Genomic DNA, 72,089 nt, shown 5'->3' on the forward strand with positions numbered 1-72,089 from the left:
CTCTAGTTTTAAAAAGGATTGGTTTGGTATGGACGATTGTAGTTACATCATTGTAAACGTACTGCATCGAATTCCAGAGGAAGAGTTAACGAATTACCAACATCTTAAACACAATGTCAACTTGGTGAAAGAGGAAACTTCTGAACGAATTGTAATGTGTAGATTAGTGACTCAACGATTTAAATTTGACACTGAAGTGAAACCATGTTTGTGCAAAGAGTACATTTCTTGTGTCAGACCAAAGAGGAATTAGTATGACCTATTCATGGATACTTTGCTAGAGAACATTCGTGCTTTGCCTGTGGAGTTGAGAGAACGCATTTACCGAGAACTGATCAAAATACAAGTGAAACGCAAACTCAAAGTGATTCATCCGTTTTTAAATTATGCTCTGTTTCAAAGTACAAGAAGACTGATTATGAGTGGATATTACATTAGACACAAAGTTAAACGAGGCTATTGGTCACCACCCAACGATTCCAAAAACAGTGTATATACTTATGGATACTTTACAAGAGTACATTTTGGGCTTGCCTGAGGAGTTGAGAGAAAGGATTTATCGAGAGTTGGTGAAAATACAAGTGAAACGTAAAGAACAATTGCATCCGTTACGTCACCAGATCTTTAACCACTGGTACCTGAATGGTATAAGAGGACTGATTCGTCAGAAATTTTTTCACTGGTCAGACCTTGTTGAATACTTTCAGTATATGAATGATGATGGGCTAGACGTTCGTAATTTTGGTTACTTGGAGATTCACTTACTGCAACGTATTGAGGAAGACGAGTTAAAGGATTACCAACATTTGTTACATGGAATCTGCTTAGAAAAAGACGAAACATCTAGACAAACTCTGACGTTTCAGTTACAGTATGTAACATTTAAATTCCCTACTGGAGAACGAACGTGTTTGGTTAGAAATTACCTTTATTGCTTCCGAAACAAAGACACTATAAAATCAAGTTGCCATGCCACGGATTATGTCACATATCATTCAACAGATTCCGTGGAAGGAACTCAATGACCATATTCAAACCGTGGATCATTACCATCAATTATTACAAGAATTGTATCCATTCAATTTGGGACGACAAGTGGTGTGTGTCTTAGTGACTTGTTTTCTGGGATTTCGTTTACCAGCCGATTCTTTGTGGACTCTTTACGATCAGTACTTACCACCTCCATGGCCTTAAATGGTCACGAAAAACTCCTTTTGCTCAAAGCCTTGCGTTTTCATCTGGATACTTCTCGACCTCAACAGGAAAAAAAGATTCGTCAACTTTTAGCGACCCAAGACGTGTATGACGATGTGTGTGTAGCTTGTGACTTACACCCCCATTGGACAGATGTTCGTGATTGGAAAAAGGGGGGTTTTGAGGCTTGGGCCCAAGAAGTGGCCCAGTATGCACGAGAGTTGTTCAAGGAAAAAAGTTACTTTTCAACCTGTGTTAGTGACGGTGCCAGAAGAACCCGTCACCGAGAACAACCACTCGCTTCAGGACAGGACTGTCATGGACAGGCCTGAAAGGTCATTCCGGGAGGACACTTGTGTGACAATACCTCATGTAGAGACTGTAAGAACATTACACACTGTCCCTAGGACATCTTCGTTACCCAAAACATGTTGTACAGACACTTGTTTATATTCCACTTTGATTGTTTTGATGTGCTTTTTATTCCTGTACATCACTATTTGGGTTGTATGTATTTTTGTCTTTCGTGTTCATATTTGAAACATTCAATAAACGTGTTCTGAAAAAAGTATATAAACTCTTGTCTTGTTTGTTTTTTCGTGTCACAAGTGACATTTCTCACACCATGGCTACCTCTGCTGTCTCTGCTCCCTCTTCCTCTACTGTCAAAGTCATCGACGAACACTTAGATCGTGCCAGTTGGGAGGCTTTGTATCTTCGTCATCCCTTTAACATGCTCATTGCTGGACCTAGCGGTTCAGGCAAAACCGAATTCGTCAAACGTTTGATCGAACATAAACATCATTTGATCGATCGACCCCCTCAACGGATCGTGTGGTGTTACAAAGAGTGGCAATCGGCGTACAGCCTCTTGCGAGAAAGTCAAGGCGATTCCATCGTGTTTGTGGAAGGCATTCCTAAAGAAGACGACGGCATCGTCTCTGACTCCCGTCTAACCCATTTGGTCATTTTCGACGACATGTTAGGAGAAGACGAAGAAGAAATTAAATTGTGGTTCACGCGCAAAGGGCATCACCGTAATGCCAGTGTCGTTTACATCACCCAAAATTTGTTTCAACAAAGTAAAGCCCATCGCACCATCAGTCTCAATGCGCATTACGTGGTCTTGTTTAAAAGCCCTCGAGATAAATCGCAAGTGCAAGTCTTAGCCAAACAGTTAGGAACGCCTTGGCTGACTCAGGCGTACGACGATGCCACTCAAACGCCACACGCCTATTTACTCGTCGATTTGAAACCTACAACCCCCGAGGATTTGCGATTTCGTACCCACTTGTTTCACCACTGGTACCAAGACGGAGGGCCTGTCCTGTACACGTCTCCGTCCTCGACTTCATTTCACTCCCCATGAAAAAAAATCTATAAAAACCTCAGACCCTTTTTCGTCTGTCTCACACAGTGTGAACATGACGTCCCTTCAGTCGCATCTTCCCGTCAAATTGATTCGTGCCTTGAATGGCATCAGTCGAGAAAAAGATCCACAAACACGAGCTCGTGTCTTAGAAGCTAGTCTCAAAGAAGTCTTACGATGGTTCCCGGTGACGGCACGTCAAATACTCCAAGGAATCATTCAGATTCCTCATCAAACCAAACGCTTTTTCGATCGAAACAAAGTCGCTTTGGTCCAACTGGCCGATCCCCGCATCGACACTCAAACCAAAAAACAAATCATTTTGAAACCTGGAGGGAGCGGTACTTTAGGAGGGGTCATCATTCGCTCACTCTTAAGATGGGATCCTAATGCCCCCAAAGTTATCCCCAAGACAAAAGTCCAACGAAGCCCCAAGAAGAAAAAGAAAAAGACCCCAAAGAGAAGAACTTCTCCAGTGGCGGGACCCTCCTCTTACCAGACACCACCCCGGAAAAAGAAAAGAAGCCCCAAGAAAAAGAAAAGTCCACAGAAGAAAACTAGTCGCAAGAGAGGCACTTCGGCCAGGACGCAACCTTACACTCGCAAACCACGACCTGCCACAGCGGTGACTGCGTCTCCGGCAGCCTCACGTTTATCCACTTCTCCGTTGATGTCACCAGGAACTGAAGAGTACTTGGAGACGTTGATCACACCAAGAACTTCTCCGTTGATGACCCCCAAAAGAACTTCCCCAGTGGCAGGACCTTCCAATTTAGTGGCAGTGGCTGCTGCTCACAAAGTACCTTCTCCCAAAATCAAAGTTCATGAAAGATTGGGCATGTTACAAAGTTTACTGGATTTGTCCAAGCAAGAACTGGCTCGATTTAGTCCGTTACGTACCCCTGCACGACGTGTCATGCCTGTCCTCAAACTAATACGCCGTAAAGACAATCAGTGGCGACGCGTTCCAGTATAAAAAGACCTGTGACCAAGTCGGGGTATCAGTGAACTTGTAAAAGATGTCATCTCCAAGAAGCCACAAAAGAAAGAGACAAAGGCAGACGCGTCATCCGACAAAGTGCTTAGCCAAGCATCGACGTTACCCTAAGAAAAGACACAGTCGTTCCAAGAAAAAGAGGCGTCAACAGAGGGGAGGATTCCTTGGCGATTTTCGGAAAAACATTGTCACCTTTATGACAAAGCGATAGTCCCCAAAAAAAGATAAAAGGGTGTGCGTTAAGTCATCGACGTTAGTGTCTGTTTGGTGAATGTCCCGGAACCCACAAGCAAAAATGTCACCCTCCAGAAAACCCAAAGGAAAGAAAAGGAAAGGACTACCACCACGTTTAGCCAAACATGGGGACATGTTATCTGTCCTGTCCAAAGCTTCTCCACCCCTACGAAAAAAACTCATTCAAACGGCCTCCAAAGAGGTCATCGATACCGTGTGCGAATGTTGTTTGAATGTTTTGAAAGGCACGATCCCTTTGTCCAAACACCAGAAACAATGCTTAGGCAAACATCGTCACGTTCTTCGGAAAATGGTTCAAAAGAAAATTCCCATTCGTCAAAAAAAGAAGATGTTGGTCCAACGTGGAGGCATTTTACCTCTCTTGTTAGGCCCCATACTGAAAGGAGTCTTGGGAACCATGTTGGGAGGACTGGTGGGAGCAAGATAAAAAGGCCCTCGGAAGTCCCAAGATCTCAGAATCGACCCCTGACAACCCATGGAAGGACGAAAACTAGCTTTAGTGCCTTACAAACGATGGATGGAATACCATCGGTGGCAAGAACAACGCACCCCGCATTTACCTCCCAATCCCAATTTGAGCGAGATGTCCCAGTTACAACACGAACTGCAATCCTTGATGGATCGCCAAGATTTGTCCGAAACAGAAAAATCGCAAAAGTACGGTCAACTCTTGCAAAGACTGCAACTCTTTCACCAGAAAGCTTTAGACGAAACAGCTTTACCCACTCTGAAAGATTTTAAGACCTTGATGAAAAGTCCAGCACCATCACCAGTACCAGTACCAGTACCAGTACCAGTACCAGTACCACCAGTACCCGTGACCAAGACAGAAAAAGGAGAAGAAGAGGAAGGGTTTCAAACTCCACCAGAAAAAGTACGCAAGTTAACAACACCACCTACCTCCAGAATTGGATGGATTAAAAAGATGATGGCCACCCCTTCTTCCTCACAAGAGAAAAAGAAAGTGAAGACAGAAGTGAAACAAGAACCGATATCCCCCGCTCAGACATCCTTCTCCTCTTCGACACCTATTGCTGGCCGCACACGCAAAGCATTGCAATCCAAGAAAATACCCCAAGAGAAAAAGAGTAGCCTCTTCCAAGAGTGGGTGCCTTATTAACACACAAACACAAAAAATGGAAAAAGTCTTAGCCAGCATTTACTACGATCCCTCGCATCCTGCAGGTTACGCAGGAGTTCAAAAATTGTATCGTGCTGCCAAAACTCGACTGAAAAGTCTCCGTTTACCTCAAGTACAACGATGGTTACAAGAACAAGCTACCTACACTTTACACAAACCCATTCGACGCAAGTTTGCCAGAAGTCGCACCCGAGTGGAAGGCATCGATCATCAATGGCAAGCCGATTTAGCCGATGTCTCTCATTTGGCCAGCTACAATCGTGGCTACAAATATTTGTTTTGTGTCATCGACGTCTTTTCCAAATTTGCCTGGGTCGTGCCCTTGACTTCCAAATCGAGCAGCGAGTTAGTGCGAGCCCTGCAACGGGTGTTGAAACAAAGCGGTCGTCACCCTCTTCGATGGCAAACGGACAAAGGCACCGAATTTCTGAACCAAGCTTTCCAAAAAGAATTAAAGAAACGTGACATTCATTTTTTTACCACCGAGAATCCCGAAACCAAAGCCAGCATCGTGGAACGTTTTCAACGCACTTTGAAAGAACGCATGTGGAAATATTTTACGCATCACCACACTCTGAATTACATCGACATCTTACCGCACCTGGTGCAAGCGTACAACCAATCTTACCATCGAAGCATCGGACGTGCCCCGCAAGACGTGACTCCCGACAACGAAGTGCTGGTGTTTGAGCGCCTGTTTGGTACGTCCCCGACGAGGGCTGTCCCCAAGAAAAGTGGAGAGTTGGCCGTAGGAGATTGGGTGCGCATTGGCAAAACCAAACGCACTTTCGACAAAGGTTACTTACCTAACTGGACGACCGAATGGTTTCGCGTCACTGGACGAGTGCATGGCCGTCATCCTGCCGTCTATAAATTGGAAGACATGAACGGAGAAGTACTCAAAGGAACGTTTTATTTGCCCGAGTTACAACGTGTCACCAAAAAAGAAGACGACGTGTACGACATCGAAAGCATTCTCGAACGCAGAACCCGTAAAGTGGGCAAACGACGTGTCAAAGAAGTCAAAGTACGTTGGAAAGGATATCCACCCAGTTTCGATTCTTGGACCGACGCTTCGCAAGTCATCGACTATAAAAAGAAGAAGTGACCATCATGCCCTTTCACACAACAGACGCAGCTACGTCGACCAGTCCTTCTTCACCTAGTTCTTCTGTGCAAGATTTACAAAAACAACCCTTGTGGGTGTGGTGTGGAGAACGTGTGCCTAAAACGCAAATCGTCTTTTTCTGCCAAATCTTCGTGGTGTATTGTGTCATCGGGGCAGCCATCGCCAATTTGAGTTTGCAACAAGGAGACAAACAATTGTGGACCATTTTATTGAGCAGTTGCATCGGTTACCTGCTTCCCAATCCCTCCCTAAAATTCTCCTCGAACGGGAACGTTGTGTCCAGTGCCAGTGCCAGTCACCACTCCAACAACAACAACCACAACCACAACCCCATTTTGGGCGGAGACACGCCTCTGACATCCACTAACCCCTCGGACAGCCACAGAACTCTGGAATTATGAGTCACCAAAACCAATTTTACTTAACCTTACCCAGTGACAGTTCCATGGAGGTGTTTCCCGACAACACGTTGTGCTGTTACACGGCCAAATTACCTCAAGCCATCCCCTTAGATCACGAAGCCCATTGGGAAGTGGCTTTAGTCGAAATGATTCACCCGACCCAAGTCCTCAATGTCCTTCCCAATCAAAATACTTTTACGGTGGAAGTTTATGACCAGCCATTGCAACAATGGATGGATACCAATAGCAAATATAAGCATAAAATCCCTAACACAAAAAATCCAAAGTGGACCGACTATCACTTGTTCATTCCCCCAGGTTATTATTTTAGTGGCCAACATTTGGTCAACACCATAGCCACCAGGTTTAATGGTGTGTTTGGGAAAGCTTTTGACATTGTCAAGAACAAAAGTGTCACCCTAGAATACCACAAAACAGCTCGTCGCTTCCTGATGAAATTTCCTGAGGGGGATAAAATCATGGGTTTCTATTTCTGTGATGAATTGTTTGACATGTTGGGTGGTAACATGAAGATGAGGAAGAAAATAGAACAAGAAAAAAAGGAATTATCAGTCATTTACAACAACGAGTCTTTTGGCCAGTATTTTCATGCCCCAGTAGAACTGAACCAAGGACTGAATTTGATGTTTGTGTATTCCGATGTGGTGGAATACAACGTGGTGGGACACACCTCCGTACCGTTACTGCGTGTCATTCCTTTCAAAGTGGATTCTGCCGCAAACGCTGACGAGGAAGGTGGAAACACTTACCACGTCCACCGCGAATTTGTCCATCCTCACTATTTGCCGGTGAGCAAGTCGTATTTGGACACGGTCAACATTACTATAAAAGGAGATTTGGGACAAAATATTCCATTCACCAAAGGAAAAGTCACGGTGAAACTCCATTTTCGAAAACGGTTCTCTCACGAATCGTAAGTCATGTATCCAGTGTACCGAGGGGTGGCTCGACAGCGAGGACACGGTTTAGGAGACATGTTAAAATCGGCCTTTCGTTCGGTGGCCCCGGTGTTGAAACCGATGGTGACACGCGGATTGCACGCCTTGAAAGATGCGGCACTGACACAAGGCAAAGAATTTCTCCAAAATGTCATCATCGACAAACAAAACCCTAAAGAAGCCTTCATGAGGGCAGGCAAAAATGTCTTGCTGCAAACGGGCAAAGACATTTTAGGCCGACGAGACACACCTATAAATGCCCTGCACGCTACCGAGTCAGGCATTCAGCAAGGACAAGGCAGAAAGAGACGAAGAAAACACCCTTTCACCAGACTTCAAGCTAGAAAGGCCAAGAAAAGAAGAACCGTTCGAGACTTAGACGTTTTCGATTATTGAGACACAGCAACAAAAAAATGATGCACCGAGAGTCTTGTGCTTGTTCCAAGACGGAACTGGATCTGTTTGCCATGCCCCCCACCATGATGACGATGCAAGAATCCCAGTGGGTGGAATTTCATCCCGTCTCCTCATTGGCAGCCTCAGCTCCCATCGAGTTTGAAATCAAAGGACAGCCCGAAGATTACATCGATCTGAATAGCAGTTACCTGTATTTGAAAGTGAAAGTGAGCAAAACGGACGACACTAATCATGGAGCCAATGATAGAGTAGCTCCTGTCAACAATTTCATGCATTCCTTGTTCAGCGAAGTGGACTTGTACTTGAATAACAAACTGGTCAGCAGCAGCATGGATACTTACCCATATCGTGCCTACTTGGAAAATCTCTTGACGTACGGAAAAGAAGCCAAGAACACTCATCTGGATGCTTGCGTGGTATGGAAACCTGACACGACGGGTGATAACACATTTAGCGATACAGCTCTGACAGAAGATGACAATTCTCACAATGTGGGATTTAACACACGTAGAACTAAAATTCTGCAAGGGCGAAGTTTAGAACTGATGGATCGTTTGCATTTGGACATGTGGTTACAAGAAAAGTATTAGCTGAACGGCGTGGATATCCGCCTGAGACTGAATCGTAGCACTGCCGCTTTCCAATTGATGTCTCATGAGGCCACTTACAAAACCGTCATCCTAGAAGCCAGACTCTACGTGCGTCGTGTGGAAGTGTTGCCTAAAGTGGGAAACGACATCAGTCAAACGTTGAGCAGAACGACCGCCAAGTATCCCATCCGACGTGTGGAAGTGAAAACCTTCACCATTCCCACTGGACAGCGATCCATGATCCAAGATCATTTGTTCCAAGGACAGTTACCCAAACGTTTGATCGTTGGTATCGTCAAGAATTCAGCCTTCAATGGAGTCCACAATGAAAATCCTTTTGAGTTTAAGCATTACAATGTGTCCAAGATCGAAGTCAGTCGCGACGGCAAGACCTTGTGTACCCGACCTTTCGAGCCTAACTTTGGTGCCGCAAAGAATTATTTGAGATCGTACTTGTCCCTGTACGAAGCCACCGGACAGTTAGGAACCAACACCAGTCACGGTATTACGTACGAGGATTATGTAGGAGGCTATGCTTTGTGGGCTTTCGATTTCACTCCTGACCAAGGCAGCGATGAGGGACATTTCCACCCTATAAAATCTGGCCAGATTCGTGTGGAACTTCAGTTTTCGAGTGCTCTAAAAGAGACGGTGAACGTCCTCCTGTATGCAGAATTCGATAATACGATAGAAATCAACAGTTTGAGAGAAGTCATTCTAGATTACTAGAAGCCATGGAAGACTGTTATCCCTCTTTACCTAGTGGAGAAACTTTGAACATGAAATGTGAGGAGACTGTGGAAGAAGTGATCATGATGAAGTCGAGATGGCCAGAACAAGAAGCCCATTTAGTCTCCTGTTTTGCCAAACACTTGGTCGACAAAATGACGGAATTGATCAAGAAAAATTGCTATGGATGTCAAAACGATCATCCCAGTCAAATTCAACACGATAAATGCCTGATGTTGAGCCAAGAAGAAAAATTGGACGAGTATCTGGACGAAGCTTGGAGTCTCATCTCGAACAAAGACGTGTTGCATCAGTGGTATAAAGACTTGCGTGAACATTCTTGTCCACCATTAACCACTCAAGAGATCCATCGTATCGAAGCTCTCCTGAATCAGAGTGAGGAAACAGAACGAATAACCGTTTATTCGTCAGACATTTTCAAGCAAAAAGTCAGGATCGAATTGACGACGTATTATTACCTGTGAAGAAAAAAACACAAAACAATGGATACCTGGGAACTTTATTACCTTTTGAACCACAGTTCGTATACGGCTTCTTGGAATCCTGTCGTCTGTGCTAAAGATGAACTCCCTCATCGCAAACCTAAAGACCATCAAGCTTACGTGATCAACACGGACGACAGTCATCTCCCAGGAACCCACTGGGTAGCCGTCTACTTTCCTCAAGAAGGATGTGTGGAATATTTCGATTCGTACGGATTGCCCCCTTTGGAAGACGATATCATTGACTTTATGAGAAGAAATGCTCAAACCACCCGATTCAATAACGTGAAATTACAAGGCACAGATTCTTTGGTGTGTGGACAGTACTGTGTGTATTTTCTGCATCATCGCAGCCTGGGCTATTCCTTAGAACATTTAGTGACTCATTTTGATCCTCGTTCTTCTGCTAGAAACGATGTGAAAGTAGATCGATGGTTTTGTGACCATTATGCTTATCTTTTGTCTCAAGCTAGGAAACGTAGTGTCCATCAATGGCCTAATGATTTCCAACAGTGGAAATCACAATTTCATTCACAACGTTGTCGGCCCTGTTCAAAGTAGATTGAGAATTGAGAAAAAAATGTTTGTGATTTGAAAAAAAATTGTTTGATGTTATAGTGTTGGATTATTGTTAAAAATGTTAGAGTTGTTGTTTAGTGTTAAGTGATTTTTGAATAAAAAATGTTGTGTTTTGAAAAAATGCTTTTGTGGTTTGTTTAGCTATAAGAATGTTGGATTGATGCTCTTTCATTTCTTACTATCCCTCTCATGAACGTTGCGGCTCGAAAACCGTGTGGGATGTTTTCCTTCACGTCCGCGCTTTGACTTTAAGAACCGGGGTTGTTTCCAGTCTAACCATCCATTGTCGACTCATCCTCCTACGAAGATGTGCTCCAAACTAGCTAAGCTCAACGAAGCCTACGTGAATTTGCATAGGGTCAGACACAGTCTGATACCGAAGCCAGAAGAAATAGAGAATGTGAGAATGTTAAAAATCACTGAAGACCTGATAGAAGAGCTCTTCAGAGAAGAAATGAACAGGGAAAAAGAAGAATGGACAGAGAAGTACAGACTTCAGAGACAGCAGCAACAGCAGCAACAACAGCAACAGCAGCAGCAACCTGAAACTGACAGAGGCTTTGTCGATTGTCGTATCGACACCAAAGAATTCTTCTTCTCTTTCCGAAGAAGCAGACCTATTGCCAGAAAGTCTATCCTCAGAGGACATCGCATTCTTAGAAACTAAAAAAGAATGCCATAGCAAAACAAAAACACAGCCCTTTTCAGGGCTACCCAATACTCTAGAAAAGAAATAACTATTAATTTGCCAATGTGTAGGTAGAGTAGTGTGAAAATAAACACTAACTCTTTCTTAAAAAATGTGAGGGTATGAGTTTGTGTGTTTGTGTGTTTGAAAGTGATAAAATAGGTTGGTGTGGATAGTAGATTAAAATGATGTTAGTTTTTTTGGCTGTTAGAGGTATATATTTTAGGTTAGATTGGATTGCTTTGCGTATGTGGATAGTCAATTGAAGTGATTTATAAAAAAATTTTAAAATAGTAATGGGTAGCATAAAAAAGTGAGCGAGTGTTTCTTTTAGGTCCGCGCGTTGTTGTTGATTTTGGTCATGATCCAGGTAAGATCAATTTCATGTTATTAGGGGGATGTTTTCCATCACGTCCGCGCTTTCACTATAAATTGAAACTCGCTGGGCAGTCTAGCTACCCTTGTTGATTGATCAACAGTAAAAATGAGCAACAGACTGACTAAATTGATGGAACTTCAGATGCATCTGGAGTATGCCAGATACCTACTGAACGAGCTGACTGCGGAGGCCCTTGTGGAAGAAGTGAGAATAGAACAGGAGGAGGAGGAGAGAAAAATGAAAGAAGAGAATGAAAGAAAGAGAGAGATCAGGTGTCACCCTATGATGAACCCTGTGTGCAAGGTGATACCTGAGGCAAGGACATCTTGCCAGCCTGTAGTTGAACCACAATCACAACGAAGACAAAGACAAAGAAGACAGAGGGAAGAAGAAGAAGTGTTCACTATTCCGCAAACGGAGGAGTGGGATAGTGAAGCCACTCACCCACCGTCTGCTCTTCAAACAAGTCATGTGAATTGGACTAATGATTGGAGTAGACGTTGTGTCTGTGGTGCCAGACCCGGAAGGTGCCACCATTAACCAGGGCCTCTGAAGTTAAAAAAACAGCCCTTTTCAGGGCTACCCAATACTCAAGAAAAGAAATAACCATCAATTTGCCAATGTGTGTAGGTAGAGTAGTGTGAATATAAACACTAACTCTTTCTTAAAAATGTGAGGGTATGTGTTTGTGTGATTGTGTTAGTAAGAGCTGAGGTATGTTTGTGTGAATAGTAGATTATGGGTTTCTTAGCGTATGTGAAGAGTATAGTTAGGGTTTTATTATATGAAAAAAAGTAGGGGGATGTTTTCCTTCACGTACGCGCGTTGTTGGGTCATGATCTAGGTAAGATCCATTTTATGTTTTTTAGGGGGATGTTTTCCTTCACGTTCGCGCTTTTCGTATAAGAACCCACAGTGTTGGTCGTTCAAACCATTCTGCAAAGAATAAAAAGAAGATGGCGTCAAACCAAATGGACAAAATACAAACCTTGCAAGACGTTTTAGACAACTTAGGAATAATGGAACAGATGCTAATAAGACTGGTTGAAGACCATTATTCCTATAGTCCCCATCGTGTAAAGATGGAAATTAACAATTTAAGAAAAGCAAAGGACAAGATTAGTGGTGTGATGAAGGAAATAAAGGAGGAGAAGGAGGATGAAGAGGAAAAGATAAGAATAAGAACATGGAACGAAAAAATTGAAAAAGAAGAGGAAAATGAGAAGAGGAAGAAAGAAGAAGAGGAGGAGGAAGAGAAGAAAGAAGAGAAGGAGAAAAAAAGAAGAGAAAGAGTGTTGGAGATAAAATAAGAAGTTGGTGGAGGAAAAGAAGAAATTAGAAGAAGAAGAAGAAGAAGAAAACCCAAAGGCCCTTTTCAGGGCCAGCCATATTTCTCGAAAAGAGATAGCCTTTCCATTGCCTACCCCTTTTTTAAAAAAAATTTTTTTAAATTTTAAAAAAATCCCATGTTAAATTCCCCTTGTCCGTAGAGTGACCCACGATTTATTGCCATGTTAAATTCCCCTTGTCCGTAGAGTGACCCACGATTTTTCGCCATGTTAAATTTCCATTGTCCGTAGAGTGACCCAGGGGTGTTTTTAATGCTAATTCCCATTGTCCGTAGGGTGCCCCTATATACTACTTCTGTGAAATATGGGCCAATTAAAGCTAGGCCACGACCCAGTTTTAGGACCGGGAATCGAGGACTACTTTGTGTCATCTTGTCACTTTAGAATTATTTAAAGGTTAGTGACAAGTCCAAACCATTAATATCATTAATTAAATTACTTGTCTTTCCAAAAAATCATCACACCTATGAATCAAAAAATCTTTACAGAAAGGGACCTGTCTGTTACTGTAACCAAATGAAGGATTCTTTCGAAACTTCACTGAGTTTCGGAAATAAAAGATCAACAAGAATCAATTAAAAAACAACATACACCACTTGCAAAGACACAGAACATATTAATAACCAATGATGCTTAGACAGCAAAGGCTCAGTCATTGAGCTGCGTTTTTTATTGGTTGTACAGAACCAAAGAGAGTCATAAAATAAACATTTATGCATGCGAATGCTCTTATAGTTTATTTTACTGTGTGACTGGTTGGATTCATGCGATTGGTCAGATTATTAGATCAGAGTTTTATTTGTGAAAATGAAAATTTTTAAGAGTTAATCACAATTGCAAAATAAAACATTTATAGTGGATTCTATTTGTTTGTCTTCGACAAGTATCTAAATTTTATTATAATTTCAAACATGTGAACACAGCATCCAAAGAACTGGTCCTCTTTTCTCCCATAGATTTCTTTCTATCTTTTCTTAGGTTTTGCTTTCTAACAGTTTCTTCCAACATATGTATGTATGTATGTATGTATGTATGTATGTATGTATGTATGTATGTATGTATGTATGTATGTATGTATGAATGTATGTATGGATGTATGCATGCATGTATGTATGTATGTATGTATGTATGTATGTATGTATGTATGTATGTATGTATGTATGTATGTATGTATGTATGTATGTATGTATGTATGGATGGATGGATGAATGGATGGATGCACCATGCTTGTTGGTCCAGATATATGTTGACGCTGTTTTCAAACTGATAATGTGTTTAATATTCCTTGGTGATGAAATTGTACATTCTCATGTTAGCCACGATGAAGGAACGAACATCGAATGATGTTTGTTTATGTGGAAACTCGAGACTTGTTGACCTGTTGCCCGATTAGGTTATAGAAGATCTTGTTTCTCATTTTTGACAGCAGTGGGTGCGACTTTCCGAAAACTTCACTTTGTGTCAGTCTTTGGGCATTGTTTAGTAGAATTTCTCTCGGCCTCTTTTATTAACTGACATCACTTAAATAAGTTTGAAAGATGGTATCAACTAACACAAGTGACACTCATAAAAGGTCTTTCACTATTGACGTAAATAGGTAGTACAAAGACTATATTAACACAAAATAACAGTTTTCAACGATTTTAAATTCAGAAAACTTTGTGATATACGTCACTCAGAGTTTGAATAGATGTTGCATGATTAATAAAGGATAGTACGATCATTTAAATCTTCAATGAAATATGTATTTCAGTTTGTTGATAAATTTAAGATATTAATTCAAAAATCGAAATAATATAATTTTGTCATATACTTCCGTATAAAATACAAAACAACTCATTGCCTCAGTTTGAAATGTAGTCTTCGTGAAGACTATCACTGAGCAAACTGAAATCATATCATTCTTTTAGTTTCCACACTGTAAGAGGCTTGTATGGTGTTCATATTTAACAACACACCAGCACATATCTATCTATCTATGATTTGAATTTTTAACGTAGCTTAAACAATTTTTCAGTCATATCGCTACGATGTATGCATTGTGGCAGTTTATAGTGATGTCTAGCACTGGGGCATCATGCCGCAGACATGTAGCATGATGTCCCACCCAGTGACATTACCCTGACACCATGCCGACCAGTCCTAACATTAACCTCTTAAGGCTGAGCGCCAAGCGTTGCGGCTGTTAGTAACATTTTTGTAAGCCTTTGTAAGTCTTTGGTATGCCTCGGCCGGGGATCGAACCCGCGACCTCCCGCATCCGAGGTGGACGCTCTAACCACTAGGCCACCAGAGCGGTCTCTCAAGGCATACGTAGTAATGGCGTATTTTTCAATATCAGCTCATATAGTGATAGACTTGTGTTTTCCAGACGATTTCTTAACGCTAAATACGTCGTTTATGTGATAGCCGTGACGACTAACGCCTTATAATGACAGTCGAAAGATTGCTGGTTCTAATCTAAGTTTTAATCTAAGTGAATGCGCATATCATAGTTGATGATTGTAATGTCGATTTCAGTATTGGATACGTGGCACGCATACTTTTTTAATCGTATCTGGAACTGATTTGCATTGGGTACATTAGTTGCAAAAAATCAAATGCTTATAATTAGTCTCATGGCAACATTTGAAAGAACTATTTTAAAAGCACAGCTTTGACGGATAAATTTCCTTTTATATTAAAACTTATTGTAAAAAATATAATGTTAAAAAATGCGTAGGTCCCTTACCTAAGTGCAAGTCAAGTAATGAATACTTGCGTACCATAATGTTGACATCGACAAGGTTTCCAGAGGCAAATAGTTTACGGAATACTAAACTGAAAGTATAGTACAGGCCTTAATAAAAATATTTGCACTGTTTGGATGTCCTAAATACGTCCAATTTGATGAAGGTTCTAATTTCGTGTCTGGGATCTTCCAGCAAGTTATGTGGGAATTAAATATCCAAACATTTATGTCCACTTCATATCACCCTCAAAACCAGGGGTTTTGGTAAAATTTCATCAGACGTTAAAAATATGATACGGTCTTATTTATTAATGCCTTAACATATTGAGGCGAAGGTGATCATTCACTTTTAGGGAGTGCGTTCAAGAATCCCTAGGATGTGGCCTTTTTGAACTTGATTTTGGACACACTGATCGTGGACCATTTAAGTTGTTGAAAGAGAAACGTCTTTTATCTGAGGAATCAGAGATTAATGTACTTAATTACTTATCTGATTTTAGATATAAACTGTCGAAAACTTGGAAGGTGGCAAAAATGACATTCAGTCATTCCAATCAAAAATGAAAAATATATGACAAAACTAAAAAAAAAAAAAAACATCTTTTCAGCCGGGCGATAAAGTTCTGTTTCTCTTCCTCATATTTCAAACATCCTCTAGAAGTTAACTATTGTGATCCCTATGCAGATAAAAAGAAAAAGTGACTTAAATTATATCTTCGACATGCTTGGCAGGCGGAAACAGAAATAACTCTCCCATATCAATATGTTAACATTAATTTAAGTAAAAGTAAGTTTTGCCGAACTTGTGTCACATGCTGAGGACATATTGTGGGACCTTGTATAGGTACGCTTGTAGGAGCTGAGCTTAAAGCTATCTCTGAATTCCTTTACATATCAGTAAAAAGTGACTGATATGATTTATGGACATGACTGAATATTATCGAAAATTTGGTTACAATTTTTCCATAACTGCTGAGTCCCTAGCCAATTTATTAAGACGACTAAATTTCAATGGTCTGAAAATGGCAAGTGGCGTTCGATAAATTAAAGGCCATACTTAAAAGTGCACCAGTTCTTTTAGTTCCAGATTTCAACTAATCGTTTAAGATGACTTAAGATGAAAGTGATGTAGGTATTGGTGGCATATTGATTAGGGGAGATAAAGGTGGCGTGACCATCCAGTGTGTTTTTTCTCCAAAAATAATTAAATAAGCACCAGAAAACTTATTCCACTATCGAAAATGAATTTTGGCTTTACAACACTTTGAAGTGTATATTAATTTAGCCCCTACTCCAATTGTTTTATTCATCAACAAAATGAAAAATAAAAATCAGAGGCTGAGGAGGTTGAGTTTGATGTTGCAAGAACACACTATCGACATAGAAAACATTAATCGCAGATGCACTTTCTAGTGTGTAAGAGTTTTATATTGCTTTTTTGTCTACATTTTGTACGTTCAATATATATATTTTTGTGTAATTTTTTATTACCATTTCTGAGTTTGATTAGTAAGGAAAAATAACGATTTATTTCATATATCTTTATTATTATAGGGTAGGTGTTATGTGTATTTATATTTTTATAACTACTGGCATTGATTTTGTCTAAGTTGTGTATTTTTTTATTCACGAGTGCAAACTAATGATTATCTATAGCTGGATTTGGCGTACTTTTATGTTTCCATTTTAAGATTATCGAACGAAAAATTGCGTCGAAGATATAAATAGATTCGTAAGTATGTTTATTATGTTATTAATAATAAGATTATTAGTAAATATGTTGACAAGAGTCGGCATTTCCCATTGAACATGTGATATCTTAGAATAATTAAGTTAATTCCTATTGGTTGAGCTGGGTCACATGAATTTGTATTTTGAAATATTGGATTGAGTAATAAGATCTGTTAAGTCAAGTATATTACGATATATAGTAGTAACAGACTATTAAAAGTGTATATTAGGAGTGAACTGAGATCTACATCCTTAATGTAGATCATTCTTATTTCTTGTGTTCCTGTTGTGACAACAGTCTTCAGAAGTATTTTATGTTGTATTTATTATTAGAGAGGAAAAACCCACTTGTTTGGACTGTTCAGAGGAATTAGAAAATGCTCATTAGATTATAATGTTACTTTGGAACTATTGGATTTTATTCAGTGGAATTCTGGAAAACGCGATTTTGACGGAGTCATGATTCTGGATGGACCAGTACATTTCATGTCCTGTAATCTATACGCAACTTTTCATTCTTTTGGACTTTAAAAGAACTTTTCAAGATATTTTGAAATCACTTTATAATACTGTAAATTCCTCTCAAATGTTTGTTAATAACATTGATAATTAATTGTTTGTTACCTTTGATAAAGCGTGTTGGTTTTGCTTCCTTCTGTTTCGTAGTTAGTGGCCAAGGCGTAGTAACTCGATAAGAAAACAACCAGCAAGGATGACCTTGTTCGACGTGGGTTTACAACATTGCTCGTACAATCCTGAACCGTAGCGACACTACTGCCATCAATGATGAAATTTACAAAGCAATTGAAAATATTCTAAAGACATTGGAGAAACACCGCAGTGTTGGATCTGGATGGACTCTCGAAAGATGTTTCCAAGTGTAGGTACATCTCTCACCATATCATCCGTTTCACTCTCGAAAGATGTTTCCAAGTGTAGGTACATCTCTCGCCATATCATCCGTTTCATGGGTCCAGTTACATACCAACACCAACCACTTGAGTGGGTCACGCTAACGTCACTGACAAATGTAAAAAAAAAGTGCGACAGCAACAACAAAAAAACACCAAAACAATCCACGAACCCCCACCCCTCCAAAACAAAAAACCAAATATAAAACAAAGAAAAAGTTTACAAGATATGTTAGAAACGGCCGATTTTGCCCTTGTTATATCTGACCAGTGTCAATAAAGACCAGCCGCGAAAAGACAGGAAGAATCTCGGTGAGCTCAGCTTTAGCAATATTTAATTTCCTGCGCAAGTTATTACGGTCATACTGATAAAACCTGAAACTTGGAACCCTGGTATCATTGTTAATGTGTTTGCGTATGATAATGGCTTTTATCAGCTTGTAAAATCCCACAAGATGGACAACATGGACGAACACAGATTGACTGGATGTTGCTGAGTGATATGAAATAATCAGAGTCGGTATAACACAACATGTGGATAAAAAATCTCTCTCGGTTACTTGACATACACAGAATGCACTTGCATAAGAGCTTTCCATACAGACGTTGCACGCATGTATTTAGCACCTAACTACTACTCCCCAACTATGACTTTTGCTATGGCATGATCGGCGACAAAGCGTAATAATGTCAGACCCTGGTGAAACATTCCAAATCCACTGCTATGAAATGAAAGATGAAAGTTCCTTATATCATCTACGAGGCATTTGAATGTCTTATTGTTCCAGTGGTAGACACACCTTGCCTTCGTCAACCTAACCGAAACAAGTCGCTGACAGCCACCATGCATATCTTGTTACATAGCAATTGGGTGTGACGGGCAAACTGAACCAAAACTGTTGTATTGTGGTAGGGACTCTTTTGAGGTGTTACTTAAATCGTTCGGGGTTATAGCGAAATTTATTCGACAACAAATCTGTTCACCAATAGTCATTATTACGTTATAATATTCGTGAGTTCACCACAGCCACTCATTGCTACATATGTGAAGGTTCCTTTGGTACATTTACACGAGGCTCACAACGATTATCCGCTGGACCCATAAGACTTTTCGGTGCCCAGTACGCGGTTGTCTCCATATCAGTGCTCGTTCGTTGATGAGTTCGGATGCGAATACATTGAATGCAAAATACATTGTATCAGGTCTTAAAACGAAACCAATTACGTCCTGCACGTGCGAAACCTATAAATGTATATGTGATTGGTTATGCGTGGAACTACGACACATCGAGTGCTTGAATTTCAACAGCATGCTTTGATGGCCCCGTATGTACAAATAAATATGCATCTGAGATCCAAGGCCACAAATGAGAGTTTGAGAAAAATCATTTAAAGCTCATGAACAATTCAGGGTTTGAAAAAAAACCATAGAGAATCTACTCAAATGAATTCAAGTCGACCTTATTCGTAATAGTGAACAAGATAGGATTCGAAAGCTCATAGCTGGACCGGCCTTTGAATCTGGAAAGATCTTTGATGGTTAACTTGTTGCCTTTCACAGTAAAAAAATAGAAACTCAATATGACAAAACAAATTCGTTGGTTTATCCATGTCAGACTTGTCAACATTAGTCATGTATTTGTTATATTATGACAAGATAAACCAGTTTTACAAGGATCGCGTCAACATAATTTACACCGAGAATTACTCGCTGCTGATGCACATCACAACCAACGATGTTTAGGCGAACATGGCACACCCATATTTAGTCAATGAATTTGCTATCAGCGATTATCCGAATGGACATCCGTTGTTCAGCAACACCCATAAAAAGGTCGTTGGTAACTTCAAAGACATAAATTCGAGTAAGCCAGTCGAAGAGTATGTTGAGCTGCAACCTAAAATGTATACGATTGTAATTGGACCAAATATTCCGGAAAAAAGGAGAAAGAGAAAGGTGTTATAAGGGTTATTTTACAAAAAGATATCCAACTCAACGTTGAATGTCTTTGAGACCTACGTGAATTCGCGCATACGGTAAATATGATATTGCATGAATGTTTACTTATGCACTAAATTGAGTTTGTCCCCGCTTGGTATCAAGCGTTAGATGCCCCTCGATTGAATCACTACCTACGCCATTGGCCATTATGTTATTGTGAATCAACTTGCTATTGAAACGGCCACTAGTGATTGAACACATTAAAACAAATGTATGTGGCAGTTCAGTTTTCGCTACAATAACATGGAAATCCTCTAACGCAAATATTCTGCTGAGATGCCTTGGTCCACTTGTTAACGAATCCCCTATGTTAGCCTGATCGTTGTCTTAGAGTATCACATCGTTCCGAGATGTTAACATATCGACGGACCGTACTTTGTCAGTTGCACGACCTTGTCAATTATGTATCTTCCATGCTATAATAGTCAGTTGACGCATAATCACTTTACCATCGTTCATCAAGACGGGCACCTCGTTGATCATTTAGATGAAATATTAATATACATTAGAGAGAGACTCGACAAACTTACATTAGAGATCGACCCGACGTTTAGTATATATAATAATGACAATCGGCGTTGATAAGCTTTAAAATCGGTTAAGGCTACATATTATGGGACTGGCCCTGATGACGTTGCTTGTGGACTGTTTACAGGCGCACAAAAGGTGCTCATTGCTTTAAATTTCGCGTGCTCCATCAAAGTTCTGCAGATGGAGCAACTTGAATCGCAGGCGACTCAAACGATCTGAGATCGACTACAGCGATTAGTTGCTCCAATGCCAAAGATTCTAGACCAATATCAACAGCAGCAATGCCACCTGCGCTTGGTAAAATCATCAATGAAGAAGCTCAACAACGAATATTAGATTCAGTGATTTCAAATCTGGCTATGGTGATTGGATTACGGTTTGAAGATGGCAAGGCCACCACGCATAAGGTATTGGACGAAATTCATAGTATATAAACAATGGTCCAATTCAAAGATATATCTGGTCGTTCATTTGGCATGGTTGTGCCTTATTGGTGGATCGAATTTAAAGAGTTTCAGTATTACTAATACCCAGCCAGGGATCACACTCAACTAAAAAATGAATTGCAAGTGCAAGACACGTCTAGGTTCCTCCTTCCTTGTGAGACATTTCTGGAAGTTGAGGGTACCGATTACCCTGCTAATACCACAAATGGATTTGCTAACAACGAAATAATGGCGTTATTAAACAGTGGGTGTTATTTCATCGAGGGAAAGGAAATAGAATCAATTATTGTCAGCGTCGATGTTGTCAGGACCTACCAGATGCATGATGATTACGCTAGATCAGCTGGATGAGCTATGCTATTTATCAATAATACATTTGATGATGACGTGGATTCCCAACCTATACGATTTGGTGACCTCGAGGAGCCCCTGACAATTTTGATACAGATGTACTAGCTGTAAGTGTAAGCGTTAACGGTAATTGTATTAAAGGCTTTGCTACGCGCCAAGGACATCATTTTGGAGCCTCATTACAATTTTCGTGTGCAATTCCCTGCGTCATCTATTTGGTTTTTGCAGAGATGATCGCAAATCTATTTTGGAGCTAAATACACAGTCACGTTAACGCTCAGGAATAATTCCAACGATACAATTTGGCGTGGTGCAGCTGCTGCTGATGCTTATGTCAAAGTTGTATTAGAAACGTCTACATCGTGGATGCAAGTGTTATCCCCCTTGACTTTCTACAGAATCACGTTTGTTGTCGTATATGAATCTTGGAAGAGCTTCCATGATATAGTTGTTCGCACATATCACTGACACACACCCACAAAATGGTATTGCGAGACAATTTACTTGGCAAATAGGTACCCAATATTGACTTAATTCACCAAACCATGTGCTTGTGATGTTTCTACTCACAAATCAAGACAAAGTCCAAATATAACAAATGCTATTTGACGACTTTGAAGTGACTGAGGTATCGTTGCAGTTAAACGGTCATCAAGAACCTTCTGTAGAAAGTCGGATTAACATTAAAACCATTTTTACTGTTCCTGCATATCACAAACTGAGGTCGTATTGTTATGTAACTTTAATTTAATTATTTGTTTGTTAGTTTTTTTAAAATAACTATTCCATTACACGCTATTGAAATGTACCTCTATTTACTGGATTTGACATTGTCCAGAAACTCAGTTCAGGTATGTTTGACCTGACTGTTATTGATAAAAACCTAACGATAGAAACATTGTATCTAGTTTCTGACCTTGATTCAGAACCAGCGATAGTTTAGATAAACAACTTTTTTTTTTAATTCTTTCTCAAAGCGAGATTCATTAAGTGGAATTAAGGCCATACATGGAGTACGTGATATGAAACATGTGTTTATTGTTACAAACTTCTAAATTTTTCTTGAAGGTTGACCCTCATCAGGGAATCTGTTTTTCGTCTTAAACTAGTGTATAACTGTTTTCTTTATAGAGATTAGCCAGTCCTGCCGTAACACTTGAAAATTCAAGTTGTTTTATGTTGTGTGCTCCTACAAAATTCTTGGACAAAGACATTCACTGAAATTTATACGGAGTTCAAAACTGGAATAATATTTTCTGTGATTGAACAATAAACTGTTGACATAACTCTAACAAGATAACCATGTTGGATTTCGGATTTAAAACATAACATTTGTATGTGATACAAATACAATGGTTAATGATGAATGACTTAAATGAGAAAAGAATTATAATTAATACGTGCGTGTATAAGATCCAAATATTGGACAAATTAACATAATCCGCACGGACATATTAATGCAACAAATGAAAATACAAATAAATGATCGCACACAGTACAAGGACAAAGGTGAATGATCCACAGTAATTTCACACGACGAAAATAATGAAGTGCTTTACTCAAATACTAAAAATGACTTCACTCAAATAGTGACAATTGAAGTATTTTACTCAAATAATAAAATGATGAAAACAAAGGGACAGATATCATACGAAATATTTTTACAATCCCTAAACACTAGGTATTACAAACCCAAAAATTATCCCACGGCTTAAAGATTACATATATGGAGTTACACAAACCGTGACAAACACACTTGGTTACCAGTAACACTGGCCAATCAAGCCGTAAGCATTCCGGGTAGTCGCCGACCACCATTCAATTCCATTGTCAATCAAGCAATCAGCGTCCAGGAAGCGGTCAGCAACGCCCGATCACCTGCTACTCGACCAGCAACACTGTTCATTCAGCTCTACGACTGCTATGGTTCAACTCGTATGGTTAGCTCTACAGCTGGCACCACGTCGACTCCAATCAACTCTAAAGGTGCGACTCCGATCAACTGAAAATACATCTAACACAGTGTGAGATGCACAACACGGGCATATATAATAAAACTTATCGACGTTATATACGGTAAGCTATACAGATTACGTTATCGGCACAATAATTACAAAAAAACTACACAGGTTCAGAAGTGAACCTACCCGTGCCCGAGAAGAATCATACGGTACTAAAAGTTTCTTAAAAATGTCACTTTATATTGCTAATACAAGTCTCTTACTAAGTCAAAAACAAGAATAGAAAATAATTGCATTATGCTACCTAAGCCGAAGCTATATAGACAATATGCAAACAGAAATGTGGTAGTACAATAGTTATAACTTATACACAAGAAATTGATAACTCACATACCTCTACAGCTGAAAATGTGCAAGACGCTAAAGTAGACCGCTCACTGACAAGACGTTTTGTAACGTGTATATTTAGTCTTACGGCGAGGGATTTATTAACAAACGATGTTGCTTTACATTGTCTGAACGCTGGAAGTAATCCGTTCTTCCCATCAAAAGCACTTCGCACGTGCGGCATAGGATGAACCAAACTCACTGTTTCGAAATATTGTATAATATACTTAAATCTGTATCCTGTTGTCTGTATACTGTTGCAAAGGTTCAGCCAGTAGGTGTTGGCACAGCGGCGGGCGGTCTTCTGGGCGTTATTCCTTGCAATCCTCAGGGCTTGTAGTGTTCTGGGGCTAGGTGCAGCCTTGTATGCCAGAAGGGCTTTCCTCTTTGCCTCAGTCACGGGCTCCATCTCCTCCCAGTTTGCCTCATACCAGTCGACATTCTTTCGCTCCCTCTTCCCGTAAGCTGTGATGGCTGATTTGTACACAGAGTCACGGATATGGGACCACTTGGAATCAATGGTGTCATCAGGTGTCACTTTGGTGAGGGCTTCCTTCAGTTTGCTGATGAACTGCTGTGTTTTCTCTGGGTTGCTTGCACAGTAGGTGTTGATACGTGGGTGACCCTTCTTCTTGGCGTGGTGCAGCTTCTTGGGTAATATTCGCACCTTGCTGGCCACGAGGGAATGGTCCGTGTCACAATCGGCACTGTGGTAGCTGCGGGTAAGGAGGACACTGGCCAGTTCCGCACGCCTGGTGATGACGAGGTCTAGCTGGTGCCAGTGGCGTGAACGTGGGTGTCTCCACGACACCTGGTGGATCTCCTTGCATTTGAAGAAAGTGTTTGTCACACATAGGCTGTGGGAGCAGCACATCTCCAGCAGTCGCTGACCATTCTCGTTGATCTTGCCCCTTCCGTAAAAACCGAGACAGGTGGACCAGGCCTCATGGTCAGCTCCCACTCTAGCATTGAAGTCTCCTAGTAAGTAAAGGCTTTCATTGTTGGGGATACTGGATATTGCCTGATCCAGAGCCTCATAAAACTTGTCTTTCTCCTCGTAGGTGGAGTAGAGGGTTGGGGCGTACACACTGAAGATGTTGACCGGGCCTAAGGATGTCGACAGCCGGAGGGCAAGGATTCTCTCAGTAACTGATGATGGAGGTTCAGTGAAGGCGATTAGCGTGTTCTTGACGGCAAAGCCTACACCATGCTGCCTAGGTTCATCCAAGGGCTTCCCCTGCCAAAAGAATGTGTAATTGGCTTCCCTGATGGTGCCGCTGTCAGCCAGTCGGGTCTCCTGGAGGCAGGCAATGTCGATGTTCAGTCGGGAGAGTTCTCTGTCAATGACGGCAGTCTTCCGTGCATCGTCGATCTGCTGTAGGTCAGTGGTCAATCCAGGACACATGGTCCTGATGTTCCAGGTTGCAAAACGAAGAGTTGGAGTCTTTTTATTTCTTCTTTTAGTCTTTCCTGGTGCAGAGTTTTGTGGCCCACTTGTCGAGATGGTTCTCTAAGCTCCACGCACCCAGTGAAGCAGGCAGGCCATGGCGGGCAGCACCTTACTGACTGGGGGCTGCCCAGCTTGAGGCGGGCGATAGCTGTCCAGTGAGACCTGATGATCTCTCCCACCGTCAGAAGTAACCCCTGGCGCCAAGCTCTACGCCAATCGAGCTTTGACTTAGAACCGGTAAACTGCTACTTCTCGTGTTGTGCCGACGCCGTACGACGACGCTGGAGTGTCCTCTCCAGTGGAGCTATGAAGCCTGGGCAGGGTGGTATGGAGAATCAGCTGTTGCCCATGCAGCAGATCCCCCCTCTCCACGCAGCTGGTGTGCCCAAGGGAACAACGAATGCCGATACAGCTTGGCACCAACGGCGTCGCAGGAGTTGCCGGAATGACGTTGAAGTCAATGTCATACCGCCTTAGGGACTCCATCTCCGGATTTTCCGTCGGGGTTTACTCCCTTAGCCTTTCCCATGAATGGGTATAGCCACAAGGCAGCAGAGGTTTGGAATCGGAGTTTTCCTTCTCCTAGATGAGCTACCATCCAAGGTTTACGAGTCCCATCTACCCGAAGCAACTGGTTTTAAGGCGCCAGTGGGCCGCCTTCACCCCTTCTCCTGTTAGTAGAAAACATGGTCTGCCGGGCTTCAAATCTAAGCCACTCGCGAAGGCCAGGAGCTGGATTTTAGTTGACAGAGGCAGTAGGAGACGCAGGCCGTATGGGGCATTTTGGAGGATTGGGGCGCTTGTCTCCCACTCTCACCCCGGGCAATGTCAACCTTAGACCACAGCTGCTGACACCGGGGATACAAGAGGAATGTATGAGGGTATCAAAAAAGCGACAGGCCCCCCCCCCCAGCTACAAGACCGCCCCCCTCAAGTCCAAGACGGGCGATGTCATCACAGACCAGGGGAAACAACTGCATCGATGGGTTGAGCACTATCTTGAGCTATATGCAACCCAAAACAATGTCACTGGAACTGCCCTGGACGCCATTCCAGACCTGCCTGTCATGGAGGAGCTAGACACACAGCCCACCCTGGAAGAGCTCGGAAAAGCCATCGATTGCCTTGCCTGTGGGAAGGCTCCTGGAAGCGACGGCATTCCGCCTGAAGTCCTCAAGAGCGGAAAACCAGCACTGCTCCAGCCCCTACACACACTCCTCTGCCTTTGCTGGGAACAGGGATACATCCCACAGGACATGCGTGATGCCAACATCGTCACTTTGTACAAAAACAAAGGAGACCGTAGCGACTGCAACAACTATCGGGGCATCTCCCTCCTCAGCATCGTCGGAAAGGCCTTCGCACGTGTTGCCTTGGCACGCTTGCAGATCCTAGCCTCCCGCGTCTACCCAGAATCCCAGTGTGGATTTCGAGCCGGCAGGTCAACTGTAGACATGATCTTCTCACTACGTCAGCTGCAGGAGAAGTGTCGCGAGCAGCGGATGCCCCTCTACATTGCCTTCATAGACCTGACGAAGGCGTTTGACATGGTTAGTCGGAGTGGACTCTTCAGACTCCTGCAGAAGATCGGCTGCCCCCCACGTCTGCTTGCTGTCATTATGTCGTTCCACGAGAACATGCACAGCACAGTGTGCTTCAATGGCGCAACATCTGAAGCATTCCCAGTCGTTAGCGGAGTCAAACAAGGCTGTGTCCTTGCACCGACGCTCTTTGCCATCTTCTTCTCCATGCTTCTCCAGTACGCATTCAAGGACTGCAGCGAGGGAGTGTACATCCATACCAGAGCTGACGGCAAGCTGTTCAACATCGCCCGTCTCCGTGCTAAGACTAAAGTCACAGAGGTACTCATCCGTGAATTGCTCTTTGCCGACGATGCAGCCTTGACATCACACACGGAAGATGGACTGCAGCAGCTGGTATGCTGCCTCTCCCATGCATGTAAGGAATTTGGACTGACCATCAGTTTGAAGAAAACAAATGTCATGGCACAGGACACAGACTCCCCTCCCTCTGTCTCCATCGATGGGTGCAATTTGGAAGTTGTCGAGAACTTCACATACCTCGGGTCTAACATCTCCAGCTCACTCTCCATTGATTCTGAGGTGGGCGGCAGGATTGCCAAGGCAGCAGCAGTGTTGGCCAGACTTAACCAGAGGGTCTGGAACAACCCCAACCTCACAGAGAAGACCAAACTGCGTGTCTACCAAGCGTGCGTGCTCAGCTCACTTCTCTACAGCAGCGAAACATGGACCACCTATGCAAGACACGAGAGGAAACTCAACAGCTTCCACCTGAGATGTCTGCGGCGCATTCTGCACATCCAGTGGCAGGACAAAGTACCCAACACAGAGGTTCTAGAACGCGCCAACATGAACAGCCTGTTCTCCATACTCAGCGAGAGGCGCCTTCGCTGGCTCGGCCATGTCAAGAGAATGGACCCAGGTCGCATTCCCAAGGACCTGTTATATGGGGAGTTAGCAGAAGGTGCACGACCAACTGGACGACCACATCTGCGCTACAAAGATGTTTGCAAGAAGGATATGAAGACAACAAACATCAATGTCAACGACTGGGAGAGCTGTGCAAACAACCGTTCCAGCTGGCGTCTAGCTGTCAGGCAGGGAGTTCAAAACGCAGAGGAAAAGAGAAGAATAAAGCAAGCTGAAAAGAGAGCTATAAAGAAGGATAAGCAAAAGCGTACTTTGGAGCTATGCCATCGTCTCTCGTAGACGGACGGATGCCAAGAGGCAAGAGATACTTAAATCACCCTTGGGCATCCTTGTACGCACAAGAAACGAAACCCGAGTACATGTATTTAGTAAATAAAAGGATTTATACAATTCTATGACAATAACAATACATCTTAGGTTACAACAGACGTTATCGTCTTACATTTTGTCTTTCATCTGGATTCTAACTCATTTCATACAAGACTTTTTATTATAAGGACTTCTATTTTTAAATCTTGTATTGTTTTGGATTTGATTCGTAAAACCGTAAGTTCTTCTTTCTCATTTTCCACTCGGTATTCAAGGGAAATAAATGTTTTGTTAAATTTTACAGAGGATGTTGTCTTCACTCTTTTCTGTTACTTCAGTACGAGGCTAGACTTGTAACAATATATGGAACTTGATCAAAAATTGCACTGGTTTGCAGATCTGCCAGCATGAATTGTACTGGATTTATTATTTTTTATTGGTATAATTCGAGTTGTTCAGGCAATCTTTTGTACATAAGTATTTTCATGCACGTGTATTTGCGGCTGGTGCTAATTACAGATATTTTGCTGTAAAACTTTCTGAGGCGGCTCTGTTATTGAATGGTGGTGATGGATGAATGACGATCATTGATGCACATATGGAAAGTACATAAAATATATAATTCAACATGTAACATTTTTAAAATAATGCATTGTCGCGAAGTGAAGGTCGGCTTTAGTGAAATCAACTTGAGAAAATTTAAACCGAAATAAAAACAATTGTGGGGTCACTCTGAAACGTTCTCCAGCAATGTTGATCTGTCTCTTTGATTAATCGGTCGCAGAATATCATACATGTAATCCGTCCATTGACCAGTCTTGATTTACTCGCGATGGTAATAATCAGTCAAATATTTAAATGGTGTCTTTATTCCAATTGAATTTGCAACGATGGTGCCACGCACACGTAAAACCAGTATTTTCAACATGACACTCACTGGGTAGCATACGTGGTGACACCGGTTGAAGTTGCTAATTATTTAACGAAATACGGTACACGTGGATGACATATGACAGCGTCATATTCGACTATACCACTTAATCCTCGACGGGATGGTCCCATACGTGGTCATCTCGTTGTTGAAGCGTTGCATCATCCGGAGCGTTCACTAACACGGCAAGCACTTAAGGATTTCAAATTAAAGCACGTTTAATATTTTACAAAATATATATTAACATTGAAGCACGTCACTCAGCTCGACGCCACGATGCTGATGCGGATCTGATCAGATTGTCCACCAAAGAAAATTGGCCCGAGTTTATTAGTCGTGTTGTTGTTGGCGGTGATCCATTTGAGCATGCTGAATTTTGAAGATCAAACTGGAAAACTTAAAACATAGAATGTTCTCATTCAAGATTTTATTGTTAAGCTGTACCGGGCTGTCGCAAAGAACCTGGCTGAGATCACTAGAAAGCGCGGAATAAGAGATGCTGTTGCGTCGGTGGCGTTTTATAAAAAACAATGCTGATACTCTTTAAATTACAACAAAACAAAGAATAAGTAGATAAACAAATTATAATGTACCCGCACTACCAAGTGTAGTAAGCTCGTAATGTACAGTTAGTGGAATATTAACCAAAGAAAGATATATAAAAATATGTTACTATAGTAATGGTTGGCTTCTTTTCGTCAATGTCGGGGATAGATTTGATACGCCTAATCGTAATGTCATAAAGGTACTTGAGTTCAAATCTTGTTTGTTTATTATAAACTTGTGTGTAGGGTGTAATTACAATAGCGATAAAATGAACTCTAATATCATGTCGTTTAGAAGAGGACAAACTAATGAAAGTTTTGTATATAAAGTATCAGCATCAGAAATGAAATTTAGTTCCATGGACTCAACATCTATCCGGACGGGTGCTTAATTATCTTTCGTGTCTGTGTTTAAGGATAGATTTTATCATTATATATACGCGATGAAGTCTGACCGTGGTGATGAGGTTGCGGAATTACTGACAAAGTGACTGATGAAATAACAAAGTATAATACTATCAATAAAAGCAGTTTCTTTCCACCTCTTGACGACTATATGCTTCAAAACTGTGTTACCGTACACTGAAATATAATCTTGACTCTGTCTAGACAGGAAAAATTGCAAATGTTATTCAGTAGGGACACACTTGTCCGTTTCGTGTAACAGTATTAGACAATGATGAAAACGATCGTTGTAGACATCATTTATTGCTGTAGTAGGTATAGTCCTAACTCAAAAAGGTACTGTGCCACCAGAAAGAACAATCGCCGGATCTTTAAATATTCACAATCAGACGTTTTTATTTGATTGTACGATAGTTGCGCCAGTAAAAAGGGTAAATGATTACAAGAGCACGTGCATCTTGATTGACTTTTTGAGTCTGAAATGGGGTCGCAGGTTGTGAAATTGTACAACGTTATTGTACTATTATTGAATGAATTATGATTTACCCTCAAATTTACTGCCGAGAGAAAACTAGAGAAGCGAAAAATTGCTAAGAGATGAAATCATGAATAAAACTGTCTTGATTATAAAGTACAAACGCACGTGTTTTGTACATACTTTTTGTCGTCTAGCCTCAGCATGTCGTCTAGCCTCAGCATAAACTGTTGGTCCTTTTGTTGCTGGAATAGTAGCGAGGACAACCAACGTACGTGCTCCAATCGGAATTATTGTTGGGGCTACATCGATAGTAAAGGTTGTCTCTCGTGGTGCTAGCAAAACAATTTAGGTACAATTAGAATCACGAATACGTTTCGATTCAGAACCGGCTGCAGCGACACAAACCAGTATCAACATGATTAGAAAATTATATTCGGTAGCTGTCGATGGAGTTTCCAAAGAATCAGGAATATCCACACTGTGGGCAAGAAAACAATAGTAATAGCAATAGCAGGTTTTCTTGGGCTGCAACACTTTTCGTAGATTGTTGCTCGTAATATATCAGTTCTTTTATCTTTTTATATTAGCAAAATCTGCTCTACCCCAGTGCAGATTAAATAACAATAGATTATCTCTCTTTTGATTTGATACGCACGTAAGATCGACAGTTTTGTTACAATCTACATTAGATGTGGACGATGTACATAGTAAGCTTAGCTTTATATAGCCTGGAAACTATCAGCTGCTTCAGCATTGCTGGTCGCCTAATAGCCGTATACTGCCTAAAGAACGTCTGAATACTTTCCTGGATTAATAATACAATTGTTGAAAGTTTCTTGTACATCATTTGCTTGACATATCACGGGTAGGGGGAGCCTGCTGCTTTAAGTTGGGACCCTTAGAATAAAATCCAAAACCTGTATTAAATTAATAATAAAATTAACTAAATACAGTGGAGATGGTACAGTAAGTACAGTATATTCAGAATCCTATCTGGAGAAGGTAGTGAACATATATCCATCCATCCATCCATTCATCCATCCATCCATCCATCCATACATACATACATACATACATACATACATACTTACATACATACATACATGATTCGTGTGGAAGGATGTGTGCCGAAGGCACACAGCAATGTTTCTAGCAGAATCAAGACAGCCACTGACGTGCAATCATATATTATAAGACATGGAAATAAAACGTTCACAGACGAATATATTTTATTTAAATATTTGACAATCCGTTGGGCTTAACAGCAATCCTAGTATTGGACTATGGAGATGTGGAAACGAAAACTGCAAAACCAGTCGTTAGATGAAGATTTTATTTCGCAAACATATGTTACATCTGTGCGAGAGAAGATTTAAAACAAATTTCATGGAAACAATGTGAGGGCTTATAAAGAGACTCCACCGCGGCAATTAAATAAGCAGTTGTAAAATTCCAGCACATCTAATATTATTTCGATTGCACATAACCAAAGTAAATATCATGGTTTATTCATACACTGTACGGTTGTGGCAAACATACGTACGTGAAGCCACTGATAAAATGAGTAAGTGGTAAAAATAGGACCTAATAATTACGAGAAAACATATCTTTTAACAATTATTTGAAGCTTGTAGGTTCATAAATGATGCGAAATAAATAACTTAAAATATCAGTCGGTTTCTTATGCACTTCAACTTTCATGAGCGTCTTTTTAGAAGAGCTGAACAATTTAAGTAATCAAACGTCCACAGATACACGGAGACACTATGTAATATGCGGTTTAAGTATTTTGGAAATGCATTTAACACCATATAAATATATGAACAGCTTGTGAAAGTTTAAATTTTATGCACCACGTAACGATTCAAACATTATCAGTGACGATTACCAAGATGTGCATGATGTCATTGGACATTTTAGTGCTTATTGATGTTCTTTAGTGGTTTTAACGTCAGTGTCAAAATTAAAAGCTTAACAAACTCACCAATTAAGTAAAATAGCTCATTCAATTGGCAAAAAAGAAACATATTTGATTTAGAGCATGAACCCGTGGCATACTATGGCATACTGTAAACGACTGAAGGTACGAAAGGTCAATTTCATTACACAGTCATCACAAATCTTTATGCAAGGATCATGAGGCAAAACATGCAAGCATCACGATTTTAGGCAAAATGGGTAAAACTGTTGCATTGTTAAAGTGGATTGATTCCGATGAACCACTACGGGCGTATTCTGCCTTAGTTTATATATAAATTAATTCCAGATAAAAATGAATTATCAACAGTTAAATGATGACTATAGGGGTAGAAAACGACAAAATCCAAATTGCTATGTACATTGAAAAAAAGAGATAAGCAGTACTGGTGTACAGATTAAAATGCATTTTTTAAACAAATGCCTGACCGATTTATTATTTGCCATGAGTTGGGTTACTGACGATGACCTAGTGATGGTTAGCTGGTAAACGAGAAAGTCAAGCAACACTACCATATTAAGGTGGATTTTCAGTATTAGAGTTAACAGAATGGTTCATGAGGGAATTATATTTTAACGATCTGAACAGTTAATGCGATGATAGACTGAAACTACTCATGTCTGACTGATTCATTGCTGAGACAGAAAACTCTTACAGTAGTAAGATCGATAACAATAAGTTATACGTCACTATTGATTAGCCGTTGGCCGATTGTTTTGTTTTTGTATCCAACAAATGAAGATAAAAGTTTAAGAATTAATTAAACTTTATTCCAGCTAAAGAACTTTGTGGGATGAAGTCCTAACATTACTCACTGAAATCTGATAAGAATGAAAATAAATTTTTAAAAGAATAAAATTTTATATAAACAAAAGAATAAAGATTCAGCATGTGCAACTATTTCTTACTTAATGACAATGGAACTTACCAGGAACAAATCTACTCAAATCATTAAAATGAGCAATGAATATATTATAATTAGGTTAGTTTTTTTAAAAATGTCATAAACATTGTAACAGTCATCATTCATAAGCAAATTGTAGTCTTTTTGTATACTTAACCATCTAATTTATTTGGGACCTATTACGATCACGTTTTTATTCTACAACACCAAAGGTCTATTATAATTAGACTACAGCAGAAAGTATGACAGAGGACATTAAAAAAATTGAAAGGTTTTGCATCTTGTCTTAATCATATGTAGTTCACTGTTTCAAAAAATTAGTTACTCCCCAATATCATATTACAATACATATTGAAATATTAATCTAATTAAAGTCAAGATCTTAGGGCGACATAACAAAGGTTTGACAGACACTGATACTAGTTCATGTTCTGATGACGTTGGGAATCCATACAAATAAATGTTAGCAACGATGCGTTCCAAATAACGTCTGACACTTCTAGCTGCAATTTTGATTGGATAATGATGCTGCCAATATAATTTTAGTTTGTATCGTTGTGTATCATGTAACTAAACGTGGTAGGATCGATTGTAAATTCGTCAAAGTGTTTTTGGCTGTTGATGATTTTGTTTCTTTGAATGTATTTAAATGAAAGCAATTCCATTTCTATATCAATTTACTACCAACTGTGCAAATTTTGCCGATCATCGAATCGTACTGAAAATGAATGGCCGCTAACTATGCCATGTACACGTGCTGCAACCATTTATGGTGCTGCATTTATAACTTGTATATTTTATACTGCTGTCATATTTTATTATTCGTGATGAAAAAGAAAAAAAAACTTGGTTTCAGTTTGAATATTAATGTTAAATGTTCTTCTAGCTTTGCATTTCTGTTACAGTGTGATAATTCAAATACTGGCATTATTATTTTAATTTGTGTGAAGCATTCTGTATGCCGACTTCGGTCCAGTGTGAAAAATATTTTAAAAATAAAACAAAATCTTTAAGAAAATTAAACTTTCTGAATACTAGTAGCATTATTCTCATAAACGATTTGTGGCTTATTTTCATTATGTTATGTCTTGCTCAAAATTTCGTAGAATAGCTTGTAGTTTCCTATATTGTATCTGGTACTTATTTAGCTTTTTCATTTCTGGATGGAATCAACGTCATTTTTTAAATGTCATCTCTTGTCACTTTTTCTGCTATATCAGTTATTATCAAGTATGGATATTATATGGTAGTCGCCTTACCAGTCCTTTTGTGTGTATCATTTTGTACTGTGATGTATCCCTCAATATAGCAATAAACAAATATGCATCCCCATTACTATACTACTGATGCCAACCACTTGTCAAACTAAATGTCGGAGCTCGGTGGTATTGAATCAGATAAAAAGTGACATGATGCCTTTTTCAAGGTCAAAGTACATCGCAATGGGCGCTCTAAGTTTTCTAATTGTATCGTTGGGATGTAAATTGTTCGAAGCATGTCTAAAGCCAGTAGCGAAGGGATAAATTAACTGCTAGAATCTAGCTAATTGCCAATGTACAGTCTACTATTTTCCCTTAACTCTACCTACCTTCATCAGTAATGGGAAATCATGACTAATGACAGAAAATTGTATACAAAAAATGACTTTAATTAAATGTTTCTTTTCAGTAATTCGATTTAATATCTTTATAATCGTCGAGAATTAAAAGCGCTGTACGTTCTCTATATTGTATTCTACGTTGTGAGAATTAGCCAGAACTTTGCTTAACGTGTTTACCTGTATTGCGTACTACTGTGTAATCAGTCATGCCAGGAAAGAGCTCGTGAATTTGGGTATATTATATAGGTATAGAAAAAAGAAGGCGCTAAGTAAGGTTATTAAAACGGCGGAATAAGTAAGTAATCCCCTCGAAACTCAGCACGTGTCTATGATCATAACCTATTTCAGCTAAGGATATCACAAGCCCAACATTAGTGTTGCACTGGTGAGATGGCCCGGATATACCTGATAAGTGATGTAAATAAAATACGATACCTCTTTGTCAGTCGAAATTAAACTCCACTGTATCGGATGGAATGATCTCGAAGTTGTTTGCCTTACGTGAAGTTTAAACATTTGACAAGCTGATCCCCGTGTTTTTGTTTAAAGTTAACACAACAAATTAATAGGACAGGTTACGAATTAAACAGATGGGACGCATCCCGAGTAGTGTCACTATGTCGATTTTGCTCTATTGTCCTCTTTTGGGTCCTAATATACACAGCAGCCTCTATCTTCGTGATTTTGGCTAGGAAGCTGTATGCTAAGCGTAACCCATAGCTGATTCGCATTCGCATGAACAATCCAGTTAAAATATCAGCTATGTGATATAGATGCATATAGCCTCTATCAGGGCTCAAAAGAGCAAACAAGTTGCAAAACCGGAGCAGAATAACAATACTCAAACTGTGCACAACCCATGGATGAGTATCATATATTTTAGAGAGTGTAGGGTATCTGCGCACATCAGTGACAGGTCGCCATCCAGCAAGCGATGGATAGGTGAATACGTCAGGCTATACAAAGCTCGCTGTGCGATTACTAATCGACTTTTATGGTCTGTAAATTCTCAACCAAATGGTTCCTTATTTGTGCTGGGACTTATCGGTGATTGTTCATTTCTGCCAACACTGTCTTGAGCTGGGTCATGTTTATTATTTTATCCTCGATAACCACCGAATACAGTTTATTGATTGTGTTTACGCTGCTTTGTTCTGCTGTAAGTGGCTCTGAAAATATTCCTGAATGTAACGGTAAAGAAATTAAATTGCTAGCACGACCAGGGAAACCGTTTACTATCGATATTGCCCCGACAATAATTCCGATTGGTCCACCTACGATGGTTGTCGTTGCTGTGATTCCAGCCATACTAGAATCAACAGTTGCTGCTGCGGTAAGACTAAAAGTAGCATCGACCAACAAACACGCGCATTTGTACTTCAGAGTCGACTTAGTTATCCTGGTGATTGCATCTCGTATCTACTGCTCTGCTTCTATTATTTCTCTCGCCGGTAACATTTTGGTTGATCATAGTTCTTCCATTAATAATTCAATCGCGTAGTACAATTTAACGACCAGCAGACGTAATCCGGAATCATCATGTCCAGATACAATGAGCACACGCACTTCTATCCAATTACTTTGTACTGGTGCAATTTGCATCTAATTATTCTGATTATAGAATTATCAGCCTCAGACAAACTTGAATTTCCGGCGTTTGTGCATATTTAGCGCACTTTCTTTTAAAAACACATTAATTACACATATACCTTTTACAGCTAATGTCCAATAAATGTTACCCGAATAAGTGCGTCCTTGTGTAATAACAGTCAGAATCTTTCTCTTCTTATCTGGGTCAATCCTGGTGTAAAATTTTCTTTGGTGAGCTTAAACGGGGTGGATATATCTGTTAATGCCACTTCACAGTTATAGAAACAATCCCGGAGTGATTTTGCATCTGATGATGAAGTTAACTTTTGGCGTTGACATTTTGCGATGATTCCAAAAATTGTCGTCGATTTGGTTGTTATACGTCAGGGTGATTCTCTCGGGCGATTTCTACTTGACTCTTAACAAAATTTAATGACAGTTTATACGAGGGTTAGGGAGCACCACTTTAACATAGATATTCTTCGACAAGAAGCGCAAAAATGTTATCGATTTTAATCTCCGCTGTTACTTGATCCAACAGTTGGTCGGTAAATTCCGCTGTAGAAATCCATTACTTGTATATAAAATCTAATCTTAAACACAAACACAAAAGATGACTAAAAATCCGTCCGGATAAGCGTTTAATGCTTCGAACTAATTCCATCTCCTGTATCTAATGATTTCGTTTTTGCAACCGTGTAAAGATTTATAGTTTCTCTCTCCGTCCTGCCAATACGTGAGATTACTGGTACATAATCACGATCAATATGCCGCTTTTCATTCATCTACATTCCTCTTCGACACCACGTACCTTTATTTTAAGTTACCATATACAAGTATTATCCAGACTAGCGCACTTTTAAGATGTGATGTTTATGGTCTATGATAACCATTTCAATGAGAGAACTAAAAATAAGTCGACCATTTGCTAAGAATTTTTAAACGTTGGTGTTGTCCTCTCCTTCTTTGATTAATAGTCGGTGAATATAACTTCATGAAGCTACTAGCTGTGGTTGCGTGGCACATTTGTTATCTATTCATCCACGTATTGTTACATCCACCATTGGCTGTATCAACATAGTCTTTGTTAAACGCAAACGACACACTTGAATCTCTGATGCACTCTTTTTCGGTGATCTCAACTAGGTTCTTAGCGACAGCACCTTTCACATTAACAAAACTATCTTGTTTGTTTAACATTTCAAAGTATTGTCTTCAAAATTCACAAGCTGATCTGGAACATTACCAAGGACAACATGTCCAGTAGACTCAGTCAAATCGACAAGTCCATATGAGTCAAAGTACAAACAATATCGAGGTGAAACCACTTATACAACACAGTGAGCGTCAGGCCGTGTTGTCAAATACAGGTTAGCAAAACGAATTTCACTTGTATGTTGTACCACCGATCCAATTTAATTTCGCATAAAGACTATGTGCAAATGTTTGATTGAATTTGCCATGGCAAGCAAATAAAGATTGGCAAACGGTGTGATTTTCCTGGTATTTGTAACGCATAATCGAATACATATTCCCGTTTGTATTCGACGGACCGTTGTTAGTAATGGAAAGTTATTTCCTTTTTTTACTAGCGTGCGACCTGCAACCATCTTTTTCAGCATCATTCCTGACGCAGTTTCGACAGCTCTGAACGCTGCTGATTTTGCAACTGCTGCAGCCGCTGATGCTAACAATGAAATGAATCGCTGCAATGAATGGAAATATTGCACCGACCAATTAAATTTGTGTAACCGCTGACTTGGATAATTGTTATGACACTGAGGTATTGTTTTGTTTGGCCACATCAAGCTTAGCGAGTTGTCTTTGGGCAACCACACTGGGACATTTCTGGTCAATTTTGCTGAATAAAGCTTCAATGTGACCTCAACGTTCTTTATAGTTGCGTTTTTATTTCCGCAAGTTGATTTTAATTACGGCCGACCTTCACTTCCTGATTTGACATTATTTTAATACTTAGCAATTTTAATTATGTATTTTCCACAGGTGCATCGATGACCCTGATTCGGCCAACAACACGTGAATGAAAATATATATCAAAGGCAGATTGTCTAAACAACTCCAAGTGTTCCAATAAAAAGTAATAAATCAGTTAAAACGTACTAAGGCCTTTTGGGGAAATTTGCAGACCCGAGTAGATGTTTAGATGTCGGTCCATATACGACAACAAATAATGATATACACTTGCAGTATGAGAAGTGTCTACTCCATAGTCAGTCTGAGTTTGTTTAGACGGTTTCTGACCATTTAACCGCAAAGAAACTCATAGGAAGTCAAAATATCATCTTACTTTGGTTTTGACTATTATCTCGAATAACAAGTGAGTGAATCATCAGCAGTAAAAGGTGCAAAAAGGTCACACTGAAGTCTGGTTTAGTTGATGAGATTGCGATCAGCGAGGTAACGCTCTGGGCTGTATTTACAACAACCTGCATCATCACAGCATATTTATCGCATATCACACTCACCGTCTCATTTGTTTCAAAACTCATCATTGGTGTTGTAGTATGGTACATCACATATATATTCAAGACGTTCGTGCACTATATGTTTTACTATCCATGATATCAATAGTGATCGGCTGCTAAAAAATCGATGAGGCTTCTTTAATGACCTCGATTTTGGTTATGAATTCGAACTCGATTTCGGTTTTTGCCAGCAACGCATCTCAAGCCATACTCAGTGACGAGAGGTAAGATGAATCTTTTAGACGTGTACAGTGTCACGAAATTTTTGGAAAACATCATTGAGCAACAACACATCGATAGTCACCTTGAATTTGCACTCCTATGCAGACCAAACGCTTATATCGGTAGCAATTGAATTTCTGCAAATTGTCCCAGTCACGCATGCACTCGTACGGATACGTACTTTTTCTTTTCATCAGGTCTGTGTTTGCTTGACTGTATCGATAAGTAATCACGAAATTCTCTACTGTTGTCATGTAAACAGATGAATTAATAAACTGTTATAAATCGATGAACTGTAAATGTCCTAGTTTAAATGTCATCTGTTTTTTTATTTTGTGGGGTATCACGCTTTATGGTGATTTTGACACTGTGGATACTGCCAGCATTATTAAGAGGTCATCATACCGAAGAAAGTTACGATAGACTACTTGGATTTTTGTTGTGTTTGGGTAAATTCTCAACTGAAGATTGCATGCTTTGTATGTCGCATCTTTGTACGCACCAGTGATCTGGCAGTGATTACGGACTTTTGAACCGGAACTAACAACAAGTTAAATAACAAGTGCTTATTTTGCTTCCATCTATCGTTGTAACAATCTGTCCAATTCTTCCTTCTCTCTGCTATGCATCCTCGTATCCACAGCAGGAAGACCAAAAATATATCGTCTTCATGATTTCAGATTTGTTCAAAATATTTCGCTTGATCAACTTGCATACGAACGTTGGCGCACCAATTTACTGCATGTGACGTCATGTGTCGCTCTCTCCAGACTGGAAGACAGTCTCTTGACTCTGGATTTTGTAGCACAATTGTACGAATGTGAATACACGTTTAAATATGGACGAATGTTTTATTGATGCTGTCAAACGCGGACTACCCGATGTATTTAAAGGGATCGTGGGCCATCACAAACATTACGAACACAGCCATTTGGAACAGAAGGATTTATGTGGGAAGACGGTGGTGTCTTTATATAATCTTGCTGTACGTCCCCGCTGTTAGACGAAGTTTGATGAAGAGGAGATGATCGGTGAGATACGACGTATAAAGTGAAATACTATTCCAATATTTGCCAAAGGTATTTGTCTCTGACGTGTGGATGTGTTTGCTTGTTTGTCTGTTTCACCTTAAACCTTTGTGTCCCTATAAACCCTTGTGCCCCCATAAACCATTGTGTCCCCATAAACCACTGTGTCCCCATAAACCCTTTTGTCCCCATATATGCTTCCACATGTTAAATCTATGGGACAATTTAACATAGGATTTCTGATTGTCACTTTTGACTCTACAGAGGCTTTCACATATTAAACCAAAGGAGAAATTTAACGTAGGATTTCCCACTTTCCTCAATACGTCATATTAGTCCCTATAAAGGCTCACACATGTTAAACCTATGGAGTAAGTTAATGTATGATTTCCCATTGTCCACCCAAAGTCACTTGTGTCCCCATTTCTGAACATATAACTGCTGTTGCTCTGTCTATAAATATATGCTGTCATATGCGGCTGAATCTGCATCAAAATGCCATTAACTGTTTCTCTGTCTGTAATAAAATGTTATCAACTTTTCCTCTGTCTATAGTACAACACTATCAACTGTTCCTCAGTCTATAATAAAATGTTATCAAATGTTCCTCTGTCTATAATAAAATGCTATCAGTTGTTCCTCTGTCAATAATAAAATGATATCAACTGTTCCTGAGTCTATAATAAAATGCTATCAACTGTCCTCTGTCTATAATAAAATGCTATCAACTGTTCCTCAGTCTATAATAAAATGCTATCAACTGTTCCTCTCTCTATAATTGAATGCTGCTAATCGTTGCTCATAATATACCTCATCTGCGTACTTTAAGTAAATAGTTTGCTGACATAACTGGGTTTCATAAATCTCAAACTAATTGTTATATCAATATAAAAAGGAAGCAACAGCGTTACACGTGTAATTATAGCGGTATTGGTTATTTAAGAGTCCAAATACATTGTTTCGGTCGTATTTGAGTCATTTTACTGATCTTAACCGAGTGAGTTTCGTTATTTGCATCGTTCATCAATGGTAAAGACACGGTATCGGAGAGGATAAAGGGATTTGCAACAGCTAAATATTTGCATCTCCTTCAACTATCAGTTTCAAGACAAATGATTTTGTCTTTAAATAATTATTCCTAATTGCATGGTTAAAAGTTTTCATGTCTGCTCTCGAGGATCAGTATATTTTATTTGTTTCTTTTAAAGTGTCGTGAGAAATGTGAATGTTGGAGTATCGAGACGAATAATCAAATATGAAAGTATGATCTTCTCTGTCTGTGTAACTTGTTCCCTTATTTCTGTCCTCTAGTTTAATGCCAACCTGTTGCAATTTATGTATCCGCCTTTTAGTGCCGTCCTCTTCTTACTGACATTAATGAAATAGTTGAATGATAGTTTAGCCTACCAATTGGATTTCTTTAAATTGTTGTTACATCCATGACATTACCCATTTTTATCACCATGTCACTCTATATCAAAACTACACCGGCACCAACGATAGCTTAGTCCAATTTAACTTTGCCATAATGCCTACACTATGTCATCAATGTTCCCTGCAAAAATTAATAGTTTCATTGAAGTTTCAAGTGTCTGATACGACTGAAACATTGCGTTTCTTTTTCGACATTTATGTGCAACTATTTCTTGATTTCTGTCTGCATTCTTTTCATTTTTTTATTTCTGTAATATGGCTGCAATGGCATGTGAGTTAAACAATATTTTTATTTATAGCATTATGTGTTTCCATTCTCCATTTCCTCAATCAGTTTTCTGTGTTATACTTATACTGTGTCTGTAGCCCTTTGAGGCTTGTTGTACTTCTGATTCAGGTTGTTTGTGACACATCATTCCTATTGAAATATAGTCTATCTTGAAAGTACCAGATTTCTGCACTCTTTTAAACGTGTTTGTGGTTTAACTTCATCGGTATTGTGGTCCTTCCATATCAACATATTTTGGTTCAGTTTTGTTTTAATTCTTTAAAGATTTTATATGCATTAAAGAGTTAATAAAAGACATTTTGTCTGGGTAATGTCATTATTAATTGTTTAATTATTACGATTGGTATGCCTCCTTTAAATAAATTGTAAAGACTTTTAAACAATACACGTATTTCGTCATAGCTTGATTTTTATTTCGTTGGAAATCTCACTAACGACATTGACGATATATCCATTGCATATGTTTTCTTTCTCAGCTTTTGCAGCTTCTGAATGTTATCTCTTTCTTTCATCTGTAATATGATTTATTATTCTACAGGAAATTATGTAGACCGTAGTCGGCTTATTATTTGTATGTGTACTTTTCTTTTGCTTACTGGTGATGTCTTTTAATATACTTTCTTTCTCCCCTCTCACATTTAAAATATATAGTACATCCCTCATCTTTTCTGGCACCATCTGACACTTTTGTAATGTTGTATATATTTAATTTAAATTGTGTCCGTGATAGTGAATCAGATAATGTCCGCAGGATGTTTGCATAGCTAATATTTGTCATTGTTGCATAGCTAATATGTGTCCTTGTTTAGAAGTTGTAAATAAGATGTTTAGGTAGTATTTAAATAGGGATTTTATAAATGAATAATTCTTTTTTCTTTTAGATCAGCCTGTCTGAAGCATTTTTGGTAAAAATTAACACTGATGTAATGATATAATTCGAGAGAAATTATGTATTTTAGATATTCATTGGAATTATTAAATGTTTATTGGCTTTGGATTGATAAACTACTTTGGAATTAGTGTGAACTTCTTCAAAGACATTCTGGATTGCATCATTGTGGTACATCATGGCATTCAAGACTATTGGAATTCATCAGATTATTCTATATTTTTGGACTTGTTATATGACATTTAGGATTATTTGGGATTTTATTTACAATACTGCGTCCATTAAAGTTTCACTTTGTAATGTAAAGATAGTAACTGGTCATGGATTTACCAAAACTGATGGTTCGACATATTTGTGTTACCTATTTATTTTACGACCTAGTTTCATAACACTAAAAACATAGAAACTAAAACTTTTTGAAATTAAAATACAATTTTTTAAAATCTAAATCTAACTGCCGAGGAGTTAGCAGAAACAAAATCAAGTGCATTATCAAAATTCTTACCAATTTGGCAAGTTGTATTAAATTATTTATTTCCGATATCATAATAAAGTGCACAAGGACAATTATTAATCACGGTGTTGGTATAATTGATATATAATCTATCACATTCTGATAACCCTTCATATCGCTCCAGTTTCAGTTCTCAATACAACTTCTGAATTTGGAAACAGTTGACCCGTGTAACCAAAGCAGATTCATTATGTGCTAGGTTCTTTGTTCTAAGTTGTTTTCTAGTATTAGGATTCTTTAGTCATAAACTAAGTAACAGAAAGAGGAAACAAAAGCACGTTTACTAAAACGAAACAAATAACCTAATTATCTAAGTTAAGAAATCAGAATGTAAGAGTAACTGACAAAAATCCAAAATAATCATGAAGAGTTTTATTCAGGTCAAAACGAATTGAGTGTTCCGAATGAATTTAAAACATACTTGAATGTACGTATCACAATTGTATCGTCTAGAACTCATTTGAATAACTCACAATAGTCCCCGACCAATGTTCTAGTCCAACGGCACTTTGTAATTCGATTGAATAACCCTAGCAAAAGACTGATTACATCATATGAAATAAGAATCCATGAAAGGAATAAATCAAAGCACCAGGACAAAGACATTAAAGCATTTACATTATAAGGGGAGGTGGTGGATAGACGTACTACTAATGTTACTACCACTACTACTTCTAACACTAATAATAATAAATTCGTGTCACCAGCTGAGTATCAGACAGGAAAGAAACTCAGTATATTCATATATCTAACCCCTTGCCAATGCCTTCAAGGGACTGAGCCAAGGTATCTGTATACAAATTAAATAATAATGGAGAAAACATGCAGACCTGTCTCAATCCTACCGTAACAGTATACCGTTCAGTCATAAAACCATTCACCCTTATACAGACAGGACATTTAATGAATACAAAATTTTGAGGGATACGCACGTCGTTTATTTTCGTTATTACTTTTAATGATGTATTGAAACGTATATGGTCGAAAGCATATGTTAGCCAAGGACAAAGTATGGTCTGCAGTACTTATTTTTATTCATATCTATTTTGTTCATCAACAATGGGGTTTACCGAAAACATCATTGCCGCCAGGCGGCGTTCATCAGCAACCCGGTTCATTTCAAACCGGAAGAGGCCACCATCCATATAGCAACAGCAGTAAAGAGCAAGAAGTCTACATGAAGTATTTTGCTATTTACTTAAGGGGGCAGGGACCAGTTTTAATGTACAAATTTAATTCCGGAATCAGCGACCTAGTATAAAAAATCATAAAAAATCAAATACACAAGTGAGGTCAAAAAGGTCCATATTTTTGGATACCTATATTAAAACAAAGCGTAAGAATATTATTCACTTGACCAAAGAAGTCAATGGCAGTTCGTAGCAGAAGTTTATGCACACCAACCACAAATTTATACCTACAATTTTCATGTCCGTAGGTCATTTTTGACACCATGTGATGCTCACAGTGCAAACACCAGCCCTTTTCATAAATGACAATTCTGCAAAACAGCGTGTACTAAACAGGCTGATGCAACTGAAAATGGTTGTCATCGAAGCCGTTTTTGAGATATTCTACTTGCCCCAAACCTTCTTCCTAGCCGACTATTGATATCTCACTATCAACATACTGCAGAGCAAATATGGAAGGTGTACATGCCTGACATCAATTTCAAGAACAACACAAGCCCTAAACAGTCAGTTCACAAATATAACCATATCTTTAAAGAGTTAACCATAATAGCTGAAAAAGTCACACCATAGCCTTAAGTTAATAAATTTGACAGGGGCCAAATTACGAAACTGGACCCTGCCACCTTAAGAACTAGGCTGAAAAAAGTTTATGTCAAACGTTGTTTTAGATATTATCTATTAAAATGTTATAAACGAAAACGTTTTGTGCGCAAAACTAAAAATTGTATTATGCTTTCAGAAAAGTGACTGCTTTGCGGCAAAAAGTACTGCATTATTTAAATTGTGGGTTATGTCTGACTGCATTTCTTGAAAGATTTCAAATTGTTTGCAATCTACAATGCATTTGGTCTTTGTTTACCACCATAGCATCATGCCAGAATCAAAATTCCTTTACAATGTTTCATGAATGTTAGGAAGAGATTTAGGGTTATATATGTTATGAGTGAATGACAAATGATATGTTAGTTGTCAATTGTTGTTGTTGTGGGGTTTAACGCCATTTCTCAGCACACGATAGGCTATACATGGCGGCCAGTATTAATGGTGGAGGAAGAACCCAGGAAAACCCCGGGAAGAACCACCGACCCACGAGAAGCTACTGGCAAGCTTTCTCACATACCCACATTAGCCGAATCCTAGACTCGAAACTCACGCAGACAGAGGTGAGATGGCAGTGATCCGTAACGGAGAGCGCTTTAGACCACTCGGCCACTCGGGGCCCCTTAGTTGTCAGTAACAAACGTGGGAAGTTTCTATAAAAACTTCCAGCAAACTTAAAGAAATCACACATTTAAGTAAATGAAGTGCTTTAGAAGTACTCTTAGACTGATATAAAACAGTTCCTAATCTTTCATTATCATTATGGAAATGCTAATAGCAGCAATCATGTTGTGTGAGTTTGTGTGTGTGTGTGTGGGGGGGGGGTAATTACATTTTTATACCGGAATTATCAGATTTTTAAATTTGTATTAGACACCTTAGATGCAGCATCATATCACCTCAACTACTATGATGGGACATACCTGATATATGTAGTGAAGATCAGTTGTTTTTAACATTATTTAAACTCTGACGGCACATTACAAATTTCGAGCTCACTCGCCTTTTTAGACTATCTGGTAGTGGGGTTACCAATGTGTTTGTCACATGGATGAATGTTATGTTTCACTGTGGAATGAGGTCAACTGCTAGCCATCCAGAGAGTTAGTTCATTTTTTTTTTTTTTTTTTTTTTTTTGCATCGACATATTTTCAGGCAAAATACCCCAATACCAGGGTGATAGTGGATAGTACAGAATGTCGAATTTTCAAACTCAAACAGCCACCGGCACAAGAAGCAACATTTGCAACGTACAAAATAAAAGTACTGTAAAGGTACTGGTGGGCTGCACGATTGGTGGACTTGTTCTCGATGTTTCTATTAGCGATCGAGAGATATATGAAAGAAGTAAACTGACTCCGATGTGTGATTAAGGGGACTCAATAATGGCAGATAAGGGCTTCGTTCCATTCAATTTTCATATAAATATCCAAAGTTTCTTCAAGGCCAAGAATCGTTTGTCATCCAGAAGCGTGCTAAATGATGGAAGAAGCGCAAGCAAGCGAGTTCATGTTGACAGAACCATTGGTTTAACAAAAACATACAATATTTTGTGCAACCCTCTTAATAATACAGAATCTGTACCGGCAACAGAAATAATAAATGTGTACTTTACTCTGTGTTCCTTTAGAAATGGAATTGTACCTAGACATGATTAAATATGTTTGGTAAGAAAACACTAAGTATTTGGAAAATCATCTCATCTTAATCTGGCTTTTGCAGTAGAAAGGTGTGTGTGTGTGTGTGTGTGTGTGTGTGTGTGTGGTTTTGATTTTTAACGTACCTTTAACAATTTTGCAGTTATATCGCTACGATGTCTGCAGTGTGGCAGTTGATAGTGATGTCTAGCACTAGGGCATCATGCCGCAGACATGTAGCATGATGTCCCACCCCGTCACATTATCCTGACAACAGGCCGACCTAGCCTCTTAGTGCTGAGCACCAAGCGAGGCAGCTGTTGGTACCATTTTTAGAAGTCTTTGGTATGACTAAGTTGTTGTTTGAACCCACGACCTCTCGCATCCGAGACGGACTCTCTAACCACTAGTCCTCTGGAGCGGTAGTAGAGAGGTGTAACAAAATAATGCATATGGTTCTTTCAAAACAAAGACATTTATTTAAATTCAGCAAATATGTACAATATTCTAGTCTGATGACTTTTCAAGTTTATCATGCATGAATATCTTTACTCTGTGTTCTTCTATGTACAATCTGTGACAAAAGTTGAATCGAAACAACGATGCAAAATGTTACTATGGTGTTAACTACATGTACTTAGATGCAGTCCACACTTAACATACAAGTTCAAAATAATTTAAGTGATATACTATTATGCACTCTGATTATTGTATGGGTTTTCTTGATTGCTTGTTAAATATGAATATGCCATTTTTTAAAAAAACAAAACATAATTTTGAACCCAAAATTTGCATTTGTCTTCCATTCAACTACTGGTTTCACTGCAGATAAAACCTAGGATAAATAGGAAATACAGTAATGTTATATTCTAAACTATTGTTTGTAAAAGTTATGATTGAATAATGCTACTTTGAAGTGACTTCCAAAAAATTCTTTAGGTTTAGTTACCATCTTGTCTACAAAGTCCTTGTCAAATTTGTTTGAAACAACTTTTAATTCCTTCATGGTGAAGACAACAAATTTGCACTCCTTTACCACAGAGACAGAATTTGTCCCTGAATCTGATAATAATAATCATGATTGGTATCGAATGGGAGGCCCGATGATGATAACTGGAGGTAAGGCACAGTGTTGTGGTTAATGACCTTGTCTTTGCTTGCATATGGGCATTTCATTTCCACAAGAGTAGTATCATTAATTATCCTATCTGGAGTTGCTGCCAAGAAATGAAACTCCTCACTAATTAATACACAACAAGGTTGTGTCTTGATACCTTCTAATTATTCAAATTTATTTAAGGCTACTGCTTCATATTTTATGCCATGGAGAATAGGTGCAATGCGGATTGACCTTTACATGCAAAGTTATCTAAATAGGGCTTGTTTGACCTGTCTTTCAGTAGCTTTACAGATAGAACCAAACATAGAGACAGTAAGTCTTTTGCACCTCTCGTCACCCCATCGTTTACAGGCGGACTGATTTCTCGAGAAAATGTTCTTCCATGGTGTTTGTTTTGTACTGGTGATCATTGCTAAGTACTGGTATGTTAGTTAGGGGGACGAGAAGGCATACTGGCATCTTTATAGAACCGTTCTGATTCAAACAAACATTTCTAAAATGAACTGGGTAGGATTCTTGTGCACGATATTTAGTAGTGCGTGGGTCAAATTGCAGGGTTCTATCATTTCCGCGAATGGTCTGCAAGTGATGTGCCTTGAGAACCTTTGTGTGGTTTTGCTTTACGAAATGTCTGCATTACCTGAGTGAACGACGGTTCTGACAAAATGATTCCATATTGTGAAAACCTGAAACTTGCATACAAGACCGTAACATGTCTGCGGTGAGCTGAGTGACCTTGTCCAGCATCACATTCACACTGAGCTTCTTGCACTACCCCATTTTCATGCAATGACAGGTCTACCTTATATATTACTGGCTTCTTCATTTCAGCCCACGCAATGGATAAGATAAATGTCAAACCTCTCTCTGGGTATGAACACACTATGTATCATCGCAAGTAACTTTCTTCATACATGTCTCTGCACTTGGCATCAAAGTCCTTGCAAAACTGAGACAGGTATTCTGTCAACATTTCCATGGTAAATTTGGGAAAATTGCTGGTAATTCCGACATAGGCATCCTTACACTTATCTCGACCTGGAATCTCCATCGTGAACTATGGCTCAGTAGTACAAGACACTTAAATTTTATCATAAAATTCTAATCTGTAAAGAAATAAAATAAAGATTAAAAGATTAAAAGTTGTTTGCTGTTTGTTCCAGCATTTGTCATACAATTCATTTCCCTGGCCCTGTTTGTCCCCTAATAACAGCCAAACTATATAAGCATTATTGTTTACCTCCTATGTACAATAAAGATAACTTACTATCGTTAGTCTTAGTGGCTAATAGTGACCAGAATTAGACCTTTTTCAATAGTTATTGTCACTATTACTTGACATTTTAATAAATCATGCAATCAATAATGATATTATTTTAAAACTGTTTTTGATAATTTAAAAAAAAAAGTATTTTGTGATTATTTACATCGCAGGATATTTGCATGTTTTATTTCAATGCAATATTTTACCCAAATAAGTTTCGTCTACCTTTCGTGAAAGGAATAAATCTAACTACTCCATTCAGACAATCTGGATATCAGTTATTAGAATTACAAGCAAACGTCAACTCTTTTCCACTATTATCAATCGAAAAATTGATGAACCGTTGCAAAATATTCACGATAACTAATTTATTATCACGACAGTCAGCTTATCAGAGGAAAATGGCGGATGTAAAGGCTGCCTGGAGGTGTATCTAATTTGCACATGCTTATTGTGTAATAGAACAGGGCGACTGACAGGTGGCGATATATCAGTTACATAGGGTAGCCCTGGCTGTGTTGATCATCAAGAAATACCCATCGACAATCTCAAGATTCTGAACACATTTACATGCTGAAGAGCCGATATACTGAAATACAAAAGTCTGTGCATTGAACGCATTTAAGCTAATTGGTCCCATTCAAACGCTTGCATGAAGGGTACTCCATTGATACGCGCGCTCATGCAGATAATACTGTGCCCATAAACGGGTATTCAAGTAAAAACAATCCTGGTGATATATCCTGTCTATTTCTCGATTAATGATCACACAAAGGTCAAATGTAACATATTCATTCAATGGGTGTGTGTGTGCGTGTGTGTGTTTATGTATGTGTGTGTATGTCTGAGTGATTGTGTGTAATAAACAAGCATGTGTCTTGTTTAAATATGCGCATTGATTGTTGACCCATCTTCTCAGTACGTATGCTATTTTCAAGTGAATCAATTTTGTTTGTATATCAAACACTCAAGATTAACATATCACATATTATAACTGCAAAGATACATTTAATATTATTTTGTTAGTATCTACATTTCTCGTGTATAAATTACAGGTCACCCATAATCGTAAGGCAAAGTAATGTTTTATGGAATCATACATTCTTAGCAGGGAGAATAACTTTTGTTCCAATGAAAGGTTGAATTAATTATTTACATGACTAGTATTTTGAAATATTTTCTATTTATAAAACATCATCCTTTCAAGTCCACCAGAAAATGTATAATTTAAAGCACGAATAATCGCTACAGAAAGATTTCAAGTGATATAGAGATAATCTCAAATGGATTGTGATTTACATTTATGAAACGAGTTGAATAATGTACAGATTTTGCGATTCTTGGCTAGAAAAAGCTGAACTTTATTGAACGAGTTTCACAAATTTAATATTAAATCATTAACACTTTTATTTGAGATTTTTATCAACTAACTCTTATTTCAGTGTAAATTATTTATATAATAAGAAGAACGTATAATTTCGTACATTCTGACTGATACGTTACTCCTTTCTTTTGTTGTGCGTAAAAAATAGTCCCAAACGAGTTTGAACCAGCTTAACGTATGAAAGTATGTTATACATTTTTGACAAATTATAAATCTAGAACACGTTTCCATACGAATAAATAGAACATTTTACACAGACAAAATCAGTTTTCAACACAGAATGCCTAATGCGTGCGATTTTACAATATTTGATACAATACAAGTTAGAGAACAGTAGACGATCCACGTTTACCTTAAAGTGTCACTTTTAGAATTAAACATTACACTGTGAAAGGAGAGTTACTGGATGCAGAAATTTCATTATTTACTGTAATATATTTGTGACCGGATATTTGCATTATTTAATTTGAAACACACATGACATAAACAAAATTCATTTAGAGTCGGAATTGCATCTCATATTTACCGCGTAAAAAAAAAAGTGGTTGGATACAGTTCTGTCAGATGGGAGACCGGTTTATATCCACACTCTTCTGTGAACAGAGGTTAGCTTATTTACTTCTGTAAGCTAACACTTTAATCATGATTGTATATGAAATCAGATCACAGTTATTACTTCCGGTTCAGTACCCAAGAATGTAGTCACAGTCTATGTTTAGAGCATTTTTCCTGTCTCCTTTTGGTGGTGATACAAGAGATAGATTTAGGCATTCTAGGTGTTGATATAAAGATATTTATTTATTCTTTAGAATGTGAGCGTTATGGTGTGGTTGTCTGTGTGTATTTCGGCAAGAGTGAACAGTGAGTAATGAGGCATTGATGTTAATCCGGTAGTGAAATATGTGATCCAATATACCATAAATGCACAACCTTTTTTGGCCAAGGGCCAGATTGCATTTTCTAAGACCATTCGAGGGCCTCAAAACTAATGTCTTTAATATAATTACTGTCCACGGGCCAGATTTCTGTGTTGTTTTAATTTGCTCTGAAGGTCCGACAGAACACGTTCGCGGGCCGGGGGTTGTGCACCCCTGCAATATACGGTTCTTTTTTATAGTTCAGCCTCACAAAGAAAGGATAACCTATAGCAAGAACTTCACCGTTAGTTCATCGTTAAAGGCACGTTAGTATACATATGATATCATTTGGACACAATTGACAGTTCAGTACTGAGAAACCAAAGTAGAGAATATGTAGTAAAATTAAATCTGATCTGATTCCTGTCAGTAGTATATCCTTTAAAGTTCAAATTGGTTATAATGTCTATTATTAATAATAGATACATGAAATTTTAATAAGTTGTGTATATTGACTAAATATACTTCTAGAAACCTCTTATATTTTTGGATGAATTTTTCACTTCAATATATGGCCATTGCTTAGCATTTCTAAGTGTCGCTGTGTTAAGTTCACCGTTAATGTCATTTCGAAATCTTCTAATCTAACACATGTTAACTTATCTTATCTACATCTTACTGTTCTCTAAGATTAAGTGAAACATGTTATATCTTTTCAGATCTAGCCTGGTGCCTGAAACAAGGTGGATGAGTTGGATTAATCTGGAATCTCTAAAGTAGATGGGGGCGATAGCAAGGTTTAATAAGCGCAAATGCAATGTACCTATCATTAGTGACTAAGATTAGTTCATATTACCACATTGATATAAAGCACTTCAATGACATGGCTGATATCATGTGCGAGATCAGCACCATTATCAAGTAAGGCAGAGCCTCCCTGAATCTGTATTTTCCTATCACATTGTCGCCTTTTGTGGTTTTCGACATAGAAATGCAATGCATTTTTTATATCAACGTGGTAATGCTCCCATCGAAATGTTAAATTTAATTTGAGTGTGCTGTTATTTATATTAAGAACTGCCTGAGCACGTCACAATAAACGTAGAACTTATCGTCTGACAATGCTTCTTTAGTACATACACCTATTTCGTTAGTAAGTACACCTTTAGTACGTACACCTTTAATATATACACCTATATGCATTTGAACAGGCACATAACAATTTGATGTAAAAATCAATGTGAACAATCTTGCTTAACTACCCGTTGGAATTATGTTATAACTTGCACAGACCCAAACTACCATTTGTTTTAAATACCATTTATTATTCAACTTTGCAGTGTAAAATTTGTCATTTTGTACTTAAAAATGTTGTATGAAACTTTATTTTTTCATTAAAATTTAATTTTGTTTTCATTTAAACGTTTATTTAAAGTTCTATTAAAATATGTTTATAATATTTACATTCCAAACATATTTTCAGGCAGACGCATCTTGTAGTACAATTAAGTTTTTACTGCTTTGAAAAATTGCTATAATTAAGGAAGATACAGCAAATTTAGTTCTGGTTTTTCAAGAGCAAATGGGCCAAAACTTGTACCCTGAGCAGCACCAGCATTACACACTTTCTGATAGCCGTCACATACCTCATTTTATAGGAAATTCAAAAGACTTCATGTATAAAGATCAACTAGGTGTGGCATGCAAATATAAACATTTGACAAAAATTGGCTAAAAATAATTTGGCCTGATAGGAATCAGATCACAATTATTAGTTAAGGATCAGTGCCAAAGAATGTAGTCCCATTCTAGTTCTAGAGCCTTTTTGTTCCTGTCTTCTTTGGTATATACAAGAGTTAGATTTAGGCATTCTTTGTGATGATTCAAAGGTAATTGTTTATTCTTTAGAACTGGATTGTTATGGTGTGGATGCCTGTGTGTATTTAGGCGACAGTGCACATTGAGTAACAAGGCATTGATGATGATCTGGTAGTGAAATATGTGCCAGTATGCCGTCTCTTCCCCCCCCCCCCCCCCAGCTAACATACCAGTGTTTTGTTTATTGTTCAGCCTCTGAAAACATCGATAACCTATGACAATAACTTCACCGTTATATATAATGGTGCAATTTATTGATAAACACGAACATGAAAGACAACTAAGCATCAGGTGACATAAAAGTTGAGTGCTTCAAACTTGATGTTGGTACTACAAATATGTAATTCGAATATCATAACAGTGAGACATAATTAAGAGGATTTCATCAATTATGATTATTTTTATTGGACTCCACCTTCCTTTACTTCCAATAAAGATAAACAATTACGTTCTTGACTCGTGTAACTCTAAGATGTAACCATTAGATTGCTCAAAAACTTTATCATCAAAAAACGTTAAATAAGTCGATCATTTTCTGAGGATTGTCTGTAAAATAGTCCTCTCCTTCATTGATTATTATTCCCGTAATTTTGCTTTAAAAAACGTAATAATCGTGATGATCAGGGCATTTGTACGATGTTTGCCCCATGTGCTAGTTTACCACAGCGTCAGCTACATCGATATAATCCTTAATAAATGCAACCGACACACTAGTGTCTCTGATTCACACATTTTTAGTGATCTCAGCCAGTTTCTTTCCGACTGCGTCTTTCAAAGTGAAAATCTGAAATATATACGTTTCAAGTTTTAAGTTTACAAGTTTGATCTTCAAAAACCAAACGTTCACCTGGATCAATAATAACTAGTAAACTCAATTAAATCCGCTTTGGTGGCAAATCGGCTCAGATCCACATCACTACCGTGTTGTCGGAATGAGTAAAATCCATAAATGTTAATAAATATTTGCATAACATCAAACGTACTTTAATGTAAAATCAATAAGTGCTTTCGGTGTTGTTGGCTAGGAAACGATGCTTCCGCCAGTGAGCAAGAAAACTGTATATTGGACCATCCAACATAGTATTTTACAGGTATAGTCGATACAGCAGCTGTAGTCGCGGTTCAAAGTACTTGATTAAATAATTAACAACATCAACTAATGAAGCAAGTCCATACGAGTCCAAATACAAACAATGTTGAGGTGTCACCATATATCCAGCCCAATGAGTGTAAAGACCTGTTGTCAAATCCAGGTTGACACCGGTTTCACGTGTGCATGGCACCATCAATGCAAGCTTATTTCGCATAAGGACTCCACGAAAATATTTGACTGATATTATGCCATCACGTGTAAATTAGACTGGTCAATGAACGCGTCAACGGCGTGATCTGCGACCGGATAATCGAAGACCTCTGACCAACTGTATTCGACGACTGGCTCCTAGCAATCGAAGGACTCTTACTTTTAAATTCGTGCACGAGAGGCTCATCCTGCATCTGCCTTTTTTCAGCGCCATTACCGAGGCAGTTCGGACAGCCCCTAACTTCTCAGCATTTCCAACAGCTGGAGCAGCTGCTACTAGCAAAGCTGAAATCTCTGCAATGAATTGAAATATTCCACTGGCCTTTCCATTTGTGTCACCGCTGATTTAGAAAACTTAAAATCACATATGTGTTATTGTGCTTGGCTGCATTAAGCTGGGTGAGTTGTGTTTGGGACAACCACACGGGGACATTTCCGGTCCATTTTGCGGGAGGAAGTTTTAATGTGACAAGACTATTGTTTTAATTGCGTTTGTTTATTTTCGCTAGTTGCTTTTCACTAAGATCGATCTTCACTGCGTGTCATGATATTTAATAAAATAGGTAACAAATTCAGTTATATATTTTATATATTTGCCACAGGTGCATCTATGACCCTCATTCGATAACCAGCACCCTCCAACAACAAAGTCTTATCGGAAAGTATTACAGCATAACATCGATTGTCAGCACCATCAACACCTCATATTGCCTCCTTTTGGAAATGTTTTAACGAAACAAGATGACTGTGATTTTAGCTCCAAAAATAACCTTGCGAACATCTCTGAAAAACTCTAATATGTGACTGAGAGGAATTGCACTCGAATACGTCAATGAACCACCAATGGAATGTGATTGTCGGTGTCCAAATCCAAGATTAAAAATCGGATTGGGTCCAAGGACTACTGCGCTGTTAGGAGCAATAAGCTGCTCGAACGAATCGTTATAAAAAAATCAATAGTTTTGTACGGCGTATGATCAGCATTATTTTTTGTCTCTTTGTCATAAATCACTGTTTGGCCAGCTGCTCTCGCGTAATCATCGCTGTATCTGAGGAGTCATAGTATTATTTTGTCTATGTCCATGTTGTCAAGACTTTATTATATTTCCTTTCCATCGATGGAATAAGTTGCACTATTTAATAATGCTATGATACCATTTTTTTTTAACAAATTCCACTTTGGCCTACAGATCGTAACTTGTATCATCATACTGTGCAAGTTATCTCTCAATTTCAAAGAAGGTCTCGCACAGAAGGAAAAACCAGAGGTACCCTGCACTTGCAATTCTAGTTTAAATTGACTCAGGTCTCAGGCCACGTATAGGAAATACTTAAAATTTCCCTTGCTATAATCCACCAACACTGGCGCACCCATGTCCAATACAGAGTCAGATATATCTTTAATCTGGGTCATGGTGAAACTTTAGTGTCCACTTATACATTATCAGTTTTGTCTCGTGCCTTTCAACAAACTTTGTTTTCCGAATCGACTTCCCATTGCCAGATTTGCAACCGTCGAATACGACAATCGTTGCTGAGCAGCTTCATTAATATTTTTACCAACAGCATGTGGTGTAGTTTCTGTCCTGAGTATCGTAACCGCTGTAGTTTTTGCTCGAGTCACTAATAACCGTAGTCGATCTCGTATCGATTGAGCCTGCGAACCCAGCTTTTGTTTTATTCCGTTCCACAACAGCACGTTTGACACAATCAACGACTTGCATTACAACGTGTTAAGCGTCTGGTGCAGCGCGAGACGCAAAATCATCGAGCACATCTGTGAACAATGCACGAACATCATGACAAGGCCAGTTACATTATATGTGGAATAAACGGGTTTTGTCTCATTAAAAACTCGCAAGGGTATCACATGTTCAGGTACGATTGTCATGATATAAAATGTCAGGTTGATCTCTATAATGCATAGTTGTATCTCAATAATTCAAATCGAAAACCAACAACGTAACCGTCTTTATCCAAAAGGTTAAACGAATATATCTGCAGAGCTTTTGACACGGAAGATACACAGGCACAATGAACATCAGATCACCTGGTCCCACGGTTGGTGAAATCCCACGAAAAATATAAATCTGTCGTTTCAGACCTGCTTTCATAACTACCTCTGATAGCGTCACAGGTTAAATTGACCTGCGTACTTGAAGAAATGTTTACAATGTCAGGCGCGATATGATATCCCACACATAAAAAAATTGTTGATCATATGCATTGTAGTCTGGCCAACCTAAAACTGGTTTTATTTTCGACCTTTTAATATCAGCCGCATTTATTTGAGCTTATATGGCAATGACAGAACTGAGTGTGGACTCAGTGGCGCTAATTGACACTTTAAAATCTTTGCCGACCACCAATGAAATTATTCGCCGAATTTCTTCATTGATCGAGTCTATGTAGTACTTGCAGGCAGAAAGTTTAGTATTATTCTAGGTGGTACCAATGTCTGCTGCAAACATAAATGAGTTATTCGCGGATTGACCATCAAATGGTTGTGTTTGGATATTATACCTGCAGTAAAACAATCGCAACTACGCTCTGCGGTCCCGCGTGTACCTTTAGCAGTTGTAGAAAACTTCCCCCTGAAGTCTGGTTTTGATACTGAGATTATAAACATCGGAATTACTCCCTGGATTTGTATTTATATCAAACTATTGCAACCCAACATGGCTTCACTGATGGCTTCTGGATTTTTGTTTGCTCCACGAACGGATCCCACAAGTTTGTTCCGGTGTGGGTGCAACGGGTCTTTGTTGCGATACACATTTTGCTGTGCAGGTGCTGAACGTTTGGCATAAACGCTCATAAATGCAGTAAGCGTTTGTACATAATGAGCCCATCGCTCACTGGTACACTGTTACTTTCCAGTAAACTCCTTGAATACCAGTTTAGGCCATTAAACCTTCACGAGTTTATCACATGTCTTTGATAAGGGTTTTACCTTGTACTCTTTCCAGTTGTACGGTTTGTTGAAAGAATGACATCTATAGGGTTTTTTAAAGATCGCCTGGAGAGCTCTTTCGTCAAAGTATTGCAGTGGTGTTTGCATCTGAGACTTGTACTCGGGTGGCATACATGGTATCCTAGGTCTCCATTCAGAACACAGGTGCCTTGTACAATTACACCAATGGCTTCTCCAATTTCATCGACTTCTTTGATTCCCCAAATCGTCGTGTGACAATAGTCAAATAGTGGCTGCAATTGCTCTTGTTGCTTGTTTCGTGTTCTTGGCGTGCTCAGCTATTTTATGGATTTGACCCGGTCGTCTGTTGTTTTTTTTTTTCTCCCGTAGAGCAGCGACTTATTGTACGGCTGCTCTTGTAGCCTGTTTGATAACCTCGGCACGTTCGACGATATCCCTTTGGGTTTAATTCGTGGGGCACATTTTTGTTCAAATCCTACTATGCGGTCTTCTCATGCAGTTTGTCACGACTGCTACATATATCTTTAACATTTTGTGGCCCTCTTTAACATTTTGAATCAATTCTTGCTATCATTAAGCAGTCTTTTTTGCGTCGCTTACTGTGCTATTTCATGACATCACTTGAAGATATTTTCACTTGAAGATATTTTATATGAACGTTATGATTGTTAAATTGATGCGTCCGCATGAGACGTGTCAATATTTACCTCTATAAGCTCGAGTTAAATCAATGGTAACAAAAATATTCGGATCCTTTGTGACCCGCGCAAACATTTCACGAAATTTATCCCACGCATGGCTGCACACCAAGTACAGTGAATAGTTCCAAGACCATGAGCGTCATTACCACGAAATATCATCAACATGTTACAGTTGTCACGAATGACTTTAAACACACGCGCGTATCGTTGAGTCAAATAGATGACATCTGTGTTACTATGCAGACCTCTTGAAAACGTTTGAGACGAATTGACTTGCTTGACGAGCATCACATGGTAGTACACGACTAGTTTGGCTTGTTTCTAAATAGTTAATGATATGTGCTTCATCCAAGGTGGTAAAGAAATCAATAGAAGCTCCATTTCCCGTCGACGATGACGCATTGTCACTCAACGCTCTTTGAAAATCCTTTTCAACATCATAGTATAGCTGGTTATCATCTAATAACGCCATCACATACAACCGATCCCATTTCAACCAAAGTAAAATCATATTCAACAACATTTGAATTTTTCCTGATCCAGCTAGGCCAATGATCAATGCACAAGCTGAGTTTGGTGTTGCCTGTGCAGCGACGTCAATGACACTAAAAGGCATACGAGTATTCCTTTTTGTGTGATGTTATTGAATAATGCAGTATACAAGAGAATCGTGTCTTCATATTGTGTACGATGTCGGTGAAATATATATATCACAAATCCAATTCAAGTTCAAACACGTGATGAAAGAGCTACGATTACTGGAACTTAAGTTCGATTTGGAGCAAAGAAGTTTACTTTTATTAGGACATCCAGCTCCATCGTTGGACGCAGGCGCATGGTAAGTTTTATCGCGGCTGCATTAACAAAATTACCAGGAACACCTTGGAGTAATTCGATCGGTGAAATACATATTCCTGGATACAAGTATTGTGGGTCTGGTACACCGATTGATATACGAATCGATTCTAAGAAAGAAGCAAAGAATGGTAAAGCACAAGTAAATCGGGTTGATGGTACTTGACCTTGCATATAAAGCATCAAATTAGTTCTGTTCACATCAACGCGCCGATATTGATCCCATCCATAATTTAAATGCGATTGCGGTACCAGCTTCTGAAGAACAAATCGCAAGATAGATCGTCATGAAAGCCAAAATTACACTCGGAGGCTGTCATTCAAAGCAAATAATATGAAAACAAAATAGCAATGGAAACAGAAACAGGGAAATTATCAAAAACATACTACAGCCCGCATGGATATTGGAGAGGTGAAGCTGCCGTGGAAACGTTTGCAAGTGCATCCGATGTCACTCATGGGATTGCACGAACATGGTTGGCCAAATAGGCGCAGAGGCAAATCTACCTGCCAGTGCTAGGAAAAATTTCACGTGGCTGGTTTGATGTCCAAATATCATATGATGTTCATCAGGCTGATTTGTTTTATCTTCCACATGATCGTTTTCTCAATCGCAATGGTCGTTTTTGCACCTACAAGTACGCGTTTACCCTTGTCGATGTTGCTAGCAGATACAAGGAATCGGAGCCATTGACATCAAAAGATTCTGCAAGTGTTGCAGACGCAATCGAACGCATTTATGCAGACCACTCATATGTCCGTAATTGTTAAAGTGCATCATTGTAAAGTATGTATCAAATCTGTTGCGTTGCTAACCAAACGTCGAGGACGAGTTTGTGTATTATATGTGAACGTGACAGAGATTTGTCTTTGTCGCATGCGTGAATTCACGTCCGTCTTGAACACATTACACGTACCTGTCGTGCCGAAGACCTTCCACAAATAACCTATGGAACACCATTTTTGCTTTCGTTCTATTTTCAGAGGCGTGTGGTCCAGCCACCATTGAATACATATCAGGTCGCATTCCCACATACTGTTCGACTGGTTTACTCGAGCATTCGTCTTTGAACTTACCAGCAACATTTTAATGGGTGCTACTAAATAACGGATACTTTTTCTGATATTAGCTGGTATGAAATAAATTGACCAAGCATGGAAGTGCCATGTTCTCGTACACATCATTCGTTTGGATGTACAACAGCTGTGAGTCACTGTTGGTGTACAGCATCTTGACCCGATCAGGTTAAACGTTTGATCATGTCATCGTAAAACTCGCACACGAGAACCTTTGTCAAGTCCAACACGGATGAGCCAAAGAAGATTGGCTTTGTCAGCTTGAGTTTCTATTTTTTTACTGTGAGCGGCAACAAGTCCACAAAGATCTTTCTGAATTCCACGGCTGGGTCATCGACGAGTTTTCTAAGTTTCTCTTGTTCACTATCACGGATAAAGTCAACTTGAATTCGCTCTCACAGATTCACCATTGCTTTAATCGAACACAGAATTGTTTATAAACTTGAAAAGGTCATTTTCAACTCTATTTGTGGCATTAGTAATCAGATCTGTATTTATCTGGAAATATGGGGCCTTTTAAGCGTGATGGCAAAATTAAATCACTCGATGCGTCATTATTGGGCGTGCACCCAACTACAATCACAACTCAATGTTTAGCACACGTAGTACGTAATTAGTGAAGTGGGACGATATATCGTCAAGGGGACTTTAATGTTAAAATAGGTGGTTTGCCTTATAGGGCCAAGGGAAATTCATGGGGGGGTGGGGCAAATGTTACTTTGTACTATGGCCTCAAGGGCAACTGAACATGGTGGGACTATTTAGCCTCAAGGGAAATTGAACATGGTGGGATTATATAGCGTCAAGGAAAATGGAACATTTTTTTTTAGTAAAAGAAATGTAGGCATGAAAGTGAATGTCTTTTCGAGACATTGGAGTGGCCCTGAAAAGGGCCTTTGGGTTTATGTTAACGTACCATACTGTTAACATAGAAGGCACCGTTGAGGGCTCCTTCTTGTCCTTAAACTTTGTCTCACTTCTGGACCGTAGATCATCACTCTCTTTAAGCAACCTTGTCTTTCTACGTAGATTCTTCTTTTCCACACACAGGTATCCGTCCTCATGACAATGACCCACAAGGATCAGTCGTACATGGGTAAGTCCGTTCTAAACAGCATTGAAGAGACGAGAGTAGAGGATTCCACGTCGGTCCACATCTTGCTGACGAAAACAGGTGAAGGAATGCAGCAAAGTGCGATTAATTATAGAGAGAGGGAGGATTGAAACGGATTGAGTTGATTGACCAATCCAAACACGCGTTACAAAATTCAGTCACCATTCGTCCAGTCGGAAAAGAGCAGTCCGAGACTTCACATTCCCTATATAGAGGCACTAGCGTTTGTGCACAGTCAATCCATGCGACACAGTGAGCATAAACATGGCGCAAACTCAGAAGACAATGAATTGGGGTGCACCGACCGTGGAGACTACCCAAGGGAACCGGGACTTACTTCCAGAAGAGGTGAATTGGGATTTTGTGGATTTTCTTTCGCAAGAATTTGTTCCGGAACCAGTACCTTCGCCACCTTCTCCTTCTTTACCACACGTGGAGAATTTTAAACAGAGACAGAAAGAAGAATTGGAGAAATTTATACAACGGCAAAAGGAAGCGGAGCAAGCTTTTCTCCTACAACAGCAAGAAGAAGAGGTAAGAAAGAAACAACAAGAAGAAGCAGCAAAGAAACAAGAAGGTGAAAGTCAAACGGTTACGGTACTGTTAGACATTTTAGCGGAGTTAAGAAGTCTGAAACAAATGTATGAGACTTCTTTATTACGACCAAAGAGAAAAAGAACTTCCCGAGCTAAACAATCCAACCCTGTGACAACACTTACCATACCACCCTTAATAATTTCTACCAAATCATCATCATCGACAGTACGCAGTCCAGAAGTAGGCCTTGACCGTGGCAAAGGCTTGAGACAGTTAAAGTTGATTGCTTCCTAAGTTTGTTGTTTAAAACCAACAAATACCCAAAGGCCCTTTTCAGGGCCACCCATGTCTCTCGAAAAGAGATAGTATTTCAATGGCCAATATCAATTAAAACTCAAAAATGCCTTTTTTTACCTCTATAGTACGTGTGAATGATTGAGTGCATGAATGTAGATTCTTATTCTAAAAATCAAAACCAACAGACACTTACTTTTTATAGACTTTTTATTCTGGTACGAATTCTACAATCTAATTCACAACACCACATAGCACTTTAAAATGTTCATAGGCTTCTTCTTCTTTTTCTGTCTTCACTCTCTCTTTTTTTTAATTGTCTTCACTTTCACAGCTTTTTCCTCCTCTTCATTCTCACTTTCTTCGCTTCTTCTATTTTTCTCCTGTTTCTGTTTCTTCACCTGTCTGTCTTCTTCATCTTCTTCCTCTCCATCACTCCCCTCTACTTCTTGCTCCTGTTGTTTCTTAGGGCATTCTGGAGACCAATGTCCTTTTTCTTGACAATGATAACAGGTATCTTGACTTTTGTCTCTTTTAACCCCTGTTTTGCTTTTTTGACGGTCCGGACACTCAGAAGACCAATGCCCTTTCTTCTGACAGATATAGCAAGTATCTTGACTTTTATCTCGAAAGGAGGGTGAGTAGTCCGTCGGCTGGCCTGAAGAAAATTTTCTGATGACCCCTCGCAAAGCTCTGATGAAAAGTTCGATTTGTGTAGTCTCGTCCATCGTACTGCTCGGTCTGAGAGTGAAATGAATAGTGGAAGGACAAGACACACACCCTTTATATACACTGGTCTGTCATGGCTATAAAGTGACCCATGGTGTTTAAACTTTAGTCATTTGACTTTTTGCAGTCAAGATGAAACGATCCAATCCAATCGAAAAGAAAGGAGAAGAAGAACATAAGAGACAGAAACGTGATCTATCGCCTCGTACCATTGCTGAAGTCATGGCACAAAATCATGCCAGTGATTTTGAAGAGGACATGAGTGAACCAGAATCCAAACCCAGAGACTCTGCACCTAGCCCAAGTTCACCACCCTTAGTCAACCCTGAAAAGTACTATCACATTCGAGAGACGGAAAAACGCACCTCTAGAAAATTTAGAACCACGGCTTACAAATACACGGTGAAGTTTAAAGATTTCAAGTCCGACGTACCCTTGGAGAAGGCAGAAGGGTTTATCACCGAGATGTGGGATTCTTTGCTCATCACACTCAAGCGACAATGTCAACCCAAAGAAGACGATCGCTTGAGACTTTCCATACAACACGACGGCTTGAAATCCCCTGTTTGGATGGAGTTTAGTAGCCCTGCAGAATTGAACGCTTCCAAAGTCATGGACAAGATTCAACACGTACAACAATCCAATGACCAGTTTGACATCACCGATGGAAAAGCCACACTGGACATGACCCACGTCTCTCCTCCTCAAGGAACTGGACCTCTTGGACATTTTACTGGGTTTCGTTTTAAATGTGGATGTCAACCTTCACGTCTACCACCCTACGGATGTCACCCAGCCCTGAGCAAACTCCTATCGATGTCACCCTGCCCTCATCGAAACGAACCTGTGAAAGACGAATTTCGTTCCCTGTGCGTTTGCCTGAATACTGCGACTTTGAAAATCGTCTTCAGTCGTTCAAAGGAAAATGGCCTAAGTATCTGGGAGGACCGACCCCCGAAGAATTAGCCAGAGCCGGACTTTTCTACTTGTGTGAAGGGGATAAAGTCCAGTGCTTCAGTTGCGGTGTGTCACTTCACCATGGGAACCACAAGATTCGGCCTACCTGGAACATGCTCGATGGTCACCGAATTGTCATTACTTACCCTTAGTGGGACAGACACATTGAAGTAAATTACCGTGTTGTTGAAGAAACCAGATTGGCTAGGAGTCAAATGTTGGACATCACCGAGACCAGTAATTAAACTTTATCTCAAAAATGATATTGAATCATTACCTAAAGAACTGCAAGAGAAGATTTACAAGGAAGTTTGGCAGGGACTTGCCAGAGTGAAATCTTAATGGGTAACTGTCGAACTTTTGTGTCGAGAAATTCACAAGAGGAAAGTGAAAAAAGTCAATCAATGTGTTAGATTTCTCTGGATCAAGGGTGCATTCATCATATTATACCGCTTTAGACCGTTTACGTCAAAAGATTTCAGTGAGATTCTTGGACGTTACCCTGAGTGGCAGGTCAGAAATTACTTACCATGTGGATTACTTTTGCTCTATGAGAAAATTGTAAATTCAATTGTACTGACTGACCTATTCATGGATACTTTACAAGAGAACATTCGTGCTTTGCCTCTGGAGTTGAGAGAATGCATTTACCGAGAACTGGTCAAAATACAAGTGAAACGTAAAGAACAATTGCATCCGTTACGTCACCGGTGTTTGAATTATTGGTGCCTGAATGCAATACAAGGATTGATTCAGTTAAAAGTGTTCCATTGGACAGACATTCATCAACGACCCCATGGTTTAAAACAGTATTGGTTTGGGATTGATGATTCTATGTACTACATTGTAAACTTACTGCATCGAATTCCAGAGGAAGAGTTAAAGACTTACCAACATCTTTAACACAATGTCAACTTAGTAAAAGAGGAAACTTCTGAACAAATTGTGATGTGCAAATTAGTGACTGAACCATTTAAATTCGACACTGAAGTAAAACCATGTCTGTGCAAACAGTACATTTCTTGGGTCAGACAAAAGAGGATTTAGTATGACCTATTCATGGATACTTTACAAGAGAACATTCGTGGCTTGCCTGTGGAGTTGAGAGAACGCATTTACCGAGAACTGGTCAAAATACAAGTGAAACGTAAAGAACAATTGCATCCGTTACGTCACCGGTGTTTGAACCACTGGTACCTGTATGCTATAAGAGAACTGATTCGTCACAAGTTGTTTCAGTGGTCAGACCTTGTTCATCGCTTCCAGGTGGATCGACATTGTGGACGTTTTCGTGATTTTGGTTACTTCGAGATTCACCTAGAGCAACGAATTGAGGAAGAAAAGTTGAAGGATTACTAATATATTTTACGTGGAATCTACTTAGTGGAAGAGGAAACTTCTAATCGAACTCTGAAGTGTAGGTTACAGTTTGGAGCATTTAAATTTCCAACTGGAGAACGAAGATCTCTGGGTAGAAAGTACGCGTATTGCTTCCGAAGAAAAGAGAGTATAAAAACAGGCTGCCATGCCAAGGCTTTTATCACATGTGATTGAACAGATTCCGTGGAAGGAACTCAATGACCATATTCAAACCATAGATCATTACCATCAATTATTACAAGAACTGTTTCCGTTCAGTTTGGGTCGACAAGTGGTGTGTGTCTTAGTGACTTGTTTTCTGGGATTTCGTTTACCAGCCGATTCCTTGTGAACTCTTTACAAACAGTACTTACCACCCAAATGTCCTTAAATGGTCACGAAAGACTCATTTTACTCGAAGCTTTGCGTTTTCATCTGGATACTTCTCGACCTCTACAGGAGAAAACCATTCGTCAACTTTTAGCTACCAAAGACGTGTATGACGATGTGTGTGTACCTTGTGACTTACACCCCCATTGGACAGATGTACGTGCCTGGGGAAAAGGGGTTTTGAGGCTTGGACCCAAGAAGTGGCCCAGCATGCTCGAGAGTTGTGATTCTTCCTTTCAACGTCCAAAGAAAAAAGTCACTTTTCAACCTGTGTTAGTGACAGTACCAGAAGAAGAACCCGTCACCCAGGACAAAACTGTCGTGGACATTCCTGAAAGACCCTTTCGGGAGGACACTTGTGTGACCTTACCCCCTGTTGAACTGGTCAGAACATTGCCCAAAACATGACGTACAGAAACTTGTTTCTATTCCACGTTGATTGTTTTCATGTGCCTTTTATTGTTGTACTTAAGCATTTGGCTTTTATGTATTTTTCTCTTTCGTGTTCATTTTTAAAACATCAATAAACGTGTTCTGATAAAAGTATAAAAACTCTTGTCTTCTCTGTTTTCGTGTCACAAGTCGCCATCCCTTTAACATGCTCATTGCTGGACCTAGCGGTTCAGGCAAAACTGAATTTGTCAAACGTTTGATCGAACATAAACATAATTGGATCGATCGTCCACCTCAACGCATCGTGTGGTGTTACAAAAAGTGGCAATCGGCGTACAGCCTCTTGTGAGAAAGTCAGGGCGATTCCATCGTGTTTGTGGAAGGCATTCCTAAGGAAGACGATGGAATCATGTCTGACTCCCGTCAAACCCATTTGGTAATTTTCGACGACATGTTAGGAGAAGACGAAGAAGAAATTAAACTTTGGTTTACGCGCAAAGGGCATCATCGTAATGCCAGTGTCATTTACATTACTCAAAATTTGTTTCAACAAAGTAAAGCCCATCGCACCATCAGTCTCAATGCGCATTACGTGGTCTTGTTTAAAAGCCCTCGAGATAAATCGCAAGTGCAAGTCTTAGCCAAACAGTTAGGAACGCCTTGCCTCACTCAGGAGTACGACGAAGCCACTCAAACTCCACACGCCTATTTACTCGTCGATTTGAAACCCACTACTCCCCATGATTTGCGATTTCGTACCCAATTGTTTCACCACTGGTGCCAAGACGGAAGGTCTGTCCTGTACAGGTCTCCGTCCTCGACTTAACCCCCAAAAATCTATAAAAACCTGAGACACTTTTCGTCTGTCTCACACAGTCTCAACATGACGTCCCTTCAGTCGCATCTTCCCGTCAAATTGATTCGTGCCTTGTATAGCATCAGTCGCGAAAAAATCCACAAATACGGGCTCGTGTCTTAGAAGCCAGTCTCAAAGAAGTCTTACGATGGTTTACGGTGACAGCACGTCAATTACTACAAGGTATCATTCACATTCCTCATCAAACCAAACGCTTTTCTGATCGAAACAAAGTCGCTTTAACCCAAATGGCCGATCCCCGCATCGACACTCAAACCAAAAAACAAATCATTTTGAAACCTGGAGGGAGCGGGACTCTAGATGGTGTCATCATTCGCTCTCTCTTAAGATCGGATCCTAATGCTCCCAAAGTTCTCCCCAAGAAAAAAGCCACACGAAGTTCCAAGAAGAAAAAGAGCCACGGTGTCAAGACCAGGGCCCGAAGGAGACCCGTGTCTCCAAGAACTTCTCCAGTGGCGGGACCCTCCTCTTTCCGGTCACCACCCCGGAAAAAGAAAAGCCCACAGAAAAAGAAAAGCCCCCAGAAAAATAAGCAGAGAAGTCCTCCGAAAAAGAAAAGCCCACAGAAAACTAGTCGCAAGAGAGGCACTTCGGCAAGGACACAACTTTACACTCGCAAACCACGACCTGCAAGGACAGTGACCGCGTCTCCGGTAGCCTCAGGTTCATCCACTTCTCCGTTGATGACACCAAGAACTGAGAAGTACTTGCAGACGTTGATAACACCAAGAGCTTCTCCGTTGATGACACCAAGAACTTCTCCAGTGGCAGGACCCTCCTCTTTAGCGGCAGTGGCCGCTGCCCACAAAGTACCTTCTCCCAAAATCAAAGTCCAAGAGAGATCGGGCATGTTCCAGAGTTTACTGGATTTGTCCAAGCAAGAACTAGCTCGATTTAGTCCGTTACGTACCCCTGCACGACGTGTCATGCCTGTCCTCAAGTTAATACGACCTAAACACAAACCGAAACAGAAAAATCGCAAAGGTACGGTCAACTCTTTCACCAAAAAGCTTTAGACGAAACAGTTCTTCCCACTCTGAAAGATTTTAAGAACTTGATGAAAAGTCCAGTACCGTCACCACTACCACCACCACTACCAGTGACCAAGACAGAAAAAGGAGAAGAACAAGAAGAAGGGTTTCAAACTCCACCAGAAAAAGTACGCAAGTTAACAACACCACCTACCTCCAGAATTGGATGGATTAAAAAGATGGTGACCACCCCATCTTCATCAGAAGAGAAAAAGAAGGTGAAGGCAGAAGTCAAACAAGAACCGTTATCCCCTGTTCAAACATCCTCCTCTTCGACACCTATCGCTGGTCGCACACGCAAAGCATTACAAACCAAGAAAATACTCCACGAGTTTAAGAGTAGCATCCTCCAAGAGTGGGTGCCTTATTAACAAACAAAATGGAAAAGGTGTTAGCCAGCATTTGCTACGATCCATCCCATTCTGCAGGTTACGGAGGAGTTCAAAAATTGTATCGTGCTGCCAAAACTCGACTGAAAAGTCTCCGTTTACCTCAAGTGCAACGATGGTTACAAGAACAAGCTACCTACACTTTACACAAACCCATTCGACGCAAGATTTCCAGAAGTCGCACCCAAGTGGAACGTATCGATCATCAATGGCAAGCCGATTTAGCTGATGTCTCTCATTTGGCCAGCTACAATCGCGGCTACAAATATTTGTTTTGTGTCATCGACGTCTTTTCCAAATTTGCCTGGGTCGTACCATTGACTTCCAAATCCAGCCACGAGTTAGTGCGAGCCGTGCAACGGGTGTTGAAACAAAGTGGTCGTCACCCTCTTCGATGGCAAACGGACAAAGGTACCGAATTTCTGAACCAAACTTTCCAAAAAGAATTAAAGAAACGTGACGCTGTCCGCAAGAAAAGTGGAGTGTTGGCGGTAGGAGATTGGGTACGCATTGGCAAAACCAAACGCACTTTCGACAAAGGTTACTTACCTAACTGGACTACCGAATTGTTTCGTGTCACTGGACGAGTGCATGGTCGTCATCCTGCCGTCTATAAATTGGAAGACATGAACAGAGAAGTGTTAAAAGGAACGTTTTACTTACCCAAGTTACAACGTGTCACCAAAAAAGAAGACGACGTGTACGACATCGAAAGCATTCTCGAACGTAGAACCCGTAAAGTGGGCAAACGACGTGTCAAAGAAGTCAAAATACGTTGGAAAGGATATCCACCCAGTTTTGATTCTTGGATCGACGCTTCGCAAGTCATTGACTATAAAAAGAAGTGACCATCATGCCCTTTCACACAGACTCAGCTACGGCGACCATTCCTTCACCCAGTTCTTCTCTGCAAGATTTACAGAAACAACCCTTGTGGGTGTAGCGTGGAGAACGTGTGCCTAAAACGTAAATCGTCTTTTTCTGTCAAATCTTTGTGGTGTATTGTGTCATCCGTGCAGCCATTGCTAATTTGAGTTTGCAACAAGGAGACAAACAATTGTGGACCATTTTATTGAGCAGTTGCATCGATTACCTGCTTCCCAATCCCTCCCTGAAATTCTCCTCGAACGGGAACAACGGAAACCTTGTGTTCAGTGCCAGTGTCAGTCACCACTCAAACATCAATAACCCTATTTTGGGCGGAGACACTCCTCTGACTTCCAGTAACCCCTCGGACAGCCACAGAACTCTGGAATTATGAGTCACACTAACCAATTTTACTTAACCTTACCCAGTGACAGTTCCATGGAGGTGTTTCCCAACAACACTTTGTGCTGTTACACGGCCAAATTACTTCAGGCCATCCAATTAGATCACGAAGCCCATTGGGAAGTGGCTTTAGTGGATATGATTCACCCGACTCAAGTCCTCAATGTCCTTCCCAATCAAAATTATTTTACAGTGGAAGTTCATGACGAACAATTGAAGCAGTACTTGGATACCAACGTCAAATATGATAAGAAAACCCCTAGCACAAAAACTCAAAAGTGGACCACCAATCACTTGTTCATTCCTCCAGGCTGTTATTTTAGTGGTCAACATTTGGTCAGCACCATTGCCTCCAGGTTTAATGTCGTGTTTCTTAAAGCTCTGGAGAGTGTCAGAAAAAGTGTCACCCTGGAGTACCATAAAGTAGCTCGTCGCTTCCTGATGAAATTTCCTGAGGGGTACAAAGTGTTGTCCATTCTATTTTGTCCTGAATTGGTTGGCATGTTGGGCTGGGATATGGAGATGAGGGAAAAATGTAGAACAAAAAGGCGAAAGAGCAGTCATTTCCGACAACGATTCTTTTACCAAGTTTTTTCGTTCCCCGGTAGAACTGAACCAAGGACTGAATTTGATCTTTGTGTACTCCGATGTAGTGGAGTACAATGTGGTGGGACACACCTCCGTACCGTTACTGCTTGTCATTCCTTTCAAAGTGGATTCTGCCACGAATGCTGACGAGGAAGGTGGAAACACTTATCACGTACACCGCGAATTTGTACATCCTCATTATTTGCCTGTTAGCAAGTCTTATTTGGACACTGCCAACATTGCTATAAAAGGAGCTCTGGGACAAAATATTCCATTCACCAAAGGGAAAGTCACGGTGAAACTCCATTTTCGAAAACGATTCGCAAGTCATGTATCCAGTGTACCGAGGCGTTGCTCGACAGCGAGGACACGGTTTAGGAGATATGTTGAAATCAGCCTTTCGTTCGGTGGCTCTGGTGTTGAAACCGATGGTGACACGCGGATTGCACGCCTTGAAAATGCGGCATTGACACACGGTAAAGAATTTCTCCAAAATGTCATCATCGACAAACAGAACCATAAAGAAGCCTTCTTGAGAGCAGGCAAAAATGTCTTGCTGCAAACTGGCAAAGACCTTTTAGGCCAACGAGGAACACCTATGAATGCCCTGCACGCTGCCGAGTCAGGCATTCCTACTTCCCTGACGCCACAGCAAGGACAAGGCAGAAAGAGACGACGAAGAAAACACCCTTTCACCAGACTTCACACTTCTCAAGCTAGAAAGACAAAGAAAAGAAGAACCGTTCGAGACTTAGACGTTTTCGATTATTAAAATATTGAGAAACCGAAAAAAATGATGCACCGAGGGTCTTGCGCCTGTTCCAAGTCGGAACTGGATCTGTTTGCCATAGACCCCACCATGATGACCATGCAAGAATCCCAATGGGTGGAATTTCATCATGTCTCCTCTTTTATAGGATTCAGCTCCCATCGAGTTTGAAATCAAAGGACAACCCGAAGATTACATCGATCTGAACAGCAGTTACTTGTACCTGAAAGTCAAAGTTCTAGATAAGACTGGAGGTACTATAGACACTGAAGCAGTAGCTCCCGTTAACAATTTCATGCATTCCTTGTTCAGTGGAATGGACTTGTACTTGAATAACAAACTAGTCAGTAAATGCATGGATACTTACCCTTACCGTGCCTACCTGGAAAATCTCTTGACGTACGGAATAGACGCCAAAAACACCCATCTCAATGCCTGTGTGGTATGGGAACCTGACGATGCCGGCGAGTTTGAAAAATTGGAAATTGATACAAAGAAAGACCACAATGGGGGATTTGTAGAACGAAGAGACAAAATCAAAGACGGACAGAGTTTAGAACTGATGGATCGTTTGCATTTGGACATGTGGTTGCAAGAGAAATATTTGCTGAACGGTGTGGATGTTCGCCTGAGACTGAATCGTAGGAGTGCCGCTTTCCATTTATGGCTGATAGTGCCGATTACAAAACCAAAATCCAAGAAGCCAGACTCTACGTACGCTGTGTGGAAGTGTTACCTAAAGTGGGAAACGACATTACTCACATGTTGAGTAGAACGACCGCCAAGTATCCGATACGACGCATGGAAGTGAAAACCTTCACCATTCCCAAGGGTCAGAAATCCATGATCGAAGATCATCTGTTCCAAGGACAGTTACCCAAACGTTTGATCGTTGGTATCGTCGAGAATACAGCCTTCATCGGAGCTGTCGATAAAAATCCTTTCTACTTTCATCGCTTTGGCATGTCCAAGATTGAAGTCAGTCGCGATGGCAAGACCTTGCGTACCCGACCTTTCGAGCCTGACTTTGACAAGACGAATTACTTGAGATCGTACTTGTCCCTGTACGAAGCCACCGGACAGTTAGGAAGCAACAGCAGTCACGATATTACATACGAAGATTATGCAGGAGGCTATGCTTTGTGGGCTTTTTATTTCACTCCAGACCAAGGCAGCGACGAGAGACATTTCCACCCTATAAAATCCAGTCAGATTCGTGTGGAAATTCAGTTTCCAAACCGAGACCCTGATGAAACGGTGAACGTCATCCTGTATGCAGAATTTGATAATACGATAGAAATCAACAGTTTGAGAGAAGTCATTCTAAATTATTATA

General features: G+C 39.7%; 1 long non-coding RNA gene across 1 annotated transcript; it reads right to left on the bottom strand.

The window, feature by feature from the left end:
- Positions 1-20,585: 20,585 nt before the first annotated feature.
- LOC149785009 (uncharacterized) lies at positions 20,586-37,010 on the bottom strand. The gene is made up of 3 exons (XR_016425348.1): positions 35,237-37,010; positions 30,500-30,651; positions 20,586-23,384 (listed from the first exon to the last, which is right to left on the bottom strand). It is a non-coding gene; the product is annotated as an uncharacterized LOC149785009 (long non-coding RNA).
- Between the last annotated feature and the right edge of the window lie 35,079 nt (positions 37,011-72,089).

Source organism: Sinohyriopsis cumingii, chromosome 13, assembly GCF_028554795.1.
Source record: "Sinohyriopsis cumingii isolate HCF-2022 chromosome 13, ASM2855479v2, whole genome shotgun sequence".
Lineage (NCBI taxonomy): Eukaryota > Metazoa > Mollusca > Bivalvia > Unionida > Unionidae > Sinohyriopsis > Sinohyriopsis cumingii.